The sequence below is a fragment of the Orbicella franksi genome, chromosome 4 (genome assembly GCF_964199315.1).
Source record: "Orbicella franksi chromosome 4, jaOrbFran1.1, whole genome shotgun sequence".
Classification (NCBI taxonomy): Eukaryota; Metazoa; Cnidaria; class Anthozoa; order Scleractinia; family Merulinidae; genus Orbicella; species Orbicella franksi.
The window spans coordinates 28,294,801-28,357,300 of NC_138148.1; the positions used below are offsets into that span (position 1 = coordinate 28,294,801).

Here is a 62,500-nt window from a genome sequence, read left to right on the forward strand (position 1 = left end):
ACTCGAGTTAAACATTGAACTTTTTTCTGCACTTTTTCATTAGATCACTTACGAATGGATTCAGGCTCGATTTCAGCCAATATCCAAATCGTTAGCCAATTGAAGCTGATGTCTAGTTTCCTATCTGTATTTCTTCCCTGGTCATTGAGTGAACTCCAGACACGAAAGTCGTTTTGAAAGAATTAACGGATCTTTTAACATATTTGGTATTAACTCTTTGAATAACTTTAACACGTCTTAGTTATAACGTGATAACTTTAGTGTGGTTTAGGAAAACCATTAGGCAGATCTGTTTTTTGTGCTGTAAACGTAAAGATATACTCTCCTGTAAAGTCATAAAATGAATTTCATGTCATAAAGTAAATTGCTCTGAAATGATCGATCTTGCCATTGTTTCCAAGTTTTTTTTTCTTTTTTAAGTTTTTCTTTTACAACTCTGAGGATGCTTTATTTCCTTCACCGAGAAGCGTTAAAATTTACAAAATGGTTTCCACGGCAGGTCGGCCTCGAAGGTTAGCATCTTTAGTTCCTTAATGTAAAAAGAAATTAAATGAAATGCCCGTTAATTGAAGTCGATCCTCACACTACACTTGGTATTTATGACTTAATTAACATGTACATTGCTAGCTGTATCACACGGGAATTTCTGAAGCACTGTTTCGATATTAAAGATATAAATAGGCAACGTAATCAGCTACTAAGTCTAGCGTTTACTCTACTGACTCTCTCATTATCAGGGCTGTGGGAGGAAATTCTCGTGAAAGAGGGAAACCTTGAGGGAAACTGAGTACTTCATTAAGGCCCATGTATAATTAAGTGAAGTAAATGGTTCAGTAGCATAGATTGAACTAATTACAAGCGTTTTTCATGCAGATCTGGCACGCATGAGCCTTAAAATTATAGTGTTCCCCTTTTTTTATATATGCATTTTTCGTTTTCTCGCAGCCATATTTAGTGTCCCCTTAGAAGTATTGTCATTCACTTTTCGGTTACCCAAAGGCAAAAACGGTTTGCTTTTCGCAGAACAGTGCTCGCCCAATGACATGAGAGCAAGGATGCCTACCGCAAACTTACAATATGAACAACGAACTTTAATCTTTTAAAGTTTTGACAAAATAGATCTTGTTTCCACTTGGAATTCATTTCTGAAATCTGCGTTCTCAGTCTCAGTCAGTTGAAGTTTAAGATATTTTTCAGCATGGCCATAAATGCCGGAAAAAAGGTTTATCCCACGCATTACGATTTCAATTCGACCGCACGCAGTTTGCACTTGCCGTCGGTAAATTGCGTCATTTAATTTTAAACGTTCGTTCACTCACACTGTTATTGAAAACCGTAAAAAGCCGTGAAAACTCCCTATGACTAGATACGATTTTCGAACCTTGACTGAACCTTTGAGTGTTTTCTCTGAAGAAAGTTGATTATGAAACAGGTACTTCACTGCTCCATTGTCTTTCACGTGTAGCCATTGGTTTGGTGACTATTGTACCGGAAAGAGAACGAATTATATTTGTCCTTGAATGAGAAATTAAGTTGGAATGACCTGCTTGGTAGTAACTCCCGAAGACGAATATTTTGTAGTGGGATTTAATTCAGAATTAAGTTGTGAGAGTCGCTGGATTTTCTCATGGAAAAAGTAACTTGATTATAAAGTTCCTCCTAATAAAGAAAACCAAGTGAATACATCATTTGCACGTATTTTGCTTTAATCTGCAAGTGGGGAAACGTATCAAACTCGGGTCTGTTTATATTGTTCCCTGCTGGTAGAGAAAAATGCATTTGAAGTCTATTTTCTTGCCATAGTACCTTGTAATTTTCTAATTAACAGGCTCGCAAAAAAGGGCTGCCGTAATCCGTCACGATGAAACATCTTGTGAAAACAATTAAATATGTTTTCCTTATTAGCTTTTCCGGTCTAAGAGCAAATTACTTTTAAATTAGCTGCAACTTAACGAAAGAATTGTCAGTTTTGACAAGGAAAGACGCTTTTTTTTTCATTCAGGAACTCTCCTCACACGACAGCAGCAAGATACGTGCAGCAACAATAATTCTTTATGCCTTACGTAAGAAGCCATAAAGAAATTCACATAATAAAGTATTGAACAATGCACGCTTTTAATGAGCAACTTTATTGCTTGAGTCAATATTATCTCGTGTTAGAGATAAATAAATTGCTCAGGAAAGTTCCTTTTAAAAGTAAAAATTAATTGAGTTTATTTAGAGTTTTGTCAAGAAATAAATTTCATTTGTAGGTTATTTGCAGATTTTTAGTTCAAATTTATTTCGACTTAAAGGGATTTAGAATTCGGCTTAACACTGGGGACATCAGAACCAGTTAATTAATTGTGTTTGAATGCGTCGAAATTAATTCGTTCAATTTTTTTTTTTTTTATTTCGTCTGGCGACTTTATTAAGGCCTGTTAAAATACGGTGATAGTTAAAAAGAACTTACTTTATTTTACAAAAATGGAGCTAACTGCAATCGATTAAGTCCTCATTTTGAGTTTTAAACATAAATATCGGGATTATATTTGTGGGCAATTTGCCGACTCGCTCTTGAAACGATTTCGAGGGCGATTGTTAAAATGAGCTTTGGAAATACACGCGTTTATAGGAGCAAAAATTTCCCTTTAATTTTTTCGTTTTAATTTTAGTCCTGTAAAAGCGTTTAGCCGTTTTGAATAGTCTCTAAAGTGGATAAATTGTTTTCATTTTGCTGTCAGTTCAATTTGGCTGGCCGCACGTAAATTAATTTGCTTCAAATCATTAAACATTAAGAGTTGTAATTAGACCAAGAAGAGCCAGATATCTCTTGGCTGCTTATTTAAAGGCAATTAGTTTCGTTTGATAATTCCTCTTTAGAGTTAATTGAAGCGTAGCGTTAACGTGCTTAGAAAAACGAAAAGCGATCGAGGTAACTTACAAACAGCGACGAAAAAAGTGTTGTTTTATTCAATAAATTATCTCAATAGCAATTCTCTAATTGGCATTTTTTCCCGGCTTGTCCGAGTTACGCAGGTTACCAAAAACAAAGACAGCATTCTTCACTTTTCATCTCACTTGAAAGTAGCGTTATAAAAAAGTTATTTATGTTTTTGCAGTCGTTTTTTACGCGGAAAATATCTCAGATACTAACATTGTTTCTTTTACTGTAATTAGCTTAAAGGTTTTTCGACAATTGACAATATTAAATAAAAGCAAATAACGAGCAAGTCGGCGTCATGCTTAAGTCATGGACTATAGACTAAGCATTTTGTGTGTAATTCACGGTTCTTCTCGATTTGTTTCGGCAAGACTCTCTGCGACTTGAAAGGCATTTAGGAAAATCACTGTTTCATATTTGTCTCAAGGACGTGTTGACAAAAGCACTTGACTTTATTCTGCCAAGCAAATAGTACTTGTGCGGGTGGGTGAATTTTAATTAATATTTAAAAGTGGTTTTTCTTGTGTGAATTTCATTTACAAAGTGAATCCTGTCTGTCCTTGTTTTCTTGCCAGATTTCCCCAGGCTGTTGGCCCTCGGACCAGAACCTATATGCGAAAATAAATGACGGAATTTTTTAGGTCCGTTTTAGTGCTCATTATATACTAAGTTGAAGAATTTAGCTGCGTTATTGAAGAGCCAAAGAAAAAGAGGAAAAGTTAATTGAATTTTTAGGCAAAATAATGACATGCAAATTGTCAATTTCGCTCAATGAAATGGTCTTTCTTCAGGCTTGAGATAATTTGCAAGCTCATCTCCTAGATTAGAACTCTGCTAACTTATCTTTATTGTCGGCAAGCACTGATGATGTAAACTTGGACAAATGGCAATTTGCTCTGCTTAAATCGCATCAACTCATAAATCGTGTCGGAACAAACATTGACTGTTGTGTGTTTGAATTTCCTTTCTGCTCTGTCGCTCAGGGCAGAAACAAGCTTGAGTGCTTGCAAAAACACTGGCGTACCCGTGATACGAACGTTTCTTTGTTTGGTCGTAATTTGATTAGTGGAATTGCGGGCCTTGGTGAATCTCCCATGACGTGAGTTTGGTTTTATTTCTTTCAGACGGTAGCAGCTTAATAGCTTTTGTCAAAACGTTATTCAAACAAAACAGCGGGGCCTAAGGGCAAAATGGGCTCGTAACTATCAATTGAATCTAATTAAATTACAACCAAGGCGTTGGTGCTCGACCAATCACAAGCTTGCGGGGACAAGCCAGAAAACGACACAATTAAAAGCAACGTCCTGATTGGCGGAGAAACTCATCTCAATGCAAATAGTTTTTACAAAGCAATTATCTTTCGACAGTTTCCCTTACACTTGGAGCTAGCATTGGCCCAGAAAGGTTTGTCGAACACGAATGACTTTAACGTCATGTCAGAACATTTTGCACAATTTGATACTTCCGTGGAATTCCAACTGGAAAACGCGGCGGACGGCTTAAACGATCACAAGACTAACTCGAGAAATTCGACGCAGGACTTGGACGAGGTCGACATCAAAGACCCCGTATTAAAAGGTAAACTTACTATTTGGATCGTGCCAGCTCTAATGTAGTGTTGAAAAGTCTCAAGTAACGCAGACAGCGCTCCGCAAAGTAACTACTTGTTGCAAATTAATCAAGGAGGAAATATAATCTCTACTCTTTGTACTTCCTTGCTTGTGGCATAAAGCTAACTTAATTTTGTTCTGGAACTGTCCCTGCGCTGTAGCTAACGCAAACTGTCGCGCGCCAAGAAAGGTCTTTTAAAACAAATAAAACTCACATTTATTTAGAATATCAAACTGTTAGAAATTGAGCGGGACGTTTTCATAACAGCGCCTGCCCTCTCGGAATTGTTTGAGTCGTCTTTATGATTTAAGGGAGTGTCTAGGACAGTTAACGAGCTCGCTCGCTGATTTTTTGTCCTCCTTAAAGGTTGCCCCATGAAGAGAAAACGAGAGGAGGAGACCGCGGCTACAGCAGACGAATTGACTATCAGCAAGAGGAGACACAGGACAACGTTTACACAAGCGCAACTCGATGCATTAGAGGAGGCATTCAACCGTTCCCAGTATCCTGATGTATTCACGCGGGAGCAGCTTGCTAAAGGAATCAATTTGAACGAAGCTCGCGTCCAGGTAAGACTGTTATCTGAAGCGCATACTCCCTCGCTCGCTCCTTTACTCACTAGCCCGCTTGCTCGCTGCTTGCTCGCGGCTTGAGCTAATAGAATCAATAGCAATCTTTGTTTTTGTTATTAGTTTCAATTAAAAGGACACAAAAACATTTCGGCCCGCTCGCTCCACAGACCAGCAATGGAAATATTCCTACTCCAAGAACGTCAATTTTGCAGTCCTCTATTCGAGGTTTGCGTTCCATAATGGAGCAAAATTCCCCTGGAAATTGCATGAAGAGTTAATCTGGTGACTCAAAAATAGCTTGTGACTCGGCCAAGTTTCGCGCACGCGCAATCGAAATTCCACCTGCTCGTAACGCACGTGTGTTATTGGTGAGAACAGAGAGTTTAATTAGCAGCTGTTGAAACTTATTACGAAAAGTAAACTTACCACATGGATCTTAAACGTTTTAAGCATCCTTTCAACTCCTGAGAGATTACGAATCGGGAGGAAAATCGACCAATTTTTCAGACGGAAATCCTCTGCGCTTTCTCCACTCCAAGACAATCGCTTGAGGACCTCTCGAAAATACAATTGGTTTTCGTAGAAAGGGGCAAATTGTCAAGGATTTGTTTACTCGAGTTGAAGAATTTAGCACATTTATTATTCAAGAAGTTCCTTTTGTATCAACATGAATGAGGGCGGCATTTGTTTTGTGAAAGCGCATTTGGACGCAAATGACACTTTTAATTTCTTAAGTTTGCCATTAGCAAATTAAGACATCAGCGATCTGGACGAATGTGGAAATTAAATTAGCGCGCTAAAATTTCTGTCTTTCATTGCACAAATCTTTCTACGGCGCCGAATTTAAGGCTGTATTCATTACTGCTTTCTAGATAAATTTGAGGTTAGTTTTGAGGTCGAAAGCTAAGAGTGCTTTCAATAAATAGAATTAAAAAACGATAAGTGCTTCTTGTCCACGGGATGTCATTAATAAACAGTAGGGACTTGAAAAACACGTCTTGTTCTGTAAGGTGTGAAGGGCTTGACAAAACTCAACCTGCTAGGCGGTTTAAATAAACATTAAAAAGTTGGCAGCAATTTTATGCTCTCCCATCGGAAAGAGAACAAAAAATATACTTTTTGTTGTTTCTCGTAACACTGGATTCGATTTAAGACTTTCAATCGACCTTCATGAGACGAAAATCGGCACGAGATAAGGTTTTGGTTTTCAATTTTACCAGACTTAAATCAATAGATTCTTTTGTTCATTTTCTAACGCGAACCTGCATTTTAAAATTATTTTCTAAGCTGAACAAGATCTTGGTTAAATCCGAAAGAAAATGAAAGAAAATAACTACCAAAAAAGCTAACCGCGCGAAGCAGTTGTTAGTAAAATCCAAACTGAAAATAATATAATTAATTTCATTTGCAGTTCAGCAAGAAACTAAGCTCGAAGGACATCTTAATTCGAATAAGCTCCAGGGGAACAAATTGTGAAACTGATGAATGGTGCTTAAATCCTCGTTCATCATCATCGTCTCCCTTCAAATTGCGAGTATCTACTTTTAGCTCTTACCATCCGAAAAACTAGATTATATTATATTGAAGAATATTATGTGTGCTAGCTAAATATCTTGTAAGCAGTATAAGCTTAAGCATAAATTTCATGATCGGCGCTTGAGGGCTTTTCATGTGTAAATTTGGCAAATTCTTAAAGCCTCACTTCAATCCAAGTTACTTTTATTAAAAGAAACTAAGCTTCTTATAACTCGCAGATTTAGTTATTTAGTGTTTATCTTTCAAATTAAAATAACGCTAACCGTTATGTCAACGAGACTAATTCGAAACCAAATATTCCTTCGATAAATTGAATTTCAAGAGTTAGCTCTAATTAAATCTTTTCCCCCAACTTGTCCGTTTGGATTGCATTCACTATCATTGTAAATAATTTGACGATGTCCAACCTTTCGTAACTTTTTTAAAGCTTGGATTTCTTCGCCGGTAAACTTAACTTTCAAACTATTCTGAATCCTGAACGATTTTCTCGCGGTATTGAACTAATTACTTCTCAAGCTAATTCTGCAATATACCTAAAACGTTTGATTTGGAACTAACACCGAGCAGAGACCTTATTAGAAGTTCTTTGGATATAATTTACCGTATGGCACGTGTTATTAATATTTCAGGTAAATAAGCCACTTATTCCCTTTTGAATACCTGCTCGGCAGGAGAATGAATTTGTTTCATTTGTCAAGTGGGCGGCTAATAAGCTGGGATTAGTTTTCTTCTGAGGATGTATTATTCAAGCGGAGATCGCGTTGTCATGTTTTGACAAACAATTTACGGCTCAATACAAAAGATAAAATAATGATGGGTTGTTCCAAAGCGATATAGTTGCACGCGGTGCATAAAAGAAATAATATAACGTTTGACAACACGGAAAAGTACTCGCCCCGCAAATGAAGCTTAACATTTTTTTTTTCTCTTGCTTGCTTTTTTCGCCGAGAAGAGTTAACAAATAAGCCCCTTTACCACTGTCGGTAAAGTTTTTCTTTTCGACTTCAAACCTGCTGCCTTGACATCAAAAAATTCATCAGCTATTTTAAGAACATTCTATCTTGTAGACACCTTGGATGTCAGGATAAATAAAAGCTGAGATTAAACGCTTAAAATTACAAGCGATTGCAAATTTACCAAATTTTCAGCTTGGAACCCTCCGCTATCGCCGCGAACTGGGAGAGTATCGATTCGTTGATTGCAGTTATTTTCGTATCCCTCTAGCTATCTCTGGTTCCATATAATTACCAGAATTCCATTTTACATTTGCAACCAAAAATAAACTTGCATAAGTCGCTTTTAATCAGTGCCCCTCTTTTCTTCGCAGAGGCCTCTTTCTTCACAATACAGACAATTGTTCCTGCTTTTTTTCTTTTTTTTCCTCTTTATCCCTTTCATGCTTCATACTCTAAAGCCAATCTTGTCGTGCATTTATTTACTGTTTAAAAATGATTGAATTCCTTATCCATTGTCGCAATTTAGTCACAGACATTTGCGATTTTGAGCGAAAGCATTGATACCTTTCATGTATTTATTATACAACCATCCTTCCATCTTTCACATTGACTTTTTTAATTGGATTCCTTTGAAAATCCACGTGTTCAGTTAGCTCTGCCGTTTGTTTCCTTTGTGAAGTAAAGATCAAGCTTTTGACTGGCTTTCTGAAGCTAATTTTGCCTCCTTATTTGTTTTTCTTTTACATGATCTTCCCAATCATATTTTCTTTTTAATTCGAGCTAACAGTCGCTATAGTTGTAACATGTTTATATTGTTATCTAGAAATTTTAATTGGCAAAAACTGGATTTTGCATCGGATCTGTTGCGACACAAATTAAAAGAAACTAAAATTAGAATTTATTATTCAAGTTTTCTATTTTCGGTTTCTAGCCCTACCAGGCCTTCTTAAAGTTGGAAAGAGCTCAGTTTAGTAAGTCAGATCTCGCGCGCGACTTCCGCGCGAGTGTGACGCGTTAAGAGCCGAGTTCTATACACTAATGTTGCATCCTACAATCATTAACTCGTAGGGTTTTTAAACTGAAAATATGCCTACTGAATTTAGTATTACTCGTTTCTTTCGTCAAAACTAATGCAGCGTTTCACGTTTTTCCAGGTTTGGTTTCAAAATCGACGAGCAAAACATCGAAAACAAGAACGACAGCATCCACGGTCGGCCTTCCCGTATCATCATACGGGCATTTACTATCCACACGAAGGACTGTACTCTCCCGCATCTCACCTGTACTTCCCAGTGCCTCCTATGGCCTGCCCGGTCAACTCTTTACCAGGCTCCTCCAAAACTATTATTGAAAGTCACAGCCCTCCAGGATCGCGTCCAGGCCGCTCGCCCTGTCGGTCGTGTCCTCCTGGGAGTATATGTTGTAGCGCGAGGCCTGGGCCTACCACTTCATGGAACCCAGCCTTCCCTCGATCGCTTTCCCCATCAAAGAGCGCATTGCACGAGAAAGAAGGCCAGTCATCACTCGGCCTGGTGAGACATGAATGGTCTTCAAAAAGCCTGGCCCTACTAAGAATGCGGGCGCAGAGTTACAATCACGTGTTTGGTCCACCGTGTTTTTCGTAGGTTTAAAAAAGTTTCAAGCCACATTCGAGAGAAACCAGAAGCGTTTACAGGGAAACAAAAAATATGGGGCTTCTCGAGCCACTGCCGACTAACCGGCATGGCTATCATCTCTCAGCAACGCGAAGCTTGATGGGGTTACACTAGAATAGACTGCAAATGGTAGAATAGCAGAAGTATTGAAATTGGCTCAATTTGAAGATAAATTAATAGGTTGCTAATTTATAATGTAGCCTTCGTGTAGATGATTTCTTTTATCGGTTTTTGTTTTATTTTTAACCCAGTTTTTGCGGCTTTGTTTGAATGGAATAAAAATATTTTCTATGGTGCTTTTGCACAAGGCATTAGTTTCGCTGGCAGTATTGAATTTGCCTCTTATTTATTCAATTCAGAGTTTTTATCTATTTTATTTAAAAAGTAAAATTGAATTGAATTGAATTCTGATGTGTAGATCGCATTCCAACAGACTGATACCTCGAGTTTCTGGGCCCCATTTTGCTACGAGCAAAATGACTTTTTTTTTCTTTAATTTAAAAATGAAGAGGGAAGAACGGCAATATATATATGTATTTAAAAATGCCTGCCTGGTTATTTTTCGGGCTGGCATGATCTTCTGAATTTTGTAAGATATGTAAGTAACGTACTTTAATTGAGGTCTTAATAAAATGGGTTTCTTTAAAATAGTTTGGATGTTTTTAGAATGGGATTCAACTGAGGCAGCGAGAAATTTCGTCTGTCACACAAGTTGAACTCTAGCAAACAATTAGATTAGGAGTTGAGATTTCTATGAAGTGATAGTTGTTGAGGCCAAGAGCTGAATCAACTATTTAAACAATTGAGTGTTTCTGTCGAGGAACTATCGGCTGATAGCTGCCCCGCGGAAATTTGATGTTCTTAAAACGAGTAGCGAAGCTTCGAGGGCAAATATGCTAGTTTTAAGAACATCAAATTTCCAAGGGGCAACTATCAGACCGATGGTTCCGAGACATAGACACTCCATTGTCTTTATTCTTCACCACAAAATTTTCTTCCGCGCGCCAGTTCAAGCATCATAGTGAATTATTTTCAACTTTTTTTTGATGAAAGCAATGACAGCCAAATGTAAAATTTGAAAAAGAAAACAGAAAAAAACCCACTTAATACAATTTAAATTGTTTATTTTCTTTAAGCCAGCTTGTGTAGACCTGTTTACGGAAACATTTTCACGGATGAGTACTATCCATCCGGGTATTTTCCTCGGACGGGCACTATGGGCTGATAGTGTCTCTCCGCGGATGAACACTATCGCGTGACGTGATCAATTTAAACCAATAAGAATCAAAGAAAATTTAGTGGTGAACTATAACACTTCATAGAAATCGAGCGGGAATAATGTAATTGTTTCAGTAGCATTTAAAGGAATTTTTATTTTTCAAATAACGATTTCCAATTATTTAGACTTTGTCTATATAATCGTCAGTAAGGTCGAGCAAAATCGCGCGTCGATTGAATTGTCGCTTAAAACGTTAACTTGCCGCTGCTGTTTACGCGAGCTCAGCAGTTTACTGAACAATTTGAACAGTTTGAGGGACGTAACGGTCAATTTCCTTTCGTTAATATTGTTTTTCAGATTCAGGGCACAGCCACGGGCACTAAAATGTCCCCTCCCCGCTCCTTTATGCTAACCCTTCTTCTTGGTTATTTCGAAGCCAACGCTTTGGAAAGTGCACCACGTCAACCCCACAATTGGCTTCGGTAGATCGATGATAATTTTATGATCTGGGTGCACCCAAAACTGACTTTGTTTCCTTTATTTGAAATATGATGGATATATGAATGATTTCGACGTTTGCCTCTGATGATTTTAGATCAGATATAACTGGGAGACAAGGCTGCGGCCGCACTAAAGAGAGTTAACTGCACTTTAGAGGCTGAAACTTCGGTGAATGGCTAAACTTAATGCAAGGTTTTTATTAACGTTGACAAAAAAATATATGTTTCTTGGATTGACGTTCTCCTTTAACAGCAGTATTAGGTAATTTATTTAAATCATCCTCTCGCTAACATAAATTCTACCGTTCGAATATTTTTGTCAACAAAAGTAATGTTTTTGATCGATATTTGTTGCGCGCGTTTGGCCAGCCTGCTGCAACATGCTGCAACATGTTGGGTGTTGTTGGCTCAAATTTGAACATGGTCAAATTTTTCATGCAACATTTGTGGGTGTTGCATGTTGCATGTAAAAGTCGTTTGGCCAGGTTCATGCAACAATGTTGCGCTCGGGCATGCGCACTACTTCAATTTTCAAAACCCCACATGTCGCAACACGTCGCAACAGGATGGCCAAACGCGCGCAACATGTTGCGCCCAACAATATTACGATATGTTGTGTTGACATGTTGCGATCGTTTGACGGAGGCCTAAAGTTATATTCGATGAAACACACTGTCTACTTACTTCTATTCTTCTCTGATGAATAGGGCAAAATTTGCGAAGTCAGAGCTAGAACAATACTTGTGAAAATGACTTACACTGGGGAATACCTGATTAACAGGCCCTACGCATGCTCTCTGTCCCCGTTTCGCTCATTTGCATTTTTCAATGGGCGCGTAATGCTGTCGCTTACGGTAGGAGTTTAAATCATTCAAATTTTCCCTACAAATGACAAAGAAACAATTACCTTAGAAACGGATTTTTACAATTGAGTACTTTATCTTCGAACAAGGGTGCTCAAAACAGTGAAAAAGGCTTTAACATTAGAAGGATAGGCTTATACTCACGTAATGAAGATTACGAGAAATCAGGCTCTTTCCCGTAGTAGAAAGCAAGGCTATGGCGAGAAAACCGTACTCGAACACGCGTCATGACATCACCGGAAGTGATCTTTGCTATTTGCCGCTGCACTACAGCCTAGCCATACCTTATTGGTCCCTAAACCAAAGACTGTCATTAAGTATGTATGAATTAGTGTCAAAGGGCCCCTTTTGCAGGGGTCGCTCTAACTTAAAGGGAATAACACATTTTGACGTACAGTTTTTGCCACAATTATTCACTCACCAGACCTAAAATTTGTGCCAAGTTTGAGCGAAATCGGCCATTTGAGCTGTATCACCTCCAGCCTGGTTTTCTCACGGACACACTCTTAATATAGCGCACTGCACAGTTGCTAGCTGGAGTTCGTCTACATAATGGCCACGTTTTCTCATTTCTCAGATGTTTCGAAGAAAGTTTAGAAATATCACTGGATAGTCCAAATCCCAGGAACACTCAAGAAAAGAAATTTGCCATCATGCGACTTAGAATTGAACAACGGCAAGTTGTAAAGAACAATTTAATCCGCTGCGGATTTACCAATTCACGAACTAATACTTAATATGTTTTCTTTTTTTTTTTTCTTCTGTCCGAGGTGAGGGGAAGCTTTGTTTTAAGTTTACTTACTCGAGTTCACAGCAAACTTCCGAGCGATTTGCTTGTTTACCAAAACATTACACTACCTTTTTTGCAAGACTTCCCAGTGTTGATATGTGAAAAACAACAATGAATTGTTTAAAAATTAATGTTCACTTTTAATTTGTTGTAAAAGGTGTATGCCAAATTCACATGATCCAATTAAAAAGAATCTGTCAGTTAAATAACGAAATGTGCTTAAAGATCTCTTAGCGCACTACTGTGTGGTTCCATAGGCGGGTTATGTAAAATAAGTTTGATTCTCAGATCCTCAGATCTTGATATTTTTAAGTTATCACAAAAACTCAGCCTCGTAGCTTCAAAACAGGTTTCAAATTAAGACAGCAACTTTTGCAGTACTAATCTACGGCGATGTGACGATTAAAATGTCTTTTATTTTGTTAATACTGAAATTCCAAGCTTAACTAGTGGAATACTAGCGTGTTGACGATAACGATTCAACAAAGATCTGCGTTATATGTTTTAATACTAACACTATTCTACAGTAAAAGCGTTCACAAAATCGTTAATTGAAGTCCGATTAAAAGAAATGTGGCCGTTTGGCATTTTATCGATGAGCAGATTAATGGTATAAAGGGAAAAAGACGCTCATAAAATATTCATTTGTTAAGGTACCTTGCCAAGAGAGCTTCGAAGATCAGTTTCAGAGGCTTTCCCAATTAAAGGCGGATTTGGCATCGTTTGTTATATTACTTTATTTATAAGCCAGAATATTATATTGCTTATACAGTAAACGACCACCAAAGGCGCATTTGAAATTCGTCATACTGAATTTCGGATCTCTCAATTAGACAAGACAACAAAGATATCTATTTGTTTCTTTGCTCGTTAAGAATCTTACTCAAAGACAAATAGAGAAAATCTCCATCCAGATAGAAAATCATTACTGCTCAATGACCTTTGCATTTTACATTCACACGTGCATTGGCTAATTTTTATCGTCAATCATAGGACTTATTGACAATTTTGCCAAACATCGCACCATGTTCAGTGCTGTAAACAACCCGACTTCATTAAGCGTGAAATTGCTTATACTAAGCGGTAAGTCTTTTTACGATGACTTTTATTTCAGATTGGATTGAACTGAAAGGTGAAAAGTACGTGGCAGTTCAATTTTTTAGTGGAAATACTTGGATGGAATCTGTTTACATTACAGTGTTTACCAAGTACTGATGTGCATAGACTGAACTCGGTACCTAGCAACTCAGCTGGCTTTCAATAACTTCTGAATGAAACAAAGGTTAGTTATACAAGTGAGATTGAGTGTTTAATTCCCTCCGCGTGGCGTTACATAGCTCAAATAAGATAATAGATGCCAGTCACTACAAGTACACAACATAAAAAGCTTATGCTGTAAAGCTTATTCAACAGCCTGACACGAAAACCGAAAAAAACAAAACAAAACAAAACAAAAAACACAAGTGGGAAAATAGGAAAGTATTCCCAAACCAAATGCAGGCGCACCAACGTCTCGGGGCTGTCTGGGGGTGATTAGAAGATTTCCGGACCTTCAAATGACTCCCAAATGAAGAAGTCGGAGATGCTCGTCGTAAAATTTAAAACGGAATAGGCTACATTACCAGCTGATGTTAGGGAAAGGACCCCGGGTCAGTATATCGGACTTAGGTGAGTGGCAGAAAACGAGCCTAAAAACGGAAATGATAACATTTTTTAATATTATTGTTATCTCTTTGGGGGCACCCTTAAAGATACTTTTGACAGCCGAGGGCCTCATCAACTATCAAATAGTGCGCGACGATCCAATAAATCAGATTGCAGTATTTTCGTCAGGTTAGAATTCAATCACTAGGTTAAAACTGCCATGATCCTTGCAAGCGTCCTCTAAAACACTGAAATATTCCTCCCCGTTTTTGATGAGCAATGGTCAACTTGGTTGAGCCTTTTATCTACTCGATGACAAATTTGAAAACGTGCATATGTTAGCAAATCAGTTTCACCTAACTCTCCTTTTGTATCTTCTTCTAGTAGCCCCACTACGAAAGCCTGGCGTTTTCTACAAAAGGTGTTTTTGGTATCGCACCTGACTCTCTTCATTGATGCGCATAGCGACGTAATTTGCCAAAACTTCAAATTTGTTATTGACGAAAATGTCGTCTATGACCACATCCTTGAGTATCACGTGTTTAGAAGGTTGACAGTCCACAGCGCCGCCCAATGCCACATGATGTGTAAAGATGATTGTTTTTGTACTTCGACGAACTTTTTTCCTGTCTCGAAAGAAAACAGTTGTGAACTAAACGATGTTAACAAAGAAATGGAGCCAACGGCGCTGAAATGGAAACAAGGAGTTAATTATTATGACTTGGCGAGGAGTTACACTGTGAAGGCAAGCTGTAATTGTTTATTAATTCGTCAGTTAGTCCGAAAGCCTGCTTTAATTTTCTCGATTGTTTCCTTCTTTCGCTTGTTTGTGCGCCTTCGTTTGTTCATTCGTTTTTTTTTTTTTGCATCTTTGTTCGCTCGTTCGCTCGTTCGCTCGTTCGCTCGTTCGCTCGTTCGCTCGTTCGCTCGTTCGCTCGTTCGCTCGTTCGCTCGTTCGCTCGTTCGCTCGTTCGCTCGTTCGCTCGTTCGCTCGTTCGCTCGTTCGCTCGTTCGTTCGTTCGTTCGCTTGTTCACTCCTTCGTTCCCTAGTTTTCCCAGTCTTTTTTTTTTTTCTTTTTTTTTTTTCATTCTTATCTCGGCATTTGTTCCTTGGCCCGTCAGGGATAACGACGCATTATGTGCAGAGAAAATTGCAGAGCACATATTCGACCTGTTTGTAAGATCCAAGTGTAACATTTTTTCTATTATTCGTTCTTGCGTAATTTGTTTTTCCTTTGCGTACGCAAATTAGTTTATACTTCTTTTCATCCTTTTGTTTGGTCTTTTTTTTGCGTCAATTTAGGTGTTTATTCCTTTCTGTCAGTTTTCGCGCCCTCGTTAGCGTTTCTTTGCTGTTTCATCTTCATTAGCGCCTTTCTAAGTTTCTATAGTTTTATTTTCCGCATGTTCTAGCGTATTTTCCATATCATAGCTTTGCAGTACAGTTTTGGGGCAGTTCATTTTGGTCCGCGCTTAGCGCAGTTCTATTTAGCTTTCGTGCTAGTCTCTTCGCGTCATTCGCAGTCCGTTTCACGACAGTTTTCTCTGGCCGAAACAATGTAAGTGTAATTCACAGTCCTCGTTTTGCAGTTTTGTTATTTCTTTATTCGAATTTAGCTTAGTCGCAACTTGTAACTTTTGCTCTTTTGCTGTTTTAGTTTCAACCCACGCTGTTTGTATCCACGCTATTTGCATCTACGCCGCTCGTATGCACACTCTTTTTACCACGCCGTTTTGATTTGTGGAGTTGTTTATTAAAGGCCAAGAGAGTTTTTTACGCTTATTGCAGTTTCACTGTTATTGCACGGAATGGGAAAAATATTTCGTAATGGGGTTAATACTCGTGTTTACTCTGACGCGGGGCTCGGTCTGGAGAGAGATCTTGTTGTCTTTCTTTTCCACTTCAGTTGGTTGCGGTATAGTTAAATCCTCTCAACTTGCGGCTTGACATTTCCCGAACCGCATGACGAGTTTGGTCAACTTCTGTTTCCGTCACTGATACGTTACGGTCCATTGAACGAATCAGTGAAGGCGCGGTGGCGCTCGTCTCCGGAGCGAGCGGTCCAGGCTAGAGCCCTGACCGGGGACATTGTGTTGTGTTCTTGGGCAAGACACTTTACTGTCACAGTGCCTCTTTCCACCCAGGTGTGTAAATGGGTACCGGCGAATTTAATGCTCGGGGTAACCCTGCGATGGACAAGCATCCCATCCAGGGGGGAGTAGAAATACTCCTAGTCGCTTCATCCTACGGAAACCGGGATAAGCTCCGGCCTGATGGGCCACTTGGCTCGTATACAGAGTTAACCCACTACTGAACGAATCACGTGGTAATTTCTTTGTTTGTTTGTTTGTTTGTTTGTTTTTACTCTCAGCACTTCGTGCCTCCACCGGAGACAACAATTTTCGGCAAATTCTCCAAGCTCAAATTTTTTGGTTAGAATGTCAACACAAGATCAACGAAACACGATCGCGTGAGGCTTAGCTTATTAACCGTATCAACAACACCGACGTCGCGCAGTAATTACAGGGCGAATTTAGCTGAACATATGGTAGAATAGGACTCCTCTGTTTCCTGTAAATTTAATGGTGAATATTTAAGACAATAGAGGATCGCGATTGATTGTCCCTAGCCTTCATGGGCTGAAACTTGCCCTTGGAAATTTCATGCCCTAACTTCGCTCTCGGAATAATATTCTAAAACATAAAATTTCCCTGAAAAACTATCAGCCCATGGGTCCTCGACAGAAACACTCTATTGTTGCAAAAGCAGCCTCGAAGTTGCAATCTAACAGTATCGATAAACATAAACAATACTTCATGTTCTGTATGTTAGGGTGGAGCGAAATACATCCTAGAAAAACATGGCTGTACGAACAGATGCTGCCGCGACAATCCTTGTGCCAACGGAGGGGTATGTCAGGAGAGTTGTGACCCTCACAGCACAGGGTTTAACTGTACCTGCCCCGACACGCACACAGGCCGGCGATGTGACAAGACTAACCGTGAACATCTAAGAACCTGTAAAGATATTGCTAAGAACGGAGCTTCGAAATCAGGAAAGTACCTCATCTTTGATTCTGCGAACCAAGCGTTTTTTGTTTTCTGCGACATGGAGTCAGAATCGGGATTTCATTGGGCATTAATACAATCATTTTCCCTGGCTAATAAAGCTCTGTTCAAAGACAAAACGTTTGGCGCTGATTTCCCTGTAAATCACGAAGACAATGATGTGAGCTGGAGCTCGTATCACCTGTCCTTACCACAGATGCGGTCCATTACTAATCACTCAACACACTTCCGAGCAACCTGTAACTTTCCAACAGAGGGTCTGCAGTATACCGACTACGCACGCGCCAAGCTGGAAGGTCACGACATATTTGGCAGTTGGAATTTTACTTGTCAGATGTATGAATACATAAACATCCGGGGAAATGAGTGCTCTAACTGCACGGCTCTGACAAAACAGTTAGATCGGCAAGCTTGGACTATAAACGGTTACAAAAGCAGATCATTTAACTGCCAATTTGATGGAGCTCCAGGTGGAAAGAGTAGTGCACACAATTTCGGGAGGTATGTCAATAGAAATAAAGATGATCGCTGTTCTTCTTCGCCTAACTCGACAACACAGCACTGGTTTGGAGTTAAACGTGACTTGTAAAGGACTCTCCCCTGTGAGTGATTATAATGACTCATCGGTAGTACTCATTACTACGATTGTGACAGTAATAACACGTATGAAGACGTGATTGTTATATACAAATATATGATCTTTCATATGTTCACTTGTAATAGCACGTATCATAGCATACAGCCCATTTGGTATGACTTATCGATCTACGCAACGTTTTTATGTAATGATGATTATTTCCATACAAGCAATTGATTTCATTTCTGAAATCACCTTCGTCTTGTTTGCCGTAACCAATAATATAACCTTACTATGCTTTAAGTTCCTTTTTCGTTTCTTACGTTACATTATGGGTTGCTTTCATTAACACCATGTTCACCTATTTCTTCCCATAGCAATTACTATTTTGGCTTACCACTAGTTTACTAGATAGATTCATAAACTCGGCTGGTGTATCTCCGGAGGGGCCTTCCCCTTTGTGCTGTCAAGTCATTATGGCCACTCTTGATCAGTCAATGCTACAATCCCGGTATCAAAAAAACTGTCCAATCATCGGTAAGCACGTTGTTCTTATTTTCGTGACAAAATAGCATTTACCATAGCACCGGATATGACCTAAAAAAACAAAAACATTTTTCTGAATAATTTGCCAAGCTTTAAAAACTCTGTACGTGGGGTTCAGAGCCCCTTATTCTTGTATTTTCTACTTGCCATAGACCATAGATTTGATATATAAATGGCAAGTAGAAAATACAAGATTTAAAACTTATGTATGTGTGCTTTCCTAAAAATATTTTAAACCAGTATTTTTACACAACAGTAGTAAACGGACAGAAAGATGAACACTATTTGCTAAACTTGCTTAGAAATAATACCAAAATGTGTTGAGAAGCTAATACGTTTTTACGTCAGAACAGTTTTATTGATTTTCTTTTACACGATCCCGAACAATGGTTTTTCTGAAAAGGATTCTCCTAAGCCGTTGACAACGGCTAAGGAGAAATAAGAATTGAACGCTTTCGTTCTATATTTAGCCTACCCACGTTTTTAGAGCCATTGGCGTACCGGACAGATCTAGGCAATCGCGAATTTCACTGGTAAAATATGAATTCATTTTTTATTAGGCATCGTCCTCGGCGTCGACGTCGTGGTTGCCGATTGACAGAAGACTATTAAAAAGCTTTTTGAAAATGCTAGAAAAATGGTAACAAAATTTTACAGAGACACCTTAGTTCAGGCTACGAGGAACATAACGAGTAAATTAGTACGAGAACCTAGATAACAAGCCCATAAAGCTATTAAGATTTAATAGTTTAAATAACTAGTTCACTTTTCTCAGTATATAAATTAATGTTAAATGTTGAATGTTTATAGTGGTCGATGCATTCAGCTACAAATAGCTAGTTTTCAAGCATGCCACTTAAACTGAATGAAAGAAATATATAAATAAACATAACAGGCTTAAAAATCTCAACTCATGGGAGGTAGACCAGGCCAGTTTGCTGAGGAGTTGAATTAGGGTCTACCAAGAAACAACTCTAGCTTAGTGGTCAGAGCAGGACTTGAACCTGCGACCTCCGGATTTCAAGTCCACATTATATGTAGTGTGATACGAGGAATGATCAAAAATTCAGGCCATAACCTTTTTAATGTGTATGATGATTAATGAAACAAGACTCCTTCTAGTGGATTTGATCTTATTATAAAAGTGTTTCATGTGGAAACATGTTGGACTATAAGCTGAGATATAAAAGTGAAACCGAATAATGTATATTCATCAGTGAATTACTTGATTCCAAATATAAGCAATTAGCCATCGATCATGAAACTGCACCATAAATAATAAAAGAGAAAAGAGCCTTGTACAGGAAGTCTTTTGCTGAACAGAATTTAAAGAAATTGGTTTGGTTTGAATTTTCAAGTCTACTTGTACGTCAAAAGTAAAAAGCAAATAACATTTTTAAAGCAATCAGTTGTTTGTCTATTTGTTAAGTTGTCTTCCTGGGTTCTGTGCTGAACTTCATTTGTTTCATCCTATAGCACAATCCCTCTCCTGCCTGGATGATATAAAGCCACTTCAAGGACTTCAATATTCACCTCAGTTTACGTCTTCATAAAAATCTTCACCACGGAAAGCACTGTCATGAAACTCAATCTTGTTTACATCAAGAGAGTCAATATCCTTGTCCATCTCTGGGCTGTTGACGGATTTTGGCAATGGAGCCATTTCATTTCTTGATAATTCAATCTTCTGTGGGTTTCTCTTCTCCTACGTTAATGTCGTCACTTTCATCCTTCAAAAGCTCCTTGCTTTCTTTGTCAAACAATAGCTTATTATTCGTCAGCGCAAAAGTTTTGTGTAGCAGTGATTTAATGTGGATCCACTGAGCGATAGCCGAGTCAGTCCGCAAACTACTTTGACAATGTTATGACGAAATTCATTGTCAACAACAGGACAGACGCGTGAAAAACTGACTTTAATTTTTTTTTCCAAAACTACCAGGTGATTTGTGACGTCATTGCGGGGGCCTGGGGAAAGAAATTTTAATGCCGTATTCCATAAACTAACGCGCGCAACAATTCAATCTGTTTTCGAATCATGGCGGCTGGTCGGCTGCCATGCGGGAAGGTTTGCGACAAAGAAATCGTTCCATTTGAAGAGAGATATTTATTCTAAATTAGATTGAAAGTGAAATGTCAAAATCTTACTTACTAGGATGTCTCCTATGAGTCGAATCTTCGTATAATTCGTTCGGATTTCGTCAACGCTCGATTCTTTTCCGTAGAAGAGTGAATTTAAGCTTGCATTCAATCAGTGAGTACATTTTGACGACGTACTCAGTTTTATTCTGCGGTGGAAGTGTCGTTAACAGATCTAAACAAGCTAGCTGTCCGGCTCTGACGAGAGTCGGATCTTTCAGGATCGGGCATCTTTCCTCGGGATTTCCGTGGACGTGCGAACTTGGTGGGTAAGTTGCTTGTAGGCCTCCATCGGCTGCTCGCTTCAAGGGTGGAATTTTTAGTGGCAGCTCTTTAATTCAACTGGCTGAATTTTGGCTCTCTTTGACGATCAGTCCTACCGTAATCCATCAAACTTGATCGACTTCTCATCAAGATGGACAGACTTGGCCAATCCTGTTTTAAGTGCCAACAAGAACTGCTGGTCACAACCCCGAACAGCTATAACTTAAAAAGGATCAAAAAATGAAATGAATAGACTTCAGCCCTCCTTTTGCAAATATCTATGGAGGTTTTTTTTTGTGTGTTTGAAGCGAATGAGCAGCCCCCCAGTAGTGTGAGTGCAATTCACCCTTGTCACACGGCGGTCATATTGAAAATGACGTATGTACTTTAGGCATGAAATCGAGGCGATGCGTGTTTAATCTGTGAGTTTGCAGCTAATCATGCCAAATATAGATTATTGTAGTGTGCCCTTGTGCTCAAATAACAGATCAAAAGGTCAGTTAGGAATTACCTTTCATCGCTTTCCAGTCGACAAATATACGAAGAAAAGCTGGATTGTAAGAATTCGTCGAGATGTTGGCAAAACCTCCAGGTTAGTGATTGTGTTTTACGACTTCAAGATAAGCAAGCTTTATCTGTAATCAACTTGTTCAGGTTTACAAAGTAATTAATTACATTTAATTTGATCGACTAGAATTACGTGTAGAGCCGAGCTGATATTTTACTACGTTGCTTATGCTTAGTAATAAAACGTTACAATTGTCCTTTAGATTTCGAGAAGCACAAAGGTTTGCTCGGAACATTTTAAACCATAAGACTTTCGAACGACCTTCTCTGGGAAACGCGTATTGAGGAAAGGTGAAAATGGATTCTTGCTTTCCTTTTTTTTGGAGAAGGTACTTTCCAGCGAAATACAGAAGGAACTGCACCTTTCCTCAATACGCGTTTCCCAAAGAAGGTCGTTCGAAAGTCTGATGGTTTAATATGTTCCGAGCAAACCTTTGTGCTTCTCGAAATCTAAAGGACAATTGTAACGCTTTAGTATTACGGGCAATAAAGAGTACATAAGGAACGTAGTAAAATAGCAGCTCGGCTCAACACATAATTCTAGTCGATCAAATTAAATGTAATTAATTACTTTGTAAACCTGAACAAATTGATTACAGATAAAGCTTGCTTATCTTGAAGTCGTAAAACACAATCACTAACCTGGAAGTTTTTGCCAACATCTCGACGAATTCTTAAAATCCAGCTTTTCTTCGTATATTTGTCGAATGGAAAGCGATGAAAGGTAATTCCTAACTGACCTTTTGATCTGTTATTTGAGCACAAGGGTACACTACAATAATCTATATTTGGCATGATTAGCTGCAAACTCACAGATTAAATACGTATCGCCTCGATTTCATGCCTAAAGTACGTACGTCATATCCAATATGGCCGCCGTGTAACAAGGGTGAATGGCTCTCAGACATAATATCTAATACCCAAAAAGGCTGAGGAGTGCAACGCCTTAGAGGGGGTTCGCTAAAAACGGAGGGGCACCAAGCCGCCAACTTCGCCGAGGGATCGAACCTCGCCTCCACAAATTAAGACAAAAAAAACAAAAACAAAAACAAAAACCCTCAAAAAGTGCCAGGGCACACATAACAGAAACAAGGGAACCAGCGCAGTAGACCAATTAAGGACACCAAGCGCTAGGAACCCACACAACGGAAACAAAAACAAACTACAAAAGCGAAGGCAACTCAGGGAAACTGACACACCGGCCAAGTTCCCCAAGAGGTCAAGCGAACATAAAACAGAAAGACAAAGTCCGTGGAACAGACGCCTATCAGTAGCGTGGGTGGTGGCTTTGCGCAGCACGTGAACACCGGAGGGTAGGGGTCTGCACAGAATCGACAACAGAGCCATTGGAAGAGAAAGAAGATGGAACAGGGGAAGCCTGAGGTACCGGAATAGCAGAAGAAGCGGAAAAAGACTGGGAGGGGAAAAGCACAGGAGTGGACGGTGGCTCAGGTGGAGTAACAATAACCCAATAACTCGGCTTCCTGGAACGTAGCTCTTCCCAGGAAACCTTGTCTTCCCAGACTCCACGGAAGGTCTTAAACTGCTTGTGACCAGGAACCTCCTCGACAGAGGTATCCATGTCTACAAGAACACAGGGGACGGCGGGCGAGGCTGTGAGACGTCTGCGCTTGCGCCTGTGACGAGGGGAGTCTGAAGGGGAGAGTGACTGAGCCGCCGCAACCACCTCGTCATCCCCATGGGCCACAACTTCGTCCATACTAGAAGAGTCGTCTGATTCAGCACCAGAGGATGGAACATATTCCTCATCGGTCATCTCCGCGTCCTGGACAGCAGGAGCGTCAACAGGGCTGGGTGAATCAGCGGCGGAGGCAGCATCCTGAGCGGAAGCCGAGCGAGGAGGAGGAACATCAACGGTGCCCGCATCTGAAGCGGCCGGGGCTACACCTGAGCCGGATGGATTGGCGGCGGACACGTCAACAACCTCCGGAGCAGCATCAGCAGCTGGAACCCAGGCGTTGGTGCACTCACAGGCATGATGACCAGGACGGCGGCACCGGTGGCAGAGTCCGTTGAGTGGGCAGGACTTGCTGCGATGGCCAAGCTTCTTGTAAATAGCACAAAAAGCAGGCTGACGGCGGTACCAAACATGACGTTCAAAACCGGCGATAGAAACAACACCAGGCACATCCTTGGTCAGGGTAATCTTGATGACGCGATTACCATCAAAAATGCCAGGGAAAGCCTGATGACAGCTTCGGGAGATCGTGTGGACCTCACCAAAGGAAGAGAAGAAGCGTTTAGCAACATCGTCAGGAACCCTTCGAGGGGCAGTCGCGCAGATGGATAAGGCGACTCTTGGCGTCTACACTCACCACACGGAGAGGGGCGTCACGGAAACTGATTCCAGACGAGACAACACGATCACAATCAAGAAACGTCTTAAAGGTGATGCGGACAGCACCATTGCGAAGGAACTCCACGGTGGAGATGGAGTCCTTGTTCAGGGACTGCAACAGCTCCGGAAGGACGGTAGAAGAACCAGCAGACTGATAGATAGTCGGTGGAAAACATGCCACCAGATTAGCACAGCCGTCCACCTGGAGAGGCATGGCGAAGTTAAGCACAAAAGCGGGGACCCAAAACGGATCGGTGACCCGCGGCTTAACTAGACGGTTGGATGGGCAACTTCACGAGCGGACAAGAAACCCGAAGGCAAGATGGCGTCCGTAAAAAAACAGCCAAAAAACGACCAAATAACCAGAAAAAACTGGCGATCTTACCAAAGAATCGCAGAAAAAGGCCTTCAGGATACCACAAGGGTAGGGCCTTCGGCCATACAGACTTGGCCAACCCAGTTTTAAGTGCCAACAAGAACTGCTGGTCACAAACGAGAACAGCTATAACTTAAAAAGGATCACAAAATCAAATGAATAGACTTCAGCCCTTCTTTTGCAAATATCTATGCAGAGTTGTGCAACACACCACCACTAGCTTTGTTAAACTGTAAAAATTATGTTATGCCACCAGATATCGTATCATTGTGGTATACAGTATTAAATATCATTTAAGAACCTAAAATTTAAGAACCTGTTGGGCTAAAATGTCTATTTATACGCCATTTATGTAAAATGTAGGTTTTCATATTTATACAGGATATTTAGTGTACGGTAGCCCCTTTTTCCAGTTTCTAAATATCCTAAAAAGGGTGCAATCTTGTGAAAGACATGCACATTATTTCTCATTTTAAAAGTACTTTGGTGATTTTTCAAAATGGCACTTTATACTTGGGTTTTTGTTATTCTTATTGCGTAGTTCCAGGAAATCTCCATAACCACCCTACAGACCCCTACCTCCATTGTTTCAAGGAAAGTAAAGCTAAAGAAAAATTTCTGGTGCCTTGGTGGGTTTAAACCAAAAAACCCTTCTCTGGGGAAGATGTGGACATTTTCCGGCACAGTACAATCACAGTCAGCGTAAACTAGTTTGAAAAGGCACATTTTACCTGCTGAAATTTTTGCAATTCGCAAACATAGCGCTTCAGCTGACCGAAAGCCAAGGTGAGCAGTACCAGGGTAGTACTCAGAAAGGGGTGTACCATTCAAATTTTTACGCCCAGTGTTCCCAAGATTTTGTTTGGCAAACTCTCGTGCTCTTCTTTGGTGGGGGCTCTTCAACACATTTCAGTCTGAAAGAGTTCTGGGAACTCTCTGTATCTGAAACTGTCCAAACTGGTTCTGGACAGAAGATATTCATGTCGCCCAGTTGGCTGTGCTCTGGGGCCTCTGGGATTGGATAAGTGGATTTGGCAGATGAAATGCTAGTAGATAATCCTCTCTCCTTACCATCCCCACGTGTGCGTCTTTCTTGCCCAGTCAGTGGGTGTTCAAATTGTTTTTAGCTCTTTAAGTTGTTTGTAAAAAGCATGACCACATTTTTTTTGTTGTCTCATAGTCATCATTCCCCAACCCAAAGGGCAACAGTCAAAACTGTGCTTAGTAAATTGTAAGGCTCGATTAGTTTCACTCTTACACTGGCTTCTTCTGTCAAATGACGAGACCATTTTATCCAAGGAAAGCCATCTGTGTAATCCATTAGAATCATACAATTATTGGGTGTATTGATTACACTCCGAGTACCAGGTTGGGTAAGAGACAATGAAATGTACTTTTCAATGTCAACATGACCTAAAACCACTTTTCCAAATTCATTGAATTCTAGACCAATTTGTTTCAGTAATCTTTGGCGGGTGTCATTCAGATGACCAAAAATCTAATCCTTACTTAAGAATGGCTGACCGTTAGGATCGAGAAACGCCGGTCAACGTCCCATTTGACAAATCGCTCATATTTTGCCCAAAGATACCCTTAGGTGACCTAATTCTAAAAATCATATTTAAAGGTTCCAGCGAATTTTTATTTTTCACAAATTCGCGAAAATTTGAAAGCGCGGTCAAAGTGCGGTTTTTCGTGTAATAAAATGACCGAAATAAGGTGCGAGGACGAAGCGCTGCTTAAGTCTTAAAATAAACTCAATTGACTTCAAACTTCACACAAATGTGGAACAACCACTCTAATTTATTCTTCGCTTTAAACTAATCTCAGATATGTTGATATAGTGGTTTTCCGAACCATTTTAAAATCACCTAAGAAGCGTGTGAAAAATAACGGCAAAATATAGGTCATGTTTAACAGCATAAAAATGCATCTGGTACCTCACTTTCCGATTATTTTACTTTACAGCCTTAAAATATCATTATTAAAGATATAGCATGCCAAGTTTCATGCTCGAACTCGCAGTATTTCCCTTTGTGAAAAACGAAAATCTACGTAAGCTCTGGTGACAGCGACTTTCGAAACTAAACGGCTTCTGTTAATGATGTTGCCGTAGAACTGTAGAAACTATGGCCAGCAATACTTCATCCAGCTTGTTGTTAACATTGTAGGCTATTGCACTTAGTGTTATCACTGAATCACCAACAACAAGAACCAAAAGTCGGAACAACACCATTTTTGAAAATATGGAAAATTCGCCATACGATGACAGACGGCTCTCCGTTATTTTCCTTCAAAACAATAATCAACTTTTCTCTTTTCCCGAAATGTTTGCTTAAAAAGTCGAAGTAATGTGCCTGCAACATCTTTCCATCCTCAATACAAAATGAAACGAAACTGATGGTTTACAAATTGAGGGAAATCGTGCCTAATCGAAGCGCCATTTTCTCGCTTTGTGAAATGAGCTACGGAGCGCAGTTTAAACCGGGTGTGACGTCATTTTTCGTTGGATGATGCATATACGAAAATTTCAGGAGTCTTCCGCCCCGCCCCTGGCTTTGAAGGAAATTATTTCACCAGCCATGTTTACGAGTAAGATATTACTATACCAAAAGCTCTATATTTTTTTAACACAATGTGGAAATAGATAAATAGATAATAATAAAAAAATTAATAATAATAATAATAATAAACGGTCCGAGATAAGCAAATACTAGCATTGATGAGGACAGGAGATCACTTAAGGGTAAGATCGATTAATTCTCTCAACATTGTTGAGGAGACTACATAGTAAAATTTCACGCCATATCAATTTATTGGCCCCCGTCAAAATTTACAGCGGGAAGAGAAAGTCTTGTTGTTGTAAACGAAAGATCATCATTTCACCGTTGACTGAGATTACCTCCGCTAAGTATAAATTAAAACAGTAAAAGAAAACAGAACGAGGAAAGGCAATGAAGACAGGTGAAGTATTTCCTATTCTGTTGTCATAAACAGAAGTCAGGCAGATGCCATCCATTTTACATCAAAGCAAATATTGATCTCGATTCAAAGAAAATTAATTAATAAACGATAGAGAAGAGCCAATAAGGCTGATGCCTCATCAGTGCTAGCTAAGCACTGGATATATTAACGTAGGTTTACTCAGTCAATACATATTTCAGAGTTCAACGCAGAGGATGTCGGATGTCTGTTCTTTCAAATTTCTGCTTCGGATAAGGTAAGAAATATCTATACCTTGCCGCAATTTCACTACCGGTCAGTTTTCACAGCTAAGCTTTATTTTTCAGTTTTTGATTCTCTTTTTTGTGAACTGAGGAAGTGTTTTGATGACGCGCTAACAAATTTACGTGCTAACAATGATCGGTGAAACACATTGCTAATATTTCGCTGATTGAAAACAATGGCAATAATTGGTAAAACATTTTGCAAGCTCCCGATTCTGCCGCTACAGCTTTGTCATCGCAGATGTGTCTTTATTTGTTTTATCATGAGAATTATCTTTTCAGTTCTGTCAATTTGGTTTGGTTCCCGGATTCAAACAAGTTAAGAAGTGCAAGATGGAAGCAATTTTTTTTTTATTTAGCACGAGATCGTCGACATATTTGATCGAGTAAAACGTTGTTTCGGGTCCTGGCGCACTGTGCCTTAGAAGCAAACCGAAATATAAACTGAATAGACTTTTGATGACTGAAAACTAAGACATCTTTAGATTTCCCATGAAACGTTTGCAACAAACGCGTAAAGAAACTTCCAGACTTGAAAAGGGAAACTTCTCTTCTCTCGATTCTAAAGAATTAATGCAGGTATCATTATGCCAGATAGGGGTGTTGCTGAGTTGTTTTCACTTTTATTAGCTCAAATAAGGATATCTATGCTTGCAATGGGGGGAAATTTGTCAGAAAAACGTTAAATCAACCAACGCTTCAGAGGGCTTACAAACCCTTTTTGATCGCTCTCGTACTTCCAGCGATTGAATCTAAATATAATTCGTCACTAGAATCGCAAGATGAGACTGGAATTGTTAGTAACAGAATTTCACCTGCCGTCTTCCAAATAAAGATGCGTATGGCAATAGCTGTTCGAAAAATGTTGAATTATCTATTTTCTAATTGCCCATAACTCACTCTGTTTGCCCTCCAAATTTTGCTTAAACTATTGTTGTGAAATGCTCTTGGGAATGTGCAGACCTCCCAAGAGTATTTCACAACAATAGTTTATGCAAAATTTGGGGGGCAAACAGAGTAAATTATGGGCAATTGGAAAATAGGGAATACAAAGCGGAAAACGTTTCCGAATGAGCAAATGTTAACATTGGTAAGCGAGAAGAGAAGGGGAAGATCAGTTATAGCTCTCGAGCTCAACATTCTTGTCCAAGACTTTTAATTTTCAGCCAACTACAGAGTGAGAGTATTTCTCGGTTTACTAATGCATCGTTGAACTGATGTTCAAAATAAAAATTAGAAATATCAAACAGGAAGAAAAAGAGAAATAAAGACAGCTGGAGTATTTGCAGTTCTTCTTTTGCAAGCGAAAGTCATTCAAATATCATCCGTTTAATAACGAAGTCAATGTTGATCCAAAGAAACTAGAGTTCATAAAGGATGATGTCTCAACGGAGGTAGGAGTGCAATATATTAAGATCATTTTGTCAACATATTTTTCAGGTCCCAACAAAGAGGACTTCGCATATCAGTCCTTTAAAATTTTCGCGAGGGAAATTAGCAAAGCAATGATATGAAAGAAAACTTGATTTAGATTGAGCCCTGAAGTTGACCAGCTACACATAAGAAAAGCAACATAAAACGAAATTTGCGCTTGGGCATGCAGTTTATTTTTGCACTCGATCGGAAACTCATTGGAGATTTTACCCCTCTCCCCTACCTCCCCCCCTCCCCCCGAATTATAGAGTTTTAATTAGGAAAAACCCAGAAAGGAAATTAAACTCAGAATTTCGTTTTCTGGAAGCGTTTAACACATTGGAGATTTTATTCCGCAAACTATAGAGCTTAATTTAAAACCTGATCGTGAAGGGTTTACAAACACCTTTTACAAATTAGGCGCACTCGCATTATAAATAAAGAAAGCTGCTGTCTATTCTAAATAGAAAACTGAATATGATAGTGATGTATAAAATCTTGAGGAGCGCCAAATCAGCATGTTAACCTGTGAAGTCCAGACTGAGGTACAACAGCTTAGACTAGACTAAGAAATGTCGCATCACAGAAATTTATGCGTTCTGCCATTCTTGCCAAAAGCTGGCTTTATTTTGGGAACGTTAATCAACAATTCTACCTCCTCTTAAGAGTTAGCTGTGAAAAGCTAAATTATTAAATTATTAATCAGCAGCCAATTAAAACCACATAACAACAAAAAACGTTATAGGATCAACGATAATATAACTACGCTTGGGGAAATTTCGTTTTGTCATCTCTTTAGAGTCCCCGGAACAATACACTATTACCAATAATTTTTGCATGACAGAAGTTATATATTAACGGTGGGGTAATCATCCCCCTTAGTGTTGTTACAAGTAGTGTTTGTAAAACTATGTGAATAATTGGGTGAACATGCTTGGGCACAGGAAGACGAAATTCCCTTCTTGCAACTTCGTTAATACTGTTATTACCTATACAGTGTAGCAGCAATAAATTGGCGAGGATCGATCGTATCCTACCTTAACTTAGATGTAAAAGGCAATTTAAAATTTAGCAACAACTTTCCTTACTTGCCATATTTTAATATTCCGCTATAATCTGTCTTTTGCAATTCTCACTATCGTATTCGCTCTCGAATGGTTTCCCTGTACCTCGTATATCAAGGAAAATGAAAGTTGCGTCTGATGTTCGATCGAGTAAAACGTTGTGTCGAGTGGTAATGCAGTGTACGTGATAAACAAACAGGACGACACAATGAACAGGTTTCGCCACGTGAAGCTAAGCATTGCCCTTGAAAAGTACGCAACAAAGGCGCGAATAATGACTTACAAAGACTAGTAAAGGAAAATTGTCTCCTTTCGCATATAGTTGAGGATGTATATTTTAACGTTTGCATAAAGCAAGCTGGGTTTTTTTTGTTATGGAAGGAAGTCTGTTAAATAAACCGACCCCAGACATGGTTTACAAACACCTGTTGAAAAGCTCTTACTTCAAAAGGTCCAAATCTTAACGCAATTATTTACATCTTTAGCAAAGAAGCGCGAGACGAGACTGGAGTTGTCGCTTAACTATACGCTTAGCGTTAATTAGCTTTGAGGGAAGTTATTTCTCCTGTCATGTCTACGCTTAAGATATTACTACCAAAAGCTCTATATTTTTTTAACACAAAGTGGAAATAAATTTTAAAAAAATAAAACAAAATTAAAATAATAAACGGTTCGGGATGAACAAATACTAGAATTGGTGAGGAGAGGAGATCACTTAAAGGTAAGATCGATTAATTCTCTCAACATCGTTGAGGCGATTACATAGTATAAATTTCGCGTCATACCAATATATTGGCCGCCGTCCAAATTTACAGCAGGAAGAGAAGGTCTTGTTGCTATAAACGAAAGATCATCATTTTACCGTTCACTGAGATTACCTCTGCTAAGTACAAATTAAGTAAAGTAAAAGAAAACAGGACGAAGAAAAGCAATGAAGACGGGTGAAGTATTTCCTATTCTGTTGTCATAAACAGGAGTCAGGCAGATGCCATCCATTTTATATCAAAGCAAATATTGATCTCGATTCAAAGAAAATTAATTAATAAACGACAGAGAAGAGCCAACAAGGTTGATGCCTCATCAGTGCTAGCTAAGCACTGGGTATATTAATTTAGGATTACTCAGTCAATACATATTTCAGAGTCAAACGGAGAGGACCTCGGATGTCTGTTCTTTTAAATTTCAGCTTTGGATAAGGTAAGAAATATTTATGTCTTGCCGCAATTTTACTACCGGTCAGTTTTCACAGCTAAGCTTTATTTTTCAGTTTTTGATTCTCTTTTTCGTGAACTGAGAAAGTGTATTGATGACATGCTAAAAAATTTAAGTGCTAATAATGATCGGTGAAACACACTACAAATTTTCGCTGATTGAAAACAATGGCAATAATTGGTAAAACATTTTGCATGTTCTGGATTCTACCTAGCCAGCGAACAGGCTCCCAGTGAGCGCCCGAACGAAGCGAGGGAGCCTGTAGACATTCTACTGATGCCGCCATTCTATGATACCAGCTCCTGGTATCATGATATGATTGGTTAAATCGCTGATTGTTGACATCTTTGAGATAAATATTTGACAGATGTTAGTAAAATTACACGACTCCTGCGGTTCGTGACAATAGTGCATCTGCCGTTCTCTTTAAGTTTCGGTCTCTCGACCTTTCGTTATTTCACAAGTGATTTTATGTTCTGTTATGAGGAGGAGTTTTAAGTAGAAGTTAGAGGAGTGGAGCCGTTTGGCGGTGCTATAGTAATTTTTTGCACAGGTCAAAGGCATGGTTTCCGGACTTTACGCTATTATCTGCGCGTCGCTTCGCAGAGTTTGACATCTCTATCATATGTTTATAATTTTTTTAAGCCATAGGTAGTAGAGGAGACTCCTCTACTAACTATGTTTAGGCTTATTTCAGTATTGCAAAATATGTTTTAAGCTCTCTTAGTATTGGCTCTGGAGGAAAACGGTTTGAAATATTCCGTGAACATGTTGCTTACTTGCTCTCTATATTATGACGCCCGGCCCGGCTATTCAATTGGGTCGATTAGCACTGTTTGCAAGTACAGAAAATGTAGCTTCTTAACAGGTCTAATTACCTCATTGACTGATTTGCTACAGGCTAATCACCAAGGGCGGATAGGCACGTCAAAAACAAAGTCTAGAGGCTCCCCTTTCCCGCCCCGATCGCTTCGCTCTCCGAATTCTTCTGTTTCGCGCTCGCCGTTATTTTTTTCCGTCCTCGCCGGGAGCATGTTCGCAGGCTAGATTCTACCCTATAGCTTTGTAATCGCAAATATTTTCCCGTCCGGCCCGACGTAACTCAGGCAATAAGCATTTTATCATATGACCACTTAGTGTTGAAAATTTTGAAAATTCTGTTTGAACCTAAATGGACGCGATTACATAACATCAGACGGCCGCGCGCGGAACTACAAAAAAGATTCAACAATAAAAACTTGTCATTTATTTCCTCGCGTCGAATAAGAAACTCGCAATTCATCGAAAAAGGCGACTCGTTATCTCACTGTTTGTTTTTCAATGTAAGTCCACAATTACAATTCATGCTAAAAAGCCAACAGAAAGTTGACATAAAGCTGTCAAAAATATGTCAAAACCATCAAAAACTTAGCGAGTGACATAAGTTCGCTTCACGCTTCGCTGAAATTGTTCACAAATCTTCTTCATCTGAAGACTGAATAAAATGTCGGCGTCGTTTTAACCTATTTGGCGATCTCTTGGATTCTCTTAAACAAGGAAGAACCAGCAACTGAATATTAATGACACCGATGTTGGCTCCCGCAAACAGTACCTGGGTTTGCTGGCTTTGCCGTGTAGTAGAAATTTAAGCGAGTTTTATTATCTGGATGAACTGTACGGTAATGAACTTGTGTTCGTACTCAGTTTTGTCTCTTCAAACAACAGTAATGTAGAAACTGCACAGCAATTTATCCTACTGTACACAAGGTAGGCTTGTGATTTCTCTGGTTCAACCAGCTTCTCCCAGAAACTCTGGAAACTAGAAGAAAACAATTATATGGTACTTTGTTTTCTACACGTTGCTTTCTTGCTTTTGACCCATGATGAATTCTTGATGCTTTCCACTGGAAGAAGTTTCGCCTCAAGAGTCTGTTTGCTAATTACAAAGGTTAATTATCTGACAGTTCACCCAGAAAAGTTGTTTTCTTGGCCACCTGTTTGCTTGTTGTTGGCTTCTGAGAAAGTTGTGAACTTCTTCGTTTGTGAGAAGTGTTGACCTTCTTTCTGTGCTTTCGCAGTGAGTTGGCGACTGAAGTGGTTCTGCATTGGACTGTTCGCCTGGATAGTAAAATTTGCTATCAGAATGTTTCAGAAATGTTCACTTTCATCATTCATTTTTACGGGGAAAAAAATGTTTTTGTCATTAACTTGCATCGATTTTGCCGTACGCGTTCCTTGTAGGGCCGTACTCATTTCAAGTAGGGCCGTACGTGTTTTTCCGGCCCTATCCCTTCGACGCGTACGGCCCTCATACGGTACCTTTTTTCTTATGGTTTTCCAAGAAAATTGCGCGCAGGGCCGTACGGGTCGTGTGATAAGTGTCTTTATTTATTTTATCATGAGAATCATCTTTTCAGTTCTGTCAATTTGGTTTGGTTCCCGGATTCAAACAAGTTAAGAAGTACAAGGTAGAAGCTATTATCTTTTTTCAATTTTTTTTTTTTTAATTTAGCACGCGATCGTCGACTGTTTGATCGAGTAAAACGTTGTTTCGGGTCGTGGCACAGTGTGCCTGAGAAGCAATCCGAAATATAAACTGAATAGACTTTTGATGACTGAAAACTAAGACATCTTTAGATTTCCCATGAAACGTTTGCAACAAACGCGTAAAGAAACTTCCAGACTTGAAAAGGGAAACTTCTCTTCTTTCGATTCTAAAGAATTAATGCAGATAACATTATGCCGGATAGGGGTGTTGCTGAGTTGTTTTCACTTTTATTAGCTCAAATAAGGATATCTATGCTTGCAATGGGGGGAAATTTGTCAGAAAAACGTTAAATCAACCAACACTTCAGAGGGCTTACAAACCCTTTTTGGTCGCTCTCGTACTTCCAGCGATTGAATCTAAATATAATTCGTCACTAGAATCGCAAGATGAGACTGGAATTGTCAGTTACAGAATTTCACCTGCGGTCTTCCAGATAAAGATGTGCATAGCAATAGCTGTTGGGAAAATGTTGAATACAAAGCGGAAAACGTTTCTAAATGAGCAAATGTTAACATTGGTAAGCGAGAAGAGAAGGGGAAGATCAGTTATAGCTCTCGAGCTCAACATTTTTGTCGAAAACTATTAATTTTCAGCCGACTACAGAGTGAGAGTATTTCTCGGTTTATTAATGCATCGTTGAACTGATGTTCACAATAAAAATTAGAAATATCAAACAGGAAGACAGGGTGCAATTAAGACAGCTGGAGTATTTGCACTTCTACTTTTAAAAGCGGAAGTCATTCAAATATCATCCGTTTAATAACGAAGTCAATGTTGATCCAAAGAAACTAGAGTTCATAAAGAATGATATCTCAACAGAGGTAGTGGTGCAATATATTAAGATCACTCTGTCAACATATTTTTTCAGGTCCCATCAAACAGGACTTCGCATGTCAGTCCTTTAAAAATTTTTCGGGGAAAATTAGCTAAGTAATGATATGAAAGAAAAAAAACTGTATTTCTATTGAGCCCTGGAGCTGACTAGGTACATAAAGCGAAATTTGCGCTCGGAGTTTATTTTTGCACTCGATCGGTAACACATTGGGGATTTTACCCCCGAATTATAGAGTTTTAATTAGGAAAAACCCAGACAGGGAATTAAACTCAGAATTTCGTTTTTTGACAGCGTTTAACACATTGGAGATTTTATCCCGGAAACTATAGAGCTTAATTTAAAACCTGATCGTGAAGTGTTTACAAACACCTTTTATAAATTAGGCGCACTCGCTTTATAAACAAAGAAAGCTTCTGTCTATTCGAAGTAGAAAACTGAATATGATAATGATGTATAAAATCTTGAGGAGCGCCGAATCACCATGCTAACCAGTGAAGTCCAGACTGAAGTAAAGCAGGTTAGAACAGAGTAGTGTCGCATCACAGAAATTTAATCTTACGAAACTAACGGTAGGAACCTCTGCGTCGAAAATTAAGGTTCTTTAACGGCTCGCTAAACTTACGAGACAGTTCGTCCGTGCCAAGTGGATCAAGTTAAAAATATAAATTCTTAAATGGGTCATGTTACAACCATTACTACTGCTTTGCCTCTAAACTAAGGAGGTCATCAATTTCGACCGAGCACAAACGAGGACAGCAATGGTTGGGAGCTTTGATCTCTTAGAAATTGAATCAAGCAGGGCTTAATAAAACAATACCAAGGGTAGTGTTAATAACTATCACTAACATGTAATTTTAAACGTTTTTATTACGCTGGCAGAGGAAAAGTTCTCGCGTTCATTCCGGCCAATATGAATCCCAAGATCTGGCTCTCAGTTGCGTTTCTGATGTCCCGGATTGGTGTATTTCAAGCTGCTGTGCAATGTCCAACAGCAGAAAACTCCATTGGAGGAATGTTCCTCAGAGGTCACACGTTTAAAACAACAAAGGTTGGGTGGCCTGGGGGTTGTTATTTGATGTGCGAAGAAGAAGTCACGTGTCAAAGCTACAATTTTGTCATTGGTCATAAAGTCTGCGAACTGAACAATCGAACCAAGGAAGCGATACCTGAAGATTTTAAGCCGGATCGGACGAGGTTCTACATTAAACGAGCAAAAAACAGAGGTTCGCTTCAATTCTTCTTTCGCGTTTGTCTCTCTTTTACAATGCAGCCATTTAAAATACTAACCTGTGTAGCTGGCGGGATTTTACCCGCAAGCACTTTGTTTTGAAAGCGAAGCTTCCAATGGAAGCTGGGATGCCGCCAGGAGAATCACTCAGCACCGCAGAAGTCGAAACTAGTTCTATCGAACGTTGACTGTTGGAGCTATGCAAGGGAATGTGACCTGTTCACTAAAGTGCAGAGTGTATCTGTTTTCTTCTTGCCGACATCTGAATAAAAACTAAACTACTTCTGCACGATCTTGAAAAAATATATTTTTAAAGGGTTTCCTTTTTTATCACGCAGTCCCTCTTGGCTCCATTCAAGAGCTTCCTGCTGAATCGTGCAGTGAGATCAAGGCCAGTGAAGGAAGCGAGATGGTTAACGGGGATTACTGGATATACTCTGATGGGAATGGTCAGACAATCCTGGCTCGTTGTGAAGGTACGGCACGTAGGTTTATAGGTTAAGTAGTTCAAAATAAATTGTATCTCCTCCATAAAGATAATTAAGAGATTTATCGGTTAATCGATCAACCAATCAATTTTGGGGCAAGCAGTCTTGTTGACTTATCGTTACGTCGTCTCTAAAAGGTGTTTGATTTATTATTATTATTATTATTATTATTATTATTATTGTTATTATTATTATTATGATTATGATTATGATTAGATACGGAAACATGTTTTACAGGTTTAACAGACATCAAATTATGTTTAAATATTATAGCATTTTGTAAAGCTTAGCTCTAGTTTTGGTCACAATAAACACTCCTCTTTTTCATTATTATTATTATTATTATTATTATTATTATTATTATTATTTTTATTACTTATTTATATATTTATGTTTAGTTTTGTTTTGTTTGTTTGTTTTTTTATTTCTGATGCTTATCATTGAAATTCATTTAAGAGAACTGGCAGAAGATAAACGCAGATCCTGTTTGCTTTGGAGCACGAGATAACCAGTATGGTGCCTTTAACATCACAAAGACTGGACTTCTTAAGACAGTGAAGCTCGTCCACAAGTCAGGCTCGATCAAATGCAACCCAGACTACCCAGCATCCTACTGGGGCTGCACAAATCAAGTAACTTATGGAAATAACAGCTTAATGACTATCATTACCAGTGCAACGAAAGAAGCTGTCCTGCCATCTGCTGAAGAATTGAAAAGCAATTTGTGCACCAAAAACCACTTTTACAGTCTTGATGGAACTACACACACATCTCCAGAGCTCGATTTCGGCGATCTTCCTATTAAGGTGTCGGTGTCACGCAATCAGGAATTGCAGATATGGTACGGACAGGATTGGATCGATTGTTTTGAAGGAGGAAACAATGGAACAACATGTGTTGATGTGTATGCGTGGTATGCTTAAAATAAAATGAGCCTCTGAATTATCTGGAACAGATAAAGTATTAAAATGACGCAAGTTCAATTACAAGGAAGGCACTGAAAACGTTAACGTAATCAAGGCTCATATTTATCTTCTCTTGTATTAAATTTTGTGACTTAGCGCAAAAACTTAGGAAGACATTCACTAAATGAAATTTTTAGTATAGTAGAAATGTTGAAGTAGCGTCACGTAATTATCAAGGCGTCTTTAAATGTGTAGCCATTTTTCTCAGTTCATAATAGAAATTAACATCCAGGCTGTCATGAAAAGTTTGTAATCCTGACAACTTCTTAAACAATAGTATTATTCCAAACTAAAGTTTGACACATAAAGTATAGATAGCTATAAAAATCACAATGTGAATTAATTGAACCCGTGTCTCGGCTAAAGCCTGAGCAGGGGAGAATGTCAGAGAAGAATTTAGCTCTTTGTTATATCACACTAAGCACTTTAGTAATAAATACCAAACGTTACTGATTTGACCTTTGGTGATGCAATGGTCTTCCAGTATTATATGCTCGTTTGTAAAGCTACTTGCAAGTAGCTCTGTATCGACGTGAAAAAAGTATTATTTTAATTACAAAGTGCAGTTCCAGGCAATATCGATACTCCCCCCAAAGAAAGGATTGGAATTTCCTTGGGTGAGGGAGGGGGATCTATAAGATCAATACATTTAATTAAAGAAATGTATGAAGCTAATTGGAATTTTCCAGACGGTATCGGTGGTATCTTAGCTTTTAAAATAAGTTTTCCATTTGGGAGGGATGTACATTTTCTGAACTAGACGATACCAAACTTTCTGAAGACATGATTAAACATCGCATTAGTTACACACAACTTAAGCAGTTGTGAAATTAAAGCCTGGAAAAAAATCCAAGGCTTTCTTGAAATCGATTGAACCGATGTACAAGGGTGCTTGCCACTAAGCACTCTGTTTCAAGATATTTCTAAGGATGAAGATCTGTTCTTGCCTTAATCTCTTCTCGACTTCTTCCTGCATCCGGATCAGTGGCATTCGACAGAAAGGCTTGCATCGTACTGGGAGTATGGATGTCCGTCGATGGTTGTCACAACATAGGCGAATCGCCTTTCTTCGATATTTTGGCCAAGACAGCTTACCGTTAGTCAGACGGGACTTTACACTGATCGACCGTTTGATTGAGATAATGTATTCAAAAGCTGGTTCCAGGTGATTGCTGAACCGGCTTTCGGCATTTCTACTCGTCAGCCCAGATATGGCTTGTTTCAGTTCTTGGATTGTAAGGGGGCCCGTATCCATCTCTATGCGTTCTTCGCCGTCGTCGAGCTGACATCCTTCAGGAAGATCCGATTCTTACCAAACCACATTCAAGATTTCCTAGCAATGCTCTTTCCACCTTTCAAGCACTTCTGCATCTCTAGTTCCTATTACCATGCTTGGCTTCTTGAAGCATCCGCTTAGTAGCTTCGTGTTCGTGTAGAGCTATTTGACTGATTATTATTATTGTGCGTTGCTCTTTCTGCATCTTCCGCGACTCTTTTCAAAGTCCTCCGTTCGTTATCTTTCGCTCTCTTCTTCACGTCCTTGTCTTTCATCTGGTACATTTGCTGTTTTTTTTCCTTCACTCGTTCCGAGTGACAGTTCATAATGTCCCACCTTGAGCTCTCGCAAATCATGATGAAAAACCGGTTATTCCTACTTGCTCGCTAGATTTCAAATTGCTCGGTCAACGACGAAAATTTAACACATCAATTACGCTATCCTTAATACAGGCTTTGGTAAAGGCTATTAATTAACTTATTTCCAATCATTTAAAGACTGTTCCGCTGTGCCAAGTCACCAAGGAACTACCCACTGACTAAAGAGTCTGATGACTTTGGGTTGGGAATTGCTTAGTTTTGTGGCTATTTTTATCACAACAAGTCATCTTATTTTCTCAAATGCAAGTCAAAACATTAGTCAGTTGTGACACATGCACACATCATGTGCCTATTTTTAACAGACGTGACACCATTCTCGCGCCCATTTCCATGTTGTGTGTTCGAAAATTCAGCAATTCAAAATGCAATTCTCTAAAATCCAAAGATGCTATGTAGCAGAAAAATTTCTTATGAAATATATGATAAAACGAACGATAAAAACTTAACTACTTTGTGACTTTTGACATGGGAATTCGATGCTGTCTCATCAAAATAGGTAATTTAAGGTCATTCCACTGAAATGAAACCTGCACTGAGATTTTTGTCAAACTTTGCCCATTGATTGTTTATATTATGGGAACTTAAATTTTGAAATAAGAACGAGGGGTCCCCATGTTCGTTTAGGAGCAACAGCACCTTGTTTGTACCCAATAAGTCCTTATAATAGCACCATGATTATAGTCACGATTGCTCGCTAAATTCTTGTTTCCGACGATGGTTTCTTGTTCTACACCGAGAATTGGTCCATATTTATTTTCCATAGAGAAATCTATTACTCAATTCAAAACAACAGAAAAAAAAATGATAGGTAGCGCCCTCGTTTTCGAGGAAATAACGATTTACCTCTATGGCGAGGTCCAGCCGTAAAGAAAAAGCCGCCATGTTTTAATGTGCGCGCTAATCACGTGTGAAATTATGCCCAGAAGGGATGCGCAGTGCAATACTGGGGAATGACTTTAAACAACAACATAGATATTCAGTAAACTTTTCCCAGTCAAGCCATTCAGAAAAGGAAATACATTAACGCTAAATAAGGACCTCAGTGTTGGTAAAATTTTGAAATACAAATGAACCTGTTGCTATGACTACTGTCACAGCTATGTCATTTTGCGTCAGCCTGATCACTGCGTCAGACCTGTCTATCCAAGACAAAATAAAAAATCAAATAAGGCGGCTAGAACAAGAACAAAAGACAGTTGTGTTGTCTTTCGACTCCTTTACTGTCTTTCTTTTAATTAAAAATAGGAAGGTAGGTCGCGGAAACAGACGTCATGGAAACGTGACTTATTCAACAAGAAAGTGATGGGCCCATCCCGGGATTGATTGAAAAATACGTTAAAGACAAAAACACTTAAGCCAATACGAATTTGGGAAGTGGTATTTTAATTTGATGATCACTTTATTAAGCAAGCGTATTTTTCAGCTCTCGACACATAAATGGACTAGGGTGCTTCTTCCTCTGGAATAAGGTAAGATAATGATCAATTGATAAAATAGAAATTCTTTGTTCTGGACTACATTGCAGATTTTACCTGTTAACTGAGTTTATTGGTAGTTAGCAGATGACGGGAAACTGAGATCCTTTTCAAACCTGTGTCAGTTAATTGATTGACAAAAAATCAAATCTAAGAAGAGTGCTACTAAAAATGATGCAGAAACAGTGCTGGGCATCAGTTCGCTTATTTTGAGTTCCCTTTGTTTGTCGTTGTTTGTTTGTTTGTTTGTTTGTTTGTTTTTTCTCTAAAAAAAAGAACAATTTTAAAGGTAGAAAATCCTTTGTTTCGTAGTCGTGGTACGTTACTATTTCTTGTAGCGCTAATTTCTTTAAAAATCACGCTTTAATTTTCCAGATACTGTTTTCATCATTTGAATCGATCCGAACCAACTTAAGTTATCATTCTATTTAAAATTTAGCATCAGCTTTCTCGCATATCAAAATCCGAATGCTAGTGCTTATTTATTCCAAATTGCACGAGAATTACACGATGGACTAACATCCACCCAAGCTTGGGGGGCGGGGGTAGAAATACTTCCACTCACTTCATAATATTGAAATTGGAGATAAGCGTCTTCTTGATGGGGCACTTGCCTTCTATGCAGACTTTACCATTTAACTACCGCAAGAGGATAATCATTAATTAGTTGTCGTGGCCATTTCAAGCAATTGTTTTGCAACGGAAAGCCATGATATGTACGAAGATTTATAATGCTCTGCTCATAAATTTTTTGTTTAAAGCCAGCACCCGATTCCGAATGGAAATCAGAGAATTAGCCATCGTGTTTCTCGCTCTTCAAAATACCTAGATCTTGGTCAGTTCGCCCGTTTTTTTTGGATTGCATCTCTCTCTCTCTCTCTCTCTCTCTCTCTCTCTCTCTCTCTCTCTCTCTCTCTCTCTCTCTCTCTCTCTCTCTCTCTCTCCACACCTTCATTTCAAGCCTATTCCTGCTAAAAGCTTGCACGTGTAATTAATGCTTGCTTGCAATGCTTGCTTGCTGACAACCCTACAGTTTTACGATCGCAAGCGCGCAGGACGAAAGTTCAAGTAATCTGCGCGCGCTCAAAGGAGAACGTCAGTACTTTTCGATATTTTATGACGTCAACATGAGCACAAAAAGCAAGCCTGACAGTGAATTTCTCCCGTTGCGTACGGTAAAATTCCGTAAAATTTGGCAGACTGGTAATAAATATTTAACTTTAGTTGGAGCTCGTTTTTCAGCGAAATCTATTCCACCAGTTTTTCTGCAGCGGTGGTAAGAGACAAATTTGCAAAAATCTAAAAAACTGCCAGAACAAACCCTACTTTTTTCGCGTTTAAAATTCATATCCCGCAGTATTCAATGTACCGTAAAAATTTTGGAAAATTTCACCGAAGGAAATTCAAGAAAATCACAGATAAAGCCATGAAAACGGTAAACAACGCATTTGTTTGGGCATTCATAATTCAACATTAAAGGTCAAGATTTTAACAGAGATGATAATAAATCAACATATCATCATTGCTTATTGCATTTAATAAGTTTGAAAGGACTGGGTGAAAAACGAATCTAAATACAGCATTTCAAAGCATAACACTAGCGGGCGCAAGGTGATAAATGATTACCCTATGGAGCCCCTTAAAGATGGTTTCTGAAAAATATCAATGTTTTGTTGTCTTAATTATCCCGTGACTTCAGTGACAGTTAATTGAGGTTGTTAAGGTTCGCATTTTTATCTTAATTCAGTTTATCCGCTGATGACCCATCATGGAATACACTAGAAAACAAATTTAGGTTTTTAAAATTAAAGGAACTTTGTGTTATGCACAGTAGAGACCTATATAGTTGAGGTCATCTGCTAGCAACTGACGTATCAGTCCTACAAATTCTATTTTTAAAAGGATAGTGTTACTGCCAGGTTGCCATAGCAGTAAGTAAGTAAACACTTTTTTAGTGAGGGTAATACTGAATAGATAAAAGCTAATAAACTGGTAGCCCCCATAGTCATAGTCATAGAGCAGAAGTCAAGCTGGCTCACTACCTCAAACATCGTTGGATTTTATTTATGATTGTATGAATACGAGTTTAACTAGGAATAAAATAACAACCAAATATAAAATGAGTACAACAATAGCAAATAAAAGGAAGCTAGGCTAATAAAAAGAAAACTAACGCAAACGCGACTTACAGAAATTCTACCAGGATGATAGAGTTGAGAACAAAATAGATCCTGGGTATGAGAGATACGACAATTTGCTTGATCGGATTTATGAGCTATTGTTACATAACAAAACCGTTGCTGCTAAATGTACATAAGGGCACGCATCATAACATAATTTTCATAGAAAAACAAAAGCCCTCAACTGGATGGTTTTTACTACATGGAGAGTGAATAGTCACAGTGGCACAAAAAGAGTTACCGAGTCTTAGTTTTATTGCAAAGTATTGTCTTAAAATTCGAGTGCACGACATATATGTTCTCTGCACCATTGCGCAAAACATTGTAAAGTTGGACACGCTGCAACTTGCTGCGCACAAATTGTGTTGCGCAAAAAGTTTCGCTGTGTCCGGGCTTTAGGGAATTATACATATGTGCTCGCTCAGTTTAAATATGGCAGTTTTTGCTACGATTTTGTTGTGTCAGAACCCTTTTCTGTGCCAGAGGTCGCGAATTCTCCACTTTTTTTCTATACGTCTGCCTTGAAAAAGGTAGCGCGGCTTCATACGTAGTTGATCATGAGGAGTACTGCCTTTGGATTCACAACTGTGATATTTAGAGGTATAGGGCATGGGTTATAAGTTAGTCAGTTACATTTAGCATAAATGAAACTGGCTTAAGAAGATAAAATTGATAAAATCAGGAAAGACAAACACATTGTGCATACTTTTTTTATTAATTCACTGTAAAACATTAACAATGCATAATTAAAGATGAAATTTTGGAAGATAACATGAAAAGAAATGATAAACAAGCTATTACACTCTTCAAAATTTATGTTATGTTCTTTTAGCCATACCGTGAGTTGAGCAACACTTAACCAAAGTGCGATATTAAGCCACCTCAAGAACTTCAGTATTCACCTCAGTTTACGTCTTCATGAAAATCTTCACCAAGGAAAGCCCTGTCGTGAAACTCAATCTCGTTTACACCAAGAGAATCAATATCCCCGTCCATCTATGGACTCTTAATGGGTTTTGGCAATGAAGATTTTTCATTCTTGTTCGAATCTTCTGTGGGTTTCTCTTCTCCTAGGCTAATATCATCACTTTCATCCTTCAACAGCTCCTTGCTTTCCTTGTCAAGCAGTTCGTCATCTGCAGACTCCTCATTAAAACTGTTGAAGGAAGACACATTATAATAATCTCTGGATTCTTCTAAAACGCTGAAACCCAAATACGGATTGTCTTTCTGCATCATCTCCTCCAGTCTCTCTCGAATTTGGGTGAAGCTTGGTCTGTCGTCTGGGTTTTCCATCGAGCAATCCCCCATCATGCTAAACCTAATACAATGTCAATGTCCACTTATTATTCTTTAGCGCAAACATTTTGTGTAGCAGTAATTTAATGTGGATCCACGAGGCGATAGCCGAGTAAGTCCGCAGACTACTTTGACAATGTTATGGCGAAATTCATTGTCAATAACAGGACAAACGCGTGAAAAACTGACTTCAATTTGTCTTTTACGATAACAAATTGTCAAATGGGCCACTTTCGATATATTGAAATTCAGCTTGATAGCGAGGCCTGGAGGACAGACAAAAGAAATGAATAAACATGGTCATTCAATTTCCTTTGTTTGTGTCCTCTATAAGCCGCACTATCAAGCTGAATTTTAAGATATCGAACGCGGCCTACTGTCCGCTCTCGCTCGTAACCTAGTTCCCAGGCTCTCTCTCCTCTGCCTCTACTTGTCGTTGGGAGAAAGACCCTGGTTGCGGCTGGTCACGTGAACACCTGTAACACCAACTTTTCTACCGGGGTAGAGTCAACGACTAATTTTTGTCGATCTCAACTGGAGCGAAAGAAAGGCGATTGCTGGTCATCGCTGTATAAACAACACACGGGCAAATTATACAATTCTGAAATTCTCCAGTCCTGTTCTAAGCTTCACACAGCTCAGACGAAATATATTTATATATACCCAGCGAATTGAAGTATCACTCTGATTTCAATTCCAGCCGGTCGATTTACTATTAAATTAAAGAAGTAAAACTGTTTCGCTGTTTCATGTTGCCTGAATTAACCTCTCAGCACATTGTTTGCTAAATAAAACGATATTTTGTTGACCATGCCCCTTGCAAAATCTAATTCTGCCAAGGAACCGTGTTTAAACATCTGCCTAAATATAAACTTAAGTCACAATCAAAACACCGCACAAGAAGAAAATAAACTACCTCCGAATTCAAAGATTCAAGAGACTGATCTTCTGGTTTCACTCCGATTCGCTGCGTGGCATTTTCAAGGCATCTGCTAACCGTCAAAAAGTTTCTGCTCTATTCGGCTGCCGAATTTCTATGTGAACGAAAGTCCTCTATATTTTGGAGACGACAGAAATAGTGTAGCATTCTTCATTGGAAAAATTCGACTTCAAACCCCGATAGAGCGGGTAGTTTATTTTTTTTAGCTACTGCTCGTGAATTTGAAACCCACAAAGTTTGTCACAGCAACGAACAAAACACTCTGAAACCCCTCCCACCCAACAGATTTTTTTGCCACCCGGATTCTGGGTGGTCACGTGACCAGCCACAACCAGGGTCTTTCTCTCAACAAGTGGAGGCAGAGGAGAGAGAGATTGTCTCGCTCGTTGACGCATCACATAAATTATAAAGTCACGTGTCTGTCCGCTTATTGAAATAAGCCAATGGGCGCGCGCAAGAGAAAATGGCGCGCGAAAATTTCTGCAGTCATCGTAAAATATAGCTGAAAGATTATGCCAGGAATCGGTTGCGAATAAAATTTAGGAAGATTTTGATTCGGTCAGTTGCCAAAGATAGACTTGAAGGCGTCGAATCGACAGAATGATAGTTTACATTTAAATTAAAACACGATAAAATACGTTGCGTTGAGGATCACATAGCAGATGAATGAATTCAAAATATTCTGATAAAATTACATCAGATAAAGGATGACAACTTTTTGAAAGGAAAGCCAAAGTAATTTCCCAATAGTTGTGTGGTTATTGTCAAGGGTATGTACCCTGAATGACAAGCATGTCGAACCACTTGTCAAAGGAAACAGCTCGGCTCTATATATTAAGAAAATCCGACTATTTACTTAAGTTTAGCATTTTATTAACATAAATTTGTTTCTTACGTACGCGTGCGAAACATGGAATTGCATCAGTTATTGCCATAAAAAGGTTTTACACAATTAGAAGAATCAGATGCACAGAATATGAAAAGATATATCTCTTTCTCGTTGTTACTTTTTAGCCGAGATATTAATTTTATTTTAACGTTCTTTTAAATCATTTAATTAGATATGTCAAAACTCTTTTTACTTTTAATTAAAAAAGACCAAAGCAAATTGTAATGTAATTGTCTTACAGAGTCAAATTATTTTTCTGTTAGCAAAAATTACTTTTTTAAACTAAAAACCTTTTAGCACTAGGTTTGAGCAAACTTTGCGGTCGACTTTTTGTTAGATCCAATGCTAAGCAAAATCCTTAGTGACGCATCAAGTTTTGTACATTTGCAAAGTCAAAATGTTTCACCAGTAAAAGCGACGTAGAGTGCAGGCTTTTAGTTGAGTCAACAATATGTTGCGGAATAAATGACCTACGCAAGTTAGGTTGAAGCATTGAAAAAAATATGACAGTCGCTTCACTTCTCGGCTTGTACAGTTGTACGTGTGTTGACGTTCACAGCAGACACACACAAAAAATCTGCATAAAAATACAGCGAAAAACAAGGGAAAGACGCGAAATTGCAGCGAAGACAATATGCGACTCATCGTCGAAAATGGCCGCTCCCTGCGAGCAACTGTTTCATCATGTATCTAACCTACTTTTCCTTCAAACACTATAATAGTTTGAATATTACATAACTGTACAGTTTCCGCTTGATATTCCTTTGATCTTTGGCCCGAACAGATCCAAATAGCTTGCAAGCTTTGAACATTCTTTAGTTCATTTAAATAAGGCATGTAAATTTTTTCGTTCACTTAAAACGTGAAAGGACCGACTCGAGGCACGAACTCACAGTCAGCGTGCCAATAAATGTAAATAAGACGCTTAAATGGCGTGGATTTAAGTGTTCCTTCCTTGTAGTCGCCATAAATCACCTTTTCCATTGCTCCTTTGTGTTGTCAGACAAGTGTTTCAAGCCTCTTAGCTTTGAACATTTGACGAGTATTAAAGAATTCCTGCTTCTTCTTCACACTCCCGAAGTTCGCTTAATACCGGGCTTGTGTTTTTCTTTTGTATTCGAAACAAGCCACGGCGCTGAATGGGTTCCTAATTCATCCAATACTGAAGCTGTAAACATTGTTAAATCCCGAACTCTTCGATGCCTTCTGTAAGCACAGCACAAAATAAAGAAAAACACCAAGATAACTGCAACACAAAACACTACCGACACCGCTGCCCAAACTTCTTGTCCGACAATTGGCGAAACTTTAGCGTCCGACATTTTTATTTCCGCGAAGCCTGTTACTTAATCCAAACGTCCTCTATGTTCCTCTGTATACTTCATGTCTGCTTCAGGAAAACTGTAAAATAATGAATGATGGATGTTTTAAGAACTTTCTCACGCAAAATCCAGTTATGCCGCAAACACCCTCGAATTCTCCTTATTTTCTGAACTAACAATTACAGCAAAATATCTTGTCGGTTGCTCTTTATGTTGGGTCAAATAACTTGCAAAAAGGGAACGTTTGCTGCTAAATCCCTTATGTTTTTATGCCCGCCTTCAAATAGAAGCGAGGATTTTCCTCCAGTCGTGATCACTTTGTTACCAGCATAATTTTCCTTTTCTTCAAACACAACAATGCTTTGCGAAGTACAACTAATTGAATTTTAAATAACTATTTGATTAGTTCAGAAGGGCGAACGAAAAGTGACATATGGTTTCCAAGGTGTTTTCAAATTATTTTGATATCAAAGAAATGGTTTTGTATATTCATTTAAGATTATGTCGAAGCGATTTACCCGCAAAATGGCAAAAAGACAACACTCTATCAAATGTAAACCGCGTTTTGTCAGTTTTTATCATTTCAGCTTTCGCAGCCGCTTTAAAAATAGAAGTTTAGTTGGAGCTTAAATAAACAGAAGTGACATTCTTTTTCGATCGCTTTTGCACCCTCCCTCGCTCTGTTAATATAATCAACTGTTTTGACTATTTCATTTTGTTTAACTTTGCCAGAGGTTGTTTTTCTTGTTCAAATGAGAACCCCATGAATATCGAAAGAAAATGGCTGCTTTAGTTTCCTGAAAAAAAAAGAAAAAAAAAAACGGTTCATGTCTGTGATGTCAATGAAGTCAGGTTCTTCAAAACAGGAAACCCTCCTCTCTAGTGTTATTTTTGAAAGGTTTCATTTAATTTGCATGCTTTTAGTAAAGAATGAAAAAAGCATGTATTTTTATTTGTAAAATGAATCCTGTATATATTATTTTTACATTTGCCAGCTTTACTGTCTATATTATACTAATTAATATTTCAAACTCCCCCAAATTTTAAAAGTTTCTTGGTTTGCAAATGGCTAAATCAAAGTTCCTTAGTTGATTTATAATCACAGTTCATGTCAATCCCGTTGTAATCAAGAGAAAATCACTCTAGAACTGAGCTCAAATCTAACAGCTAAATGCTATAATAATTATATTTACTTCGTCGCAAACTTCAAATCTATTCCGGTGATCCCTATCACCCTTCAAGAGACCAGACGGAAGCATCAGAGACGTATAAAACGTCCTGCTGTTAAGAACCCGCTGGCTTATTCACAAGCCCTATTACTCGCTGAGTCATCTGAACTTCCCTGGGTGTATTTGCCAAACATTACTAACTTGTGCTTTCAACTCAAAAGGAACGAAAAAAGGAATTATCACAAGTGGTTAAAAGCCTGCGTCAGAAATACGAGTTCCGTTTGATTGATAGTTCAAGTCAAATTGTCCAGATGTACATGTCAGTGAAAAGAAAAGAACTACAGTTTTATTATTTTGTAAATTTTTTTTTTTTTTTTTTGCTTTTTTTGTTTTTGTTTTGTAAATGCCACGCACGGGCTGTTGCAAGTAGCCTGTTCCCAGGGGCCAGCCGTGATCCTTTGGGTTTGAGAAATGATGAAGACCTCTCAGAGATATCTGAACGTGAGCTGAAATTTGTTACAGAGATTACTCTCTCAAAGCACTGTACCGATTTTGAACGCATGCACACAATCAAGCTAAAACTACGATTTTCTGCTTCCGGTTTTCTTTTTATTTCGTCCAGAGCTGACGTCACACGTTCGATCACCGCTGAACGAAATGCGCTGGCTTTGAGAACGAAATTATCCTAGAGCAACCCCATCCGATGCTTTTGGTCAGCAGCCAACCGTGGTCAGCTGTGGAACGCAAAAACTCGAGCCGCTTGTCGACCCGCTTTAGTTTCTCACTGAACTCAGTTGTAGAAGTTTGTGCACAAGTCGTCCAAGCGTAATATAAGAGTTTGTATGGAGAGCTGTTGCTAAAATATAAGAGTTTGTATGGAGATCAGGAGTTGACATTAAATTCGTTTAATGTATGGGTAATTTACCGAATAAAGACTCTTGAACAATCAATGGTTTGTAAGATCAAAAATTTCTTGAGGATTGTGGTTTGGAGCTTGAGACTAAGGTCTTTCATCTGAACCTTAACAATGTCAGCAGAATCCTGATCCTTGAAAGGTATGACCACCCGGGTCACGTGAGGAAGATTGTGGTCCTTCCTTTCAAGGATCTTCTTAGAGTTTTTTCAAAGTGTTGAAAAAAAATGCAGGAATAAATTTGACTGTTTAATTAATGAAATGCTGTACATCAGACAATTAAGACCACGCTTGAATGTTTAGACAGATTCGATCCGCGCAAAAGCCTTTGTCTAACTCAACCTCACTTATGGAAATCTACAGGTCTTTCCCTCTTTTGAACTCGCTATCATTTATTCATTAGTTGACAAAGGCGCCCGTCATGAGGTCGCCGAAACGTCGGGACATTGTATCGTTAGCTTTTACTTGCTTGTGTATTTCAAAGGTATTATTAATATAAATAGACATTGATGAAATATAGGGTTTTTTTTTCTTGCTTTATTTCGTCAGGCGCAATGACTGAGACTATTTTTATCTTTCACATGTGGGGATACTGATGCCGTCATGGTTACGGACATGTACAATTTTTCTTTCCATGAGCAACATCAAAAGCCTTTTTTAACAACGAATATAATATTTCTCGAGGACTGAAACGTGCTCTATCTTTGCCTTTTGTTAGAATGGTGGTTAAGGTGACCATTGTTTTTGGTACTTTTACAAATAAAAAAATGAGTTGTCTTTGAAAATAATATTTCGTGAGGACTGAAAAGTGCTTTATCTTTGCCTTTCGTTAAAATGGAGGTTATATTAATTTCACTTTTTCTATTACAGTTCCGACCTCAGTTAAGGTGACCACTGCATGTGTTCAGTGCTTTCATAAATAAAAAAAAGAACTGAGATGTCTTAGAATTGGATGTTTCCTTGACATCCATATAAGTCATGCAACAAACTGAATATATTCCTTGAGATATAGCATGGCCGTTGACTTGTGAGAGATACCATCAGCACTCGAAGATAAAATTCGTATCCCCGCACGGCCATGCAATAACCTGCATTTTCTAATGGGCTCAAAAGGAGATTAAGGTATAGTGTACTTGTTTGAAAGCAAATGGGAACAAAGATTTTCACTACGAGTGATATTACATGTATTAAATTAAGGCTGTTAAGCAATATTATTTTTTCGGTGCTGTTTGTTTTCAAGTGTTTTTTTGCAAAATGACCTTAATTTTAGATTGCTCAAAACCATTCTGAAGTAAACGGATTTGTAGTGGTGTTTGAAACCTGAACGAGATTATATGGCAACAAAAAAGCATCTCACTTGAGTCAAATTGAAAACCGAATCAAAGAACTGTAACCAGTGAATCTAATTAATAACTGCTCAAGGAGCTCGCGCAATAATGATAATGGTCACAGATATACATCCTGCTGTTTAGATATCCACCTATTATAAGATAACAGATGAAAATCAAGTTAACTGTACCTTTTTGGTTTTCTTTGCCACTGTGTCAAGGCCAATCAGTGAAGGGAACGTTCGCGTAAACGCTATTGAGAGACTGATCCAATGAAGACAATAGAAACATCACGACAGCTGTCAAATAATTACTTTTCAAATCCAAATTAATAAACGTAAAAGTAGGCTTGATTTCCACCGATCTCTCGCGTCCGGTCTCCTTTCGCCAACAGCGACTGGTAATCGAGTCCAGGGCCCCGTTTCTCGAAAGCCCGGAATCTTTTCGGGCCCGAAAAGTCATTTTTTAGTTAATCGGTATTTAACGACAGAGAGGTGTTTACGACTGAAACGTCTTCTATGAAGAGAACCTCTGTTCGTATTAAGAATAATGTGAGTAAAACAGCTCTGTAGTCAAAAGGTGTGAGATTTTGCTACGGCTGTTCGGTTGCGAAAACTTTTCGGGACCTTTGGGAAACAGGCGCCAGGGAAGACGTCAATAGACAATAATTATGTATACCCAACGCTGTTGAGAAAATTAGGGAAAAGACGCCAAAGATATAGCATTGAATAAAGTGCATGTTTAATAGTAGAATAAAAGACTTACTCTGAAGGTTTCTGTGGAGACGTGACATGATCATCAGAATAGGCCCTTTGCACGATCCGGTCGCATGGTACAAAATCACACATGCTGGTGAGCAAGTTCCGCAGTGGGACTTCCAAAACAATGCCACTCGTACCAGTCCACCTGGACCTGCCTTTGTTTTGGAAGTCCCACTGCGGAACTTGCTAACCAGCATGTGTGATTTTGTACCATGTGACCGGATCGTGCAAAGGGCCTATTCAATTTTTTCAGTAAGATTTTAGCCTTACACTATTTGTAGCTGATCTGGCTGATTACATGTAACAAAAGCCCGCCAAAATAAGTCATGAGAACTCTTGCCGTCCATGTACGCAACTTAAGCAGTTAAGAAAATAAAGCCCGTGCAGTTCTTTATCAGCTGTGCTTTCAAGCCAACTGGGAGCTGGGCGTGGTATACCCGGTGAAGATATAATGTTTCATACATTCACTTAAATGGTCATCAGGATAAAACAAAAAAAAAACGTTGTACATGCAATTTCTTCATTCTACTTTTCAATGGACCTTTCCAGCGATACGGGGGCCTTTTTGAATCCTCAGTTGCTTCAAATAGCTATTACGGGTTGTTCGGGGGGGGGGGGGGGGGAGTGGGGATTAGTATGTATTTGCACCCTGAGCATCCTATAATAGATATTGAAGAGTTTCGGATTTACCCAATTGCAGTATTTTTGACGAATAAAAGAAAGGACCTTCTTTACCTTGCCGTGTAGTCGACGATCCTAACACAATTAAACGCATGTACAGAATGTATAATTCAATAGAAATAGGTCAACACGGTTACACTTCGTCTTACTTATACAGTCTGTTTACAGGTTTATGTTACATAGAATATCCCCACGGTTTTAGGTTTTCCACGTGTATTCTTTGCCAACTGAACATAAGATTATCTCTTCACAACTTTTCATCGCTCGACTCTCTAGCACATGGTTTTCTGCTTACGTCGTATAACATCCACCAGGATGTCCAGTCCTTTGCCGCGCGAACGCCTGAAACTTAACATAAATTAATCCTCTAGGAAACTACGTAATTTTACTACTTAACATTTAACGTTCTCAAAATGGAAAGATTCATAAGTTTTTGGTTCAATAGTATTAGTTCATCTTTATTTCAAGTTCAGTTCATGATGTGCTAAATCAAAATAAATATCCTTCTCTAAAATAATGATAATAATGAGCATAATAATAATAATAATAATAATAATGATAATAATAATGGTAACAACTTTCATGATTTAAAGATGGAAAGCATTTACATATACAGTAATATCCTACCGAGTACTAAATCCTCCGCCACTTGACTTACAGCACACGATTACCCGATTGTACATGCACCAAGCTTGAGAGAAGTTGAAGTCTCCGAGGTCGAGTTTTTATACCTGATACCTTTTTGGTACGCTTGGGTGGCATGTCAGTTGAAGCGAACTCCTCGATTAACTTTGTTTTAATTATAACGATGAAACAGTTCTACAGGATGAAATACGGTATACTTACGCTAAATGACAAGAAAAATAAAGCTAAACACACCAGAAGATAACAGACTTGCTATAATAAGTATAATCCGTCAATATAATCCGTCCATGCAAAACGAGTTTGAATGTCACAACAACACGACCGACTCTAAACAGCAGGTCAGCAGTCCTACCGAGCCATCGGTATATGGCCAGCGGTAATCCCTTCATCAGTCGACTGAGCCAAAATACCCATGAAAGGACCAAACGAGCCTGATTTGCCACCAAAGTGTACCAAAGCCACGATCAGGTATTCGCCGTACCCAAATTTGACCAGCTGACCAGGATATCGTAGCCATATCAGGTCATTGACTTGTATTATATGGAGATGTATCTATGACAAAATTCAGTACTCAGTAATTGATATCAAATCATCCAATTTGTACATGCATCAGTCAATAGCTGACTGGCAACTAGTCGATTCCACAAATGGTCATTACGCAAACAGGCATCACGCTAAAAGGCATTACGCTAAAAGGCATCGCGCTAAAAGCATCACGCTAAAAGGCATCACGCTTAACGGCATTACGCTGAAAGGTATCACACGAAAAGGCATCGTGCTGAAAGGCATCATGCTGAAAGGTATCACGCGAAAAGGCATCACGCAAAAATGTATCACGCGAAAAGGCATCACGCAAAAATGTATCACGCGAAAAGCCATCACGCAGAAAGGCATCACGCGAAAAGGTAACTCGCGAAAGGTATTACACTTACTAAAAGGTATCACGCCAAAGGCATTATGCAAACAGGCATAAAGCAAAAAGGCATAACGCTTCCGCTTGTATCTCTACACGTGAACCATAGTAAAGGAGTGGTGTAGCTGTAGTAGTGAATTCATGCCCAGGAGGTTCTTGTACTATTACCAATGTCATACGAAGAACGCCCAGCGCTTGCCTGCCATCTTGAAAAATACTCGCCGATCTCAAAAGGACCTCAAATATATGTTCTAAACGGAAAGAAATGGAGTCGTCTTCGATTCCATTGCTCACTTGCTGTATTAACACTCTCAAAGCACGCCTCAGGTAGTGAATTAAGACCTCACGAAGGGGCAAAGACGGAATGTTTCGCTCAAAAACTATTTCACAAGGCTGTTATCTTACAAGACACGAGTAAGAAGAGTTAGTCCCAGATTCCATATAATTTTTGTAACGGTGCCTTTCTGGGTGATGCCTTTTCGTGTGATGCCTTTAAGCGTAATGCCTTTAAGCGTAATGCCTTTAAGCGTATTGCCTTTTTCCTTGATGCCTTTTTGCGTGATGCCATTTCGCGTGATACCTTTAAGTGTGATGCCTTTTCGCGTCATGTCTTTCAGCGTGATGCTTTTTCGCGTGATCTGTTTAAGCGTGATGCCTTTTCGCGTGATGCCCTTAAGCGTGATGCCTTTTCGAGTGATGCCTTTCAGTGGGATACCTTTTAGCGTGATGCCTTTTTGTGTGATGCCTGTTTGCGTAATGACTATTTGTAGAATCGGCTAGTTGCCATTCAGCTTTGGATTGATGCATGTACAATTTGGATGATTTGATATCAATTACTGAGTATTGAATCTTGTCATAGATATACCTCCATTGATATCGGAAGATATCAGGGCAGTCGACACCGGGGGGGGGGGGATTCCCATATAAAAAGGACAGGGGTGCTCGTCGTACGTTTTAGGGGTTAAAAAGGGGGGTTTGGTACCTCTTAGGGTCCGGTAATACGGGCAACATTTTTCTTCAACTTGTCTCGCAACATTGTTGCATTGCAAGTTGAAACACACAGTTGCACGTATTACCACGTTTGTGACCAACTTGTCTCGCAGCAAAATACAGTGTTGCAAGTTGAGGCAACATGCCGCGCAAAGTAGACTCGAGTTCTACTTTCTGCAACAAATTTTAGTTTTGCTACTCGTATTACCACTGAAGCTACAACTTGTCTCGCAACAAATTTGAATTCAACGCTTGTGGTTGGCTGTCGCGAAGCGCGGCAAATAAAAAAAAACAAACAAACAAGGCGGACGGTGAAGGCGAGCCTAAATTCGAAGTAGACCAGTTGCTCTCGGAAAGTCATAACTTTGTCCTTTACAAAGACCTGGAGGGCTATCATAGTCTTTATGATACCTCGTTTGTCCCTTCAAAACAAGCAGGAAAGAATGCAAAAGGCTTGGAAGAACTATCGCAAAAATACAACTTTTCGCCTTGCTAAATGAAACGACACTGAGCTTCATACTGAGAGAACTTCGCTGGCACGGAAAATTAAGAAAAAAAAGACGGCCAGAAGGTGAAGTGGAACTTCGTCGAAATGCTAAATTATATTAAAGAAGGCGCCATCTTTATTTACACACAATCAAGCAATTATACCTGTAGAATTCTGCAGACTTGCAACACTGTATTTTGCTGCGAGACAAGTTGGTCACAAACGTGGTAATACGCGCAACAATGTGTTTCAACTTGCATTGCAACAATGTTGCGAGACAAGTTGAAGGAAAATGTTGCCCGTGTTACCCGACCTTTAGCGCGTTCAGCCTCAAAAAGTTCATAGTGCAGGCTTTGCGGTACATTTTAGGGTATTGGGCCGAATATATGATTATCTGAATATGACAGGAGAAATGTGTTGTGTTAGAATTTGTACCTCTTAGTAGTGAAAAAAAAAAAAAAAAAAATCAAGCCACGCCCACAAAATATGATCCTGGTACCTCTTGGAGGCTTAATGTAATTTGTGATAATCAGTATTGACATAAATTAATATTTTGCCGACACGGAAAGGAGAACTGGGTGAGAGAGTAGTACGCGAAGGCTCATGGGTAGTACGTTTGTAAAAAAGAGACGGTTGAGAAACTTGTGACATTCTACGGTCAGCTTTGCCACTAGCACTTTCCCATAAGGTTTATCTCTTCTCTTCACCACTTTTCCTTGGCTAGTTATGGATGAAGCAGGCGTCAGGAAAGTCATCGCTGAAAGGAACAAAGATCTTATCGTTGAGATCAAAGATCTCGTAAATACTTCGATTTCTGACCTCAAACGGTCTAACCAGTCCATCGCTTCCCAACAGATGTCAGAGATTACTGAAGAGGCTGAAGCGAGATTCCGTTCCTCACTTCAACAAAAAGAGCAACGAGGAGCAGTACAAGGCGAACAAAGCTATTAAAGATGCCGTTGAAGACGCCCAGATTGCCCTCAAAAGGAACGACGTCGAGAAGACCGAACAGGCCTTAGATAAAGGTATGGACCTGCTTCAAGAGCGTCAGAAATTAATTCTACTAGCTGATAAATCACAATACGGGTGGAAGACGGTCCTCGAATATAAACACCATGATCTCGCAGACGACGAAGAAGATGAAAAAAAGATATACAGGGCCGAATCCAGAGCAGCTAGGTCCACGAAGCGTTTCACATCTCGCTCGATCCGACAAAGAAGTAACATCACATCGACTTCAACAACTGCGCAGCTTTCCGCCTCACAGCTACCCAATTTGTTTTCGCGCGTAAACCCGCAGCTTTCGTCTCAGAGATCAGCATCTGGTTTGTGCTTTGCTTGTGGCAAACCTGGGCATTGGAAGGCTTTCTGTTCTAATTTGCGGTTTAATGTTCCTTCTAATACCGGTCAGAATCCCAAATGACCCACTTCAGACATCGATTTGGAACAAGACCTTGTTCATGAGGATAGCGACGAATTAGTTTTTCTTCGTGTCAATGGAAATTCTTTCGAGTTTAAATCCGGCGAGGACTATTTGTCCGTTAAAGGACGGCTACGTGGAGCCCTCGCATTCTGGAACGACATTCACGCGCCTCAATTTATCCTGGACGTTATTGAGTATGGGTATAAATTACCGCTTCTTCAAATTCCTCCGCCCTTCACAGCTAAAAATAATAGTTCGGCTTTGGAGCGGCCAGCTTTCGTCGAAAGTGCTATCAACGATCTCATTATCAACGGTTGCGTCACTGAAGTGTTTGAGGCTCCTGTTATCATCAACCCTTTGTCCGTATCTATTCAAAAATCAGGCAAAAAGCGTCTAATTTTAGACCTTCGCCATGTCAATCAGTTCCTTTATAAATGCCGATTCAGGTGTGAGGATTTGTCTATTGCGAAAGAGATTATGAATGCCGGAGATTTTATGTTTACTTTTGACTTAAAGTCTGGTTACCATCACGTGGAAATATTCCCGGAGCACAGGAAGTATCTGTCATTTGCGTGGACATTTTCCTCTGGTCGCACCAGATTTTTCCAGCTTTCTGTTCTTCCGTTTGGCCCCAGTTCCGCGCCTTATCTATTTACTAAATTACTCAAACCTTTAGTCACGAAATGGAGATCCGAAGCAAAGTCGATCGTAGTTTATTTGGATGATGGTCTCGGAGCCGCTGCGGACAAGAAAAAAGCAAAAATCGCTAGTTTGCAAGTACACGCAGATCTTCTTAAATCTGGCTTTCTTCCCAACGAAGCCAAATGTGTTTGGGAGCCCACTCAGGTTATTACTTGGCTCGGAACCGTTCTCAACACTTCCACTTTTGAAATTTCTGCCACTGACAAGCGGATTACCAGTTTACAAGAAGACTCTTTTGGCCATTTCCTCGTCTTGTCATCCAGTTCGTAAGCTTGCCTCTGTTTGCGGAAAAATCATATCTCTTGGCTCCTGCGTTGGTAATGTCTCTAGGCTTATGTCTAGAAATTTATTCGCAGTCATCAATACCGCGCCAACCTGGAACTCTTACGTTCGTCTCTCGTCTGAAGCTCTGGCTGAGCTGAATTTCTGGAAATCTAATGTCGCAAGTCTTAACGGCATTCCTATTTGGCCTGTCAGGCACAAGCCTTCGAAGATCGTCTATTCCGATGCTTCTGGCTCAGCTTGCGGCAGTTTCATCGAGTTCGAGGGGAAGATGTTCCATCAAAAACTGGTCAGATTTTGAGAAAGCTCAAAGTTCTACATTCAGAGAGCTGTTAGCCGTTTCTTTATCGGTGAAAGCTTTCGTGGAGTCTTTGAAAGCCCAGACAGTTACGTGGTTTACGTATAATCAGAACGTTGTCCGGATTGTTAGTTCCGGGTCTAAGACTCCAGCATTACAGGAGCTTGCAATGGATATCCATCGAAGGTGTTTACTTCATGCTATTAATATCGATATGCAATGGATCCCAAGAGACCTAAACAGTGCGGCGGATGATATAAGCAAATTCATTGATTATGACGACTACATGATTAACGATGCAGTCTTCAATGCTCTTGACGGCTTATGGGGTCCACATACCTGCGATAGGTTCGCTTGTTCCTACAATGCCAAAATCCAGTGCTTTAATTCAAGGTTTTACCAGCGTGGTTCGAGTGGAGTTAATGCGTTTTCTCAGGATTGGTCTCATCATAATAACTGGCTGTGCCCCCCTGCGTATTTAACGTGTGAAGTTTTTAAGCATATGGAGCTTTGCAGTGCTCAAGGAACTCTGATCGTTCTCCTTTGGAAGTCAGCCCACTTTTGGCCCATCCTGTGTTCGGATGGTTTCCATTGGAGTACATTTATCCATGACTGGGTTATCCTGCCTAACTTTCCTAATTTATTCATTAGAGGAACAGCTAAGAACTCTATTTTTGGTAGCAAGCCATTGGCATTCGTTTCGTTAGCTCTACGTCTTGACTTTAGCATCATTCCCAGATTAGATTCCGAGTTATCTCGTAAAAGCTTTTTAGTTCCTTGTGTTTGATTCCATTCGGGCTAGACATTACCGCTGTTTTTACTATATGTGCCGACAAGGCGTATTTGCGTGAAGTACTTATTACTTGTTAGTAATTTCAAGTTAAACGTGTTGTGCCTTAGAGAGGCATCCAGGAGAGGCCCTAGAGAGGCGATTTATCATATGTATTTTCTTTTTTGTACCCTAGAGGGGTATATTATGTTGGCTATGTGCAAACGCCTTAGAGGGGTACGTCCACTAGAATAGCATGGTTTTTATTTTTGTATTGCGATACGCGAGAAGTGCATTGCCTGGAGGGCAGAGGTTTTCCTTACTGAAAACAGTGAATTAAATGCAAATTCAGCATTGTGTGCATTGCTGCCTGTCTCATTGATATGTTTTTTTTCAGATTTTCTTGATATTTTCCCTTTTTCTTATCCTTAGATATCTTCACTTCCGTTTTCTGGTCTTCAGAGGCCCAAAGTTCCGCGAGAGTGGTTCAGCTAATGGAGAATCTCAAATCTACCGTGCTTGCTTCCAAAGCGTCCGGGACGTCCGAAAATTACTTGAGAGCTTTTAACAAGTGGAGAGCCTTTGCTAGTGATGTCTTGGGTACCTCGGAGTTTCCAGTCAGACCCATCGATTGTGCCCCCTACTTGCAACACCTCCTCGAGTCGTCCAAGTCCGTCGCTACTATCAACTGCGCCTTCTACGCGTTCAAGTGGATACATCTTCTTGCAGGCGTCGACTTGCCAACATTACACCCTACTGTTATGGCCGTAAAAGAAGGAGCTGTTCGCCTTGCCAGTCAGCCAATAGTCAATAGGAAGGAGCCCCTGGATGCTCACCACCCCAAGCTTCATGCTGCAGAGACTAATCTAGAAGACCTTCTACGATTAAGAAATTTAGTTATGTTCATTCTCGCATTTTCCGGTTTTCTTAGAAGTTCCGAGTTATGCGTTATTCGTAGCAGAGATGTTCAGTTTAACGAGGGTTACCTTACAATCAGCATAGAGAAAAGCAAGACGGACCAACTGAGGGAGGGTAGATCGGTCGTTATCGCTGAATCCTCGTCTACCACGTGTCCGTGTTCTTTACTTAAGTTGTATATGCACAAGGCCCAGATTCCGGAAAATTCAGACGAGTATCTTTTTAGGGCGATTTCAGCTTCAGGCAATTATAAGCGCCTTATCTCTGTAAACAAGCCGATTAGTTACTCTACCTATAGGCAGTCTTTTAAAAAGTCTTTCGCGAATATTTTACCAGATATGTCTAAGTTTAGCACTCATTCAGCTAGGTCAGGTGGAGCTACTTTAGCTGCCTGCTCTGGTGTTTCAGAAAGGAATCTTCAGCGCCATGGTCGCTGGGCTTCAGTCACAGCGAAGAACATTTATCTTAAGGATTCTCTTGCCAGCAGGCTAGAAGTCTCTAAGGCTCTGTCTCTGTGAGCTCAAGCCCTACCTTTAGCTTTCTATCTTGGGCCTGGCTGACCAACGCGTCCATGCCTCAACCTTTCAGTGTGTTCGGTCGTGTAGTGAAGGCAAAATATGTAATTTGTGATAATCGGTATTGACATAAATTAATATTTTGTCGACACGGAACAGAGAACTGGGTGAGAGAGTAGTACGCGAAGGCTCATGGGTAGTACGTTTGTAAAAAGAGACGGTTGAGAAACCTGTGACATTCTACGGTCAGCCTTGCCACTAGCACTTTCCCATAAGGTTTATTTTTATTGAGTAATTAACGTCATATGATTTTTTGAAATGTTTTCTTGAATTTTTTTCGCCCATTCTGAACAAACTTCCAGGCAACCAAAAATGGAAGTGACGTTGGTTTTTTTCCTTTAATCGCTGTGAAACTCGTCCCACAGAGTCCCCAGACAACATTGACGAAAGCTAAAGAAACGCCGAAATTCAGAGGGAAGCTCTTATGTGGACGAATGGGGAAGTTTGGTTACTTTTGACTATTCTGCACAAATGATTAATTACGTTAAAAAGCTGGAAAGCAAACATGTTTATCTCTCCCTTTTTTGAATGGGATTCCACGTAATTTGGATGACGTCAGTGGCTTTAAAAGATTGAAATCCTACGCTTTTTCTGTCAAAACTAGCACGTAACAGAAGGGCTCCGTTTTCAAATGAGTCCACTGTGGACAGCGCTTTCAAATGTATGCGCCTCGATAAAAACGATCAAGTAAAGAATGCGCTTTGAAACGAAAACGCAATAGCTTGGACGGAACTTCACTAGTTCATAAAAACAGTTCTCAATAGATTCCTCAGTTCTTTACGAAAAATTCCATTTACTGTTCATTATGAGAATATAGAGCTACATCAAGAGAATACTTATTATTGTAGGTAAGAGTGCCATGATTATGATTAACAAGAAAAAAGATTCAATCCGGGGCTACTGGCGTCGTAAAAAATACAGATATTGTCGACAATGTCTTCGTTATTAAAGTTCCAGTAAATACACATGAAGGTTAAAATTAAATTCAAAACGCAACAATAGCTGAATTTGCAGCTTTTTTTTTTTACACTTTTAACATTATTTTCGTCGTCAAAATCGCGTCAAATCCATAAACCATCAAAGCTGTCAAAACGAGTGCATCCTAAGCAGCTGCATGGCTTCCTTGTTTATCAATAAACATGTCTTGTCGCTCGTTTTCTCTGTTTCCGAACGTTAATTGTTGCCAGACTTGACCCTGCTCTTTTCTGTCGACATCTGAAAATGTTTTCGATGCGGTGGCGTTATCCTCAACAGAAATTTCGACGAGATGTCCTGCGTTAATCTTCGGTATTTTCTTTGCTTCGTCTATGCGAACCGAAGCGCTGATTTCGCTGAAGCTGGTAATGTGTGATTTTTTTTCACTTTCTTCCTTTTGAATGCGTTTTTCACTTTTGCATTTTAGCAGAATTCTGCAGCAGAAGACGAGGGAAAAAAATGCAATACTGCCATAAACAGCAGTACATGCAACCAATATAAAAAGATTTTTCTGCTTTGTGTCCATCACATTTACGTTTCGCCTCACCACAGCAGTTCCTTCAGTTTCTAGTCGGAAATCGGAGTCACTTGGCCTTTGAGCGAGCTTCTAAAATAAAACCAGCCGCTAGTATTTCTTATGTGTTTTATTGACGTCTGCGCTAAGTTCCAAACTTCTTAGCCATTCGCTGAAATCTTCGAATGACGTATAGGTTGGAAAGTGATTAAACAAAGCTTTCTGCGGTTGCATTGTTTAAAGGTGTTGGTGCGAAAGGAAACTGAGCTACAAACGAAAAATATGATTGTGCAGTTCACGCGACACTTATAGCCTTTGAGAATCTTGTCTTTTTCAAGAAATCATATTTTTGAAAGGAAATTACTTCGGGTCTAATTCCACGGAGAGGAAAATATTATCTATGTCATCGTCGGTTTTTGCGTTTATGCTTGGGCGACTCCAAATTTAAATGCATTATTATTAGTATTATCAAACATAAAAAACAAAAAAGAAGATCTTGGCTTCCTTGTTGACAGAACCTATGCTGAATTCGCTTAGGTACAGGAATCATTATTGTTGTAAAAACGAGAGACATATGATGTAAAAAATAGCAGTTTGAATTAAACAGTTTATATCCAACTTTCTGTCGATCAAAATTCTTTATCTTTCGCAGGCAAACGGGCACAAGCTCTTCGAATTATTTAGCTGATATGGCTAATCCTGTGCCGAAAATCGGGGTTTAATCTTTCATCCTCGCCTTTTAAAAGTGTGTTCTGTTCCCAAGGTATAAAGCCAAGTAAACAGAGGAGGTCTGTCGGGGCTGTTAGCCAATTTAATTTTTACGTTCGCTTTTAAGTTGAGATTTAGTTCTTTTCTGCAAAACGGCTGTGAGAATCAATACGATGTCGGCGAAGATTTCAATCCGGGGTAGCTCGGATGTGGTCTTAGGCAAATCCTTTAATATTTTCCTCTTATTGCGGAAACATCTACCTTCTATTAGCTCATCACTTCACTCTGAAACAAACCTAAAAATACGACCAGATAAGTGAGTAAGGCCCTGGGACTGGTATAGGCTGAATTTGCAATCCGTACGGGTCGCCCACTGATGGTTTCTCTTGGGAGCTCGAGTGTACGACCCAAGGTAAGACGAATGAAATCAGGAAAAAAAGCGCTAGCAAATCCTGGAAAAAAATGCCTGGTTTGTTCTATTCCTCCTTGATGGTGCCACAAAGAAAAAAAAATTGATCCCATGGAGCTGTAAACGTTTGCTCAGTAACCGAGTTTCGGTTGTAGAG

General features: G+C 39.4%; 3 protein-coding genes across 3 annotated transcripts; all 3 read left to right on the plus strand.

Annotated features, from left to right (window-relative positions):
* Positions 1 to 4,356: 4,356 nt before the first annotated feature.
* Positions 4,357 to 10,549, plus strand: LOC145485382 (uncharacterized). The gene is made up of 3 exons (XM_081464052.1): positions 4,357 to 4,501; positions 4,901 to 5,103; positions 8,753 to 10,549. The coding sequence occupies exons 1-3, from the start codon at positions 4,357 to 4,359 to the stop codon at positions 9,221 to 9,223; spliced, it is 819 nt and encodes a 272-aa protein (XP_081320178.1). The 3' UTR covers positions 9,224 to 10,549.
* A 3,590-nt stretch (positions 10,550 to 14,139) lies between these two features.
* Positions 14,140 to 17,927, plus strand: LOC145485383 (uncharacterized). Its single transcript, XM_081464053.1, has 2 exons — positions 14,140 to 15,014; positions 17,103 to 17,927. Exons 1-2 carry the CDS (start codon positions 14,850 to 14,852, stop codon positions 17,925 to 17,927), a joined length of 990 nt encoding a protein of 329 aa, XP_081320179.1. The 5' UTR covers positions 14,140 to 14,849.
* Positions 17,928 to 35,351: 17,424 nt separating this feature from the next.
* LOC145485384 (uncharacterized) lies at positions 35,352 to 37,080 on the plus strand. Its single transcript, XM_081464054.1, has 3 exons — positions 35,352 to 35,664; positions 36,008 to 36,145; positions 36,614 to 37,080. Exons 1-3 carry the CDS (start codon positions 35,352 to 35,354, stop codon positions 37,078 to 37,080), a joined length of 918 nt encoding a protein of 305 aa, XP_081320180.1.
* The last annotated feature ends 25,420 nt before the right edge of the window (positions 37,081 to 62,500 follow it).

Bases quoted from the DNA above. Each gene is read 5' to 3' on its own strand.
- LOC145485382 (XM_081464052.1), top strand. From the start codon at position 4,357: ATGTCAGAACATTTTGCACAATTTGATACTTCCGTGGAATTCCAACTG. The intron at 4,502-4,900 runs GTAAACTTACTA...TCCTCCTTAAAG, and splicing joins CAAAGACCCCGTATTAAAAG to GTTGCCCCATGAAGAGAAAA. The intron at 5,104-8,752 runs GTAAGACTGTTA...ACGTTTTTCCAG, and splicing joins TGAACGAAGCTCGCGTCCAG to GTTTGGTTTCAAAATCGACG.
- LOC145485383 (XM_081464053.1), top strand. From the start codon at position 14,850: ATGATGTGTAAAGATGATTGTTTTTGTACTTCGACGAACTTTTTTCCT. The intron at 15,015-17,102 runs GCAAGCTGTAAT...TCTGTATGTTAG, and splicing joins CGAGGAGTTACACTGTGAAG to GGTGGAGCGAAATACATCCT.
- LOC145485384 (XM_081464054.1), top strand. From the start codon at position 35,352: ATGAATCCCAAGATCTGGCTCTCAGTTGCGTTTCTGATGTCCCGGATT. The intron at 35,665-36,007 runs GTTCGCTTCAAT...TTTATCACGCAG, and splicing joins TAAACGAGCAAAAAACAGAG to TCCCTCTTGGCTCCATTCAA. The intron at 36,146-36,613 runs GTACGGCACGTA...AATTCATTTAAG, and splicing joins AATCCTGGCTCGTTGTGAAG to AGAACTGGCAGAAGATAAAC.